Genomic DNA, 72,089 nt, shown 5'->3' with positions numbered 1-72,089 from the left:
ACATAAGACTTTCAATCCATGGGCATAAGAGAAGAGACATCTTTTTGCATCTTTAAGGCTTGTATAAGAGCTTATATCCGAGGTGGCGGCAGAATCATCTTTGCACACAAATATACCAACCGTGATCATCATCATCCACTCCACCACCCACGACCCACGACGACGAAGACCGACCAAGTCATTACTTGGGGCACTACTTCTCTCCAAGATATGTGCCCAGAATGCCAACCAGTTGCCTCTGAAGAATAACATCCCAGAAAAATGTTAATATTTAAACATCATGGCGACTCTGTTGGTATATGCGATTGAAGCAACATATCGTTTTCCTTTATTTCAGGTGCTTAGGCCGACTCTGGGTTCGCGGCCGTTCACAACGACTGAGGGGGTTGTGACACTTTGGCGTGGACCCAAGGGATGGGGGTTTGATGGGGTTGGCCTCCCATCGAAATATGGCAATTGCCATTTAATGCGATCCAATTTCGGATGCGATAAATTACAGTGAATAATTTATTAATGTGATTCCTTTAGGATATTGGCTTACGACTTTCGAGTATCATTTTCTATGTGTGGGTGGGTGAGAGATGTTAGAAAATCTTAAAATCATAGACGGGGTGGTGACGAGAAAGAAGTTACAGAGGATCTCTCTGATTTCTATTTCTCTGTGGCTTGGATTTGTGTAATAGTGATTTTCTAAATTGGGAGCTTGGATTTTTTTTTGGGAATGTGTCTGAGAAGTAATTAATGAATAGACGATGGCTTCACTTAGGAAATAAATTTGTTTTGTTAATTTGATTGTGGTATCGTTCCGAGTGGAGAGGATTGGATTTAATATTCCGAAAAACTATCATTACCAGTAAGCATTAGAAAGCTTTTAATATCATTTGAATAGGGTTGGAAGTTGTTAAGTTGAGGTGGAGGGGTATATTTATGGTTGTGGCAATTTAGGACAATAAATCGCACATTTACAAACATTAGAAAGGTATTTCAAATAAGAATAAGGGGAAGAATTGGACAAATAAGTAGTCTTTTTTTGTTGGATAACGAAGCAATCGAGTTAATTGTTTTGATTATTTCAAAGAGAGAAGTAGATTAGGTGGATTTTTGTACAAAAAAAGTAGGATATTTCCCGACTCCATTCACATCAATCAATTCCAAATCAACAAATTTTGATATCCGGAAATCGAATCTTAAAAAAAAAAATCAGCAACATTGATTTCCAATTCCGAAAATGGGAGGAAGTGATAAAAAAAAATCTAAGTTGTTGCCTGATCCTATAGCTGATCATTAAAAAACCGCAAAAGATGCCAAGCCGATACACAAAGACCAGGAGGCTACTGTTAACACACCAAATCATCACTTCAATATTACAGTTGATGTTGTTCCAAATTCTGGTGGTTATCGATGATGAGAGTTAACAACGGAGGGAACTTTAATGATGGCAGATATAATGACAAATCGATATTTAACTACAAAGCAAACAAAGGGAAAGATACCAAAAAGGTGATCCATCTGGACAAGAGATCATCATCATCCTTTTTTTGATGGACAACATGTGTGTTTTGTGTTTCGGTTTAGCTACTGTTTGATGATGTTCTTTTTTTATGTTGCTAAAAAAAGGAAAGTTAAAACAAAAACAACATAAATTCAACATGAACATGCGGTTAATTAAGTTAAAACACAACAAGCGGTGACATCACAAGACAATGTTTTACATTAATTTTAATTTTTTTTTCATTTTTTTTTTTTTTTAAGTTTTTATCATTCCCGGTAATAGTTACATAATTTTTTAAAGCGTAAAAGTTACAGACCATCAAATTTCCAATAATTTGGTATATTTTTGAAAGTCATGCGATGTATGAGTCGAAAGTTATTGATCTTAAAACTATAGTTTTAGTACGGGAAAGTTAGTAAAAAAAACAGGCATTTTGTGGAACGAAATATAGGAAGGCTGACTTTTTCAAATCTGAAAGAAGGGTATTAGAAAAGCTTAAGTCCTGGTTTTCGGGACACCAACCCCCTGGCGAAATCAGCCATTTTGAAAAAACGGGAATTGGTCAATATCTACCAAACTATTGGCTTGACCGAATAAGTTACTTAACCAAAGTTGTAGGTAATATAAATATATTTTCTTGTGCACTCACTGTTTTTCTGCGATGACAACAATTTTGAGGTTATGTCGTTTTATTTTTTAAATATTCGTTTTTTTTAATTTTTCTCAGTCTCTATGATAGTTACATAATTTTTTTGGATAAATAAAAGTTGGATGTTTGACTTATAACAAAATATTTATACCACAATATTTTAAGTTTTACCATTATTTTTTATTTTTTTAATATTAAATTAATATAGGTATAGAGGAAATTGCCCTACCCACCTTATTAATGGGAAACACACTCCCACCCATATCATATTTTTCTTGTGTTTACAAACCGTACACGATTACGCCTTCTTTTCATACCTTATGCAAAAACATATTAGTATATTGTTTGAAGATATTGAGAAGGATTACTCTTTAAAGTTCGGTATCTTTGGTTTGAAAAGTCATATAATCTCCAAAAGTATACCAAATTAATGGAAATTTGATGCTCTACAACTTTTACGATGATAAAAAATTATATAACTATCATATAGAATGAGAAAAATTGAAAAAACCGAAAAAAAAATAAAAAATAAAAATACATAACCTTAAAAGTATTGTCCTCGCAGGAAAACTGTGAATGCACAAGAAAAGATATTTATATTACCTACAACTTTGGTTAAGTAACTTATTCGGTCAAGCCAATAGTTTTGTAGATATAGACCAATTCGCGTTTTTCAAAATGGCGGATTTCGCCAGGGGGTTGGGGTCCCGAAAACCAGGACTTAAGCTTTTCTAATACCCATCTTTCAGATTTGAAAAAATCAGCCGTCCTGTATTTCGTTCCACGAAAAAGTCTATCTTTCCTGTACTATAAGTCAAAATTTTTTATTGGCTTTAACTCTATATAAAGGTAGACTACTTAAAATTAATTTTATTTTTTTTTTTAATAGAAAAAGTGAAAATTTATTATTAAAACCGCTTTTAAACGCAAAAAAAAAATCATTTTAAATAAAAGATATAAATTTTGTGTTGCATTGATGTTTTGAAAATTTAAGTATTGGTTCCAGGTTTCGATTAAGTGACTTTGTCTTATTTCGACAAGCTGTCAATATGTGAAACAATTTAAATGTCAATGTATTTACTAAATATGCAGCTTTAAATTGAGAGATGACTAGAACATTTTTGTACAGATAAGAACTCGTTATAAAACTGCATACTCATCACATTTTGGTTAACTTCTACTCACAAAATTTGCTGCGGATTAAATAAACCATCTCATAGAATATTATTTAAGCTAAATATTAAGACTTTATTATATCTTTAAGTTTTGTAGAAAAAGGGAACATTTTGTTAGCAAATAATCAACAAAAAAAAAAACGAAAAATAATTTTAATTATTTTGATGTAAACCTTCTTAAATAGTAGAGTAACTAAAGCAAATTATTAAGAAACCCGGCCGAACAGCTCTGATTTTGACGATTATTTTTTTCAAACCTAGGTTATTAAAAATACTTTAAAGTCTATACATTAAAAATTGCCGATGTTGCCGTATTGCTTCTTAAAATTCAAATTAATTTTTTTTGAAAAAAAAACCATTTTTTTTTTTTGCTTAAATTTCATAAAACAAATGATAGCAAAAGATTCTTTAGGTAATTTAAGGAAAAAAAAATATAAGTTAGTAAGAAACAATCATCCATCGTTTAAGCGATAAATGCAATTTTCTCACAATCTGACTTCAACACACAAAAAAAATATTTTGAAAACAACGGCAACACTCACAAACTCAGAATTAAAAAAAAATGTTATTAAAAAAATTTAAAATGACTTTTTTCCAAATTTTTTCTAATAAAATATGAATTTATTTAAAAAAAAATTTTGGCCACAAATATCATCTTCATTAGTTGACTTCCTAAGCAGAAATTGTAATATATATCACAATAGGTTTATTTGATAAAAACTGAATTTTTGCATTGATTTTCTCAAAGATTTTGGCAAATAAGAACTTTAATCTTTTGCTATTTAACTTTCAATAATAAGGGCTATTAAATAAATAAAAATAACTTTATATTTAAATGTTGAACTTTAAAAAACTTCTATTAAAAAAAGTTCTTCGAAAATGAAATATTTTTTAATTTTTTTCATTAACTGTAATACATATTGACATTTCCTTTTATAATTTCAAATCATAATAAATGTGGCCTAAAAAATTTTAAAAAATAAATTCGTAATATAACAGTTTAAAAAATTTAAAATTTTGTCAATAATTTTTTTTTTCAAAAACTGTTCTCAAAAATCTTCAATTAAATTAAAAAAATCAAAACGGCAACACCGGAAATTTTGAATCTTTAGACCTTAAAGTATTTTTAATTACCGACGTTTGGAAAAAAATATTATCAAAATCGGGTTCCCTATTATTGCCAATTTTTGAACTTTTGTTACTCCAAAAAAACTAGGCTTTTTTTCTATATTCACGGAGAAAACAGAACACATAGAATTATGCGGATCGTTGGTTTTTTGCTTAAATGACTTTCACTTTAAATTAAGGTGACAAGTCACATTAACTTCTTTAATGCGCAAATTAAAAAAAAAAAAATGTCAGCTACCGGGGATCGAACCTACAACTGTTGGGTTACTAGGCAACTCCTTACCATCGCGCTATCTCACTGTTGGAAATAAGTATGATAAACTGCAACCTGCAAGTAAAGCTAAAGTGTGACTATAATTTTAAAATTTTTATTTTTTGTCGGTATTTTTAAGATGAGCATTCACATTAAAATAAGATTAAGTTCACATTAAATTTAACTGAGTTTAAGTGGAATCACCTTATTTTAAGCGGATATCACCTTATTTTAAAGTGGTAAAATTTAATGTGCGCATCATCTTATTTTAAAGTGAATTTTTTTTTCCGTGTAGGTTCTCTAAAAAGTTTAATAATGCCTTTTTTAAATCCTGAATATAAAAATGATTAAATTTTGTACAAATATAGTCCTTCCCATTATCTATGTATGTCGCCTATAAATTTTAATTATCTATCTATCTAAAGGTTAAAAGTGGTCAGCAAAATTGGGGCAAACAAAATTGTTTTTCACTCAAATAGTACTTTTTTCATACTTTTCACTTTATCAGTAAAATGCCTTTGAGTTGGAGTTTTTTTTTTTATGCTTCGAAAAATTCCTAAAAGCAAAAAACCACTACATAGAAACGCTAAGAAAAAGGTGTTTTTTTTTTCAAAAAAAATCATATTTTTCAAATCTAGCACCCAAGAAAAAAAATGCACGACTGGGGTCGTGCACTTTTATGTTAGTCTACTTGTAGATTTTAAAAGCTGGATCTAAATTTAAAAAAAAATTGATATTGGGGAAGAGCCGACATTTAGGGCAAAATTTTGTTAAATGAAAAAAATTTTTGTTTGTTATTTGACTTTTTTGAGAAAAAATAAAAATGCAGTTTTATTGCCACTGCTTTAAATATTACGTATACAAAGTTTAATCAAAATCGTTAGAGCCGTTTTCGAAAAATTCGTAATATCGTATTTTTTTGTATGGGAGGTATACGTACTAAACGAGATAAAAAAAAAAAAACAAAAAAAAAACCAACTTTCAGAATTCCATAAAAATCATATGTACCAAATTTGAAGAAAATCCATCCACCCGTTTAGGCTGTGGAAATGTGCACAGATGGACGCACAACCGCACAGACGCACAGACGCACGGACGGAATTGCGGGACCCACTTTTTCGGAATTCTCCATCAAAGCAGGTAAACTTAAGTAAAATGTAACTAAAACCCAAAAGATCACTTATTTTATAAAAAATTACAATATCTTATGTGCAAACCAATCCGATTTTAGAGCAAATCAAAGCTGTTCTTGAAGTATCATTCTTGGGATTGCTTAATATTTCCAAGGCCTTCGATACTGTTAATCATAGTGTTCTTATTTCAAAAATTAAACGATAGTTTCAAAAATATATTGCGTGTTGGTCAGAAAAAAAAACCGATTTGAGAAAAGTTGTTTTGAAATCAAAAAAATCAAAAATATATAAGGAATGAATTGATAAACATTAAAACCATTATTCGAAGCTTAACTTGAAGGTTTGTTTAACTTTTAACCTTTCTAACTATACTTAGAAATTCAACTCCTCAATTGGTTGAAATTCTACATACAAACAGTCGTGGGCAATGTAATATTACCGAAGTCTTTTCTGCACTAAACAATTATACACTTCACAAAATATAAAGCCTTATCTAGCAAAACCAATGATTAAGTATATCAATAACATATCGTCGCGCGAGAATTGTTTTGTCGTAAACGCCAATTTTGGAATTTTGAGAAATCGCATTTTAAGGTTTGAGCTTCTATAAAAAAAAAAACTGTCCGATAGATTTTTTTCAATTTTTAATAGAATATTTTGTGCGATATCTTCTTCATGAACATGAAAAAAAAAAATAAACAAAGTTTGGTTAAATTAATAATTAAATATATGATCATAAATAAAAGCAAAATTAAATAAATATCAAATTTAAGAATTTATTCTAATTTTTTGATTTGAATAATGCTTCATAATATTCTTGGTCTGATTTAGGCATAAATATGAAAACTTTTCATTGAAAAGGCTTTTAATATCATTATTCTTATCCTTAGTTATCGAGTTAGATTTTTTAGTAATTTGAAGACATTGGCTGAACAAATTTACAGGAGTTGCTATGGTAGGCTTTTTGTATCTTTTAAATATTGATGCGCTTTTATATTCCACTTCTGTAACATATTTGATAAATTTAATTTTACTGAATGGAATGGAAGAGAAGTTTAACTGACCAGCTTTAGCAGAGAATGCTTTGAAGTCTCTAGCCAGCATTTAAATAAATTTTAATTTAACGTTTTTAAAATTCATATTATTTTTGAGATGTCACAAGAGAAAGCTGACTAAATACTTCTCAGTGCCGAAGGTACTTGTCGATGGAGCTATGGACGCAGTCTTTTTCTTGAATCAAGGAATGTCCAGGATCCAGGTTCCGAAAATGTTTTTGTTATTGTTTTTAGAGACGTTTTATATTGCAAAAAAGAAATCAAAGCAGTAGACATCACTTTGTTTTTGTTCTGGGGGACACAGGAATCACTCCAAAGAGTCAAAGTCTTAATGAAAGGGTTGTCGGAACTAGGGAATGGAACTAGCAATATCGTCATCACTACGACCGCTGTGTAACTCGTTCCAAATTGCACAATAAGTGGTTTTTGGCTTTCCTGGTAAACAAAGTGTTGCTGTCATATTATATACATTTAATTTTCTTTTCTCTCTCTGCCTTCATCGATGCCTTTTCAATTTTGTAATTGTTGAACTCACTCATTTGATAAATACTTGGGGATGTGTTCGCTTTGAAAATCTAACAGCAGACGCACTGATCCTTTTTTGGCTTATAAAACGACAAGCTAAAATTGTAATTGAATTCCCGTCAGTAAATTATGTTGTTTGACGGGATTATATGAAGATTCCTTGTAAAGCCCTATATTTTATTTACTTATATTTAAGTGGCTTTCAAATTACTTCCTGCTTGTACTAGCCCTGCAATAGTGCGAGTCTATTATAGGAAAGCTTGCTATATGGTTCCAAACGCCTTTATTTCGATAGAAGATCAACAAGTGTACATATTTATAGGGCACACCCACTTCCATATTGTGTCAGATCGGTACTTGCGACCGAGGATGAGGTCTAGTATCTATAGCGGCAGGAACAAACAACAAGAACCATGACAAAATTAAATACAACATTTGAGATGTCTCTGAAATGCACTTTTTTCTTAATTTCTTATGAATAGAGCATAACCTCACATAGCGCAGAGCTTAATTCAGCCCATAGTTTTTAAATTCTTTGTCCTTATAGAACATGAAGTCCTTATTTTCAATAACTACTTTTCTAGTTTATATTCTCTTTGGGACATAAACCTAACATAGACATTTTAAAATTTCGTTCGAATTTTCCTACCGTATCTGTTTTGTACGACGTACGGCAAACCAGCACTGAAGAAAAAAAAGATGAAAATACTTAGAATTTTTGTCGTAAACGCCAAAAGTTGGCGCTTACGAAAAACCAAACCTAATCCGATGCTCATTTTGTGGATATACAACAAAATGCATACTAATTATCTCAGTAACGGTAAACGATAGGATAAATCTGATAACAGAAATGAAAAGAGAACGTTCTAAAACATATTACTACATATCCAGTTTAAAAAAGTGCATTTTGGCGTTTACGACAAAACAACTCTGGGGCGACGATATGGATCAGATATTTATGGAATATCAGCTCAGAATCGAAAAGAAACTTGAATGTTGCATTTAAATGCACTTGCAAAAGGAACTCTACTTTTCGATAAATTCTCATTAGATATTTCTTAAAATTTAATTGAATTGTCACTTTCTTACCTTAAACCAAAAATTCTGGTTTTCGAAATTTATGTGAATTTAGTGATGGAGTTATTTATTTATTTAATGCATAGTAGGTATTTAATATCAAAAAAAATCTCTTCAGTCCTATTCTATCTATTCAACTTTCTTTTATAAGATATTGACCCAGCATTGTAAATTCCATATTGAAGGTTAAACGCCCAAGAGTCGCCCGTATAAAAGGTAGGTTGAACTTTGACCTTGAATAAGTTATGATAACCAATGTAAGAATGTATAAATTGATGTCCTAATTGTATTTTACGTATATTACGTTCATTATTTAAATGTTAAAGTTCTTCATTTAAAATTGTACGCAATGTATGCTTACTGACTTAATTGTAAAAGGTTAGATAGGTACCTACTTGAGTTCAAATTAGACTTAAAATCCTGGAATGTTTTTTTTTTTTTTTCTTTACTAATTGTTGTCTTTGAATCTCCATAGTTCCTACTTCATGTAATTTATTTTATAAGTTTTGCTGAATTTTTTCTTAACTAACCTCTCTTGCCGTTTCTATTCTATAACTTGGCTTCGAAGGTAACTTACAGCACATTTATTGTATAAATACAAAAAAAGTAAGACTACAAACTTTTCATATACAACCTGATGGTGCACGGTGCACCGTGTAGGCTGCATATAGTCAGCCATTTTGCAACATGACCAAGTGGATTGGACCAGCCAACAAAACTGCTTTGGGAGTTGTGAAACAAGTTCCTTGACGCAGTTGATGTTTTTCCGTTTTGTTTCAAGGAAAATAATCGTGAAGCTAGCTATACGTATAGCAGCATAGTATAAAAAGAGAACTTGGGTCTCCATGGATTGCCCATCACAGATGCCAGCGAACCGCGCTTTAGGGGGCGGAACTCATAGCATGCGCACACATAGATTCCAGATTGTTATTTCACTTTAATGGCCTCAGATTCATTGTGATGTTCTTATAATGCACTGCGAGTGGATTACATTAATTTAATATTTTTTGTTTTTTTTTCTTTTCTCTGCATGGCTCGACCCAACTTGAGACAACTTCGAAAAAAACAATTTTAATTGAAATGAGAAAAAAAAGAATGTTAAATTGTTTTGTAAAGTTGTGATGTTGTTGGATGCGTGTGAACCTTGCAAAAAGACATTTCAACTCAGCCACTCTAAAGGTGTACCTACTCCGGCAAGTACATTCATTCTATAGAAGCAGGGAGATTGAAATAAATTAAGTCGACGAGAAAGCGTCATCAATTATACTGGCAATGTGAGGAATTAAAATTGAAGAATACGACGCTTCTTGCTGTGGAACCGTTATTTAAAGAAAGCTTAAACATAATTTTTGCGTTTTGGAAATTTAACTTATATTACCTATTTTTATCACGAAAGTACCTTTATTTCTTTAATGAAATATAATAAATGATTAATAGAAATTTGTTTTTTTTTTTTTTGTGAATAAAAAAAGTTTACAGATGGTCTTTAAATTAAATTAAAAATTCCATTTAAATGTAATCTCGGTATTTTAATCAAAAACTTAGAAATAGAAAACGTTTGAAATGATTGTAATCAATTAGCCATCATTGTTAGCCAAATGAAGCATTATAGAACATAATAGGTAATAAAATAATGTGATGGGCGTGAGCACCCATTAAATATAATAATTGTCTTACAGTTTGTTTTAAGCAATGTTGTTGAAAAAATAAGCCTGAAATCATATATATTTTGTATATCAAATGTCATCTTTTTCAAAAATTAAAAGCAGTTGAAAAGGATTATTTTATTCCATTATATACTTTCCTTAATAATTTAAAACAAAAGAGCTGACCATCGAACTTGACAATAAATGAGTAGATGAAAAAAAGATTACAATTGAATTTAACCCAATGCAGAATTTGTAAATTTTCTCAACTCTCTTCAAAGAAATTCTATTAATGTTATGAGCACTTTATTTAATAGCCAGTAATATCTGGCAGGTTTCAATTTAGGTTAAAATACCTCGTACTTTTTTCATATTTTTTTTTAAATATCAACCAAATTTGCATAAGCTTCAAAATATTTCTTCATCCAATTTTGCAAAATTTGTTAACATTAACACTTAAACAGTATACAAATTTTGGTAGTTATTGTAATTTTTGAATCAAGGCCAATGCAATGAAGCTGTGAAATATTTTGATATTTAAATATTTTTGAAAATAATTTTATATATTTGTTTGTAACAGCAGGAAATTGAAATATTTTGCAAATTAATTCAAAATTACTGTTAATTTCACCAAAATATGTATACGGTAAATAAAGGCAAAATAAGGAATATCTGGAAAAGTGTTTTGCTCTCAAATTTTGGATTTTTATTTTTTTATTATTTTGCCTTAGAATGACAAATCATTATAGGTTTTAACATAACATAAAATAACATTAAATAACATAAGCTAACATAAATTAAAGAAACAAATTTGAAAAACAACAAATAACGATGTTTCCGTAAGGCTAGTGACAGGGCCGGATTTAGGGCGGGGCAACTGGGGCTACAGCCCTGGGCCCCCACAAAATAGGGGCCCCCATAAAAAAAAAAAAAACAAAGAACCTGCATCATTAGCTGCATTCCTTTGGGAACATTTATCTACTGCTTAGTACTTAAAACTACTTTGAACTACTTTTGCTATACCTATTGAAAAAGTAGTTTAAGTACCAAGTTCCCAAAGGAATGCAGCTATTGTCGTCATAAAAAATAAAATGTATGATTGGGTTGCTCAAAGTTTTAATTTTTTCATAAAAATTTGTTTAATGTGAAGCTATGAGAAAAAAAGTAAAATTCGTTCGTACCACCAAAAAAGAATGATGCAAAAAAATAATTTTTTGTTTTTTTTTTTTTTTTTTTTTTCAGAAGTTTTTTCTAAATCGTCAGCTTAACTGAAGCCACCTGTGCGATAACATGAGACAATTTTCAACTATGTCTCCTCCTCTGTGCCACGTAGTTCAGTGTTGTATGTTCTTCTCTCGTTCTTTCTCTCTTTGTCTTTCTGTGTTGTATTAATGTCTTGTGTTGTATCAGCAAAATGGACCTAGATTCCGAAGCTGCAGTGTTTCTAGTCCGGAGATTTATCTTCAGACTAGTTTAATATGTAATGTAATGTAATTTTTTGTTTTGTTTGAAATAAATTCTATTTTATTGGTTCAAAATAATGCGTTTCGCTTAGGAAGAACAGTTAGGCTCATCAATCAGATGATGTGGTACACTTTTATAATAAGCAACATTTTAGTTGCGAATTAAAAACAAATTTTCTCTACAATATTGTTATTTTCAATCAATACGGAAAACCAAGATTTCAAAAAAAGCAAATAGTATAAATTTCAGATTACGAAAATTATATGTAGGTATTTCCAATACAAAAATTTCAAATCTTCTCAAATATCAGCTCACCTCAATGTACATACCTAAAGAAAAAAACTTAGCATGAGAGTTTTTTTTTCGAAAGTATTAGCAATTCAAAAAACTATTAATATATTTCAGAAATTCCCGAAAGTATTAGCAATTCAAAAAACTATTAATATATTTCAGAAATTCCCGTTTTTAACTGGAAGCCTCCGAACTTTGTCACAAAGTTCTTCGAAATATGTAATATATCCAGTCAAAATGAGATTTGTAATTAATCTCTCCTAAAGAATAAGGTATGGCATATAATATCCAAAGTTTTCAAGTGAATAAATTTAATTTTATTTAAACTAAAAAGAAACACAAAAAGGAATGAAGAGAATAGTATTTTTTATTACTACGTTATTTCTAAGCCGCTGATAGACTTTTTTTTGCAACAAGTTTCTTACTGAGTCAGTAAAATTTAAATTTGAAGAGTTAAATATTACGAAATACCTTGTCTCCTTCAATATTAAATGGATATAAATATTTTGATTGAGACTCTTTGTAGTAAAAAATAAGCAATTGAATTTGCCCAAAGTACCTAACCCAATGAATTTGCGGCTTTCTTAAAGATAAGCTCATAAAAAGTAAAGGAAAAAGATTTTTTTAAACTATTAAACTATTTTGAATTTCGACTTTTTATATTTATTCTGTTCCCAAAGAAATGATTGGAAAAGCATACTGGCACAATTCCACATTTAAAGAAATTCCATGTTTAAGTTAAATTATTGGTAAAACGGAATTGAAGGTAAAAAAACATGGCTCGTACAAAACCACCTTTGAGTCACAAAATCATACCACATTTTATGGTATATATCTTCTATTCCCTATAAATTTAATACTATTAAAAATAATTTTAATTTTATTTTGGAAATATGTTAACTGAGAGGGGGCCCCCACTTGTTTGCAGCCCCGGGGCCCCCACAGCTTTAAATCCGACCCTGGCTAGTGATTGCTTATTGTTTACTAAGAAGTGCTTTTAAACGGTACATAATCATGTTTGGAACCATTTTAAGTACAGGTTACTGTACGTTGATACTTTGAACCCTTATTCAAGTAAACTTCTTCTTCCTTTTTCTCGGCGCTGTTATGATCTCGATGTCGAGGGGATCATAACTATCCCACGTTACTGCTTCACACTAGTGATCCGCTTGTGGGGTTCGCCGGGTTGACCTCACCCTTATTCAAGTAAACAAAAACTGAAATTTTTAGTAATGATTAACCACATCTTAAGAAAGTTGTAGTAGTTTGCAAAAATAAAAAAAAAAAATTTCAAAAATTTTTCGTAAATTAATTTTTTTTTTTTTTTTAATTTAAATTTCAAAAGAAAGGTTTATTAAATCCTGTATTAGTCCAACCCCATCCCCAATAAAAGAAAAAAAGAAGAAAAATAGTAGGGGAGAGAGCAAAATCTAAGGGTAATGTTGAAAAATAAAGCTTTCAAAAAAAAAAAATTCGTGTTGTTTCAAATTACCCCGTATACGGGGAAAAGTGTAACACATACCGGGTAGGTTGAACTAAAAATAAGAGAAAAAATACCATTATATGTTAATATTTATTTATTTTTCATCGGTAATAATAAAAACGAACCTAAGTCATGAAATTTTGGTGCAAATTTGAAAAAAAGTGGAGCAAATCCAAGATTTCCGGAGAAGGTTTGACAGAAGTCTTAAATTAAAGTTATTTGAATTCATAAATTGGTTATACACTGAAAATAATAAATTTCGTAAAATTACGAAAATCCTTTCATACACTACATTTTCGTTGGCCCAACGAAAATATGTAATTTTTCGTAATATGAAAACCTTCATCAATTAATGAAAACGTTTCATACACTTTTTCTCCCTACCTAGTGCCAAAAAATCCAACTTAATGAAAAGATTCATCACTAAACGAAAAATTTCATACTCATTTTAAAGAATAAAAATGAGAATTTTTTCCTTACTTTATCAAAGTTTTAATTAAGTAACGAAAAAATTCATTAACTTATGAAATTCAACATTAACTAACGAAAATCTTCATAAGCTTATGAAAATTCTTCATATACTAATGAAATATTACATCGGCTTATGAAAAAATACATCAGTTAACGAAAAAAAATCGTTGCCTTACAAAAAAAAAACGTAGCCTTGGGTGCATTTCTGTTTTAATGATTAAAAATTGAATCTTGCTAGATATAGTTCACATTATGTTTTTGTTTAAAAATCTATGTAAGTTGGGCTGAGTATAAACAATATTTGCGCATTGACAAGGTGTCTCACGATAAGTCAGTCAACTGATGAGTCCAAGTGAGTTCCACCGGGATAAATGCCAAATTTTTGTTTGGACTATTAAATCAATGATTTAACAGGTCCAATTAAATATTTATAAAAAGAAAAATGAATGAAAAAATTCGTAGGTTAACGAAAAAATTCGTAATTCTACGAAAAGAATGTAAAAATAATCTAATAAAAAAATAATGAATACAACGAAAAGTTTCGTTAGCTAACGAATATTTTTTCGTAATTTAATTAAAATATTCATAAAATTTACGAAAAACTTCGTTTTTTTAATTAAATTTTACGTTAATTGATGAAAAAAATTCGTAAAGTGATGTAAAAATTCATTAATTCTCGATCAAAAATTTTTAGGAAAAATTGCATTAAAATACGAAAGTTTTCGTTAGTTGATGAAGTTCTTCATTAACGTATGAAAGCCATTTCGTTGAGCCAATTAAATTTTTCATCGGCGGAAAATTAATTAAATTTTCGTTGGCTCAACGAATTTTTTCGTTGTATTTACGTAAGGATTTGGTTCAGTGTAGGTAAGGTTTATAAATTCAAGTGGTGCTTTAAAATGTGTTTGCAAATCTAAAATAAATACAAATTCAATTACAAGCATTCATATCCAGAGCTATTGGTTATATTAGTTAAACGATTTTTCAGTAGGTAAGAAAAAAGAGGGGTACGTCCCAAAAAATCGTTAAGTTGAACGTTGAATAAGATCTTTCTTCCCTGAAAGTTGGGCAAAGAGCAAGGTTTGATCTCAGGTACTTATTCAAAAAATTATTTTGCACTAGTTGATAACAAACAGCCTTGTTGTAATGAAAAATAAATAAAAATAAAATAAACGAAAAATCACAATTCACTTGTAAAAAGTAAAAAAAAAGTCGAATGAATTAAGAGGAATTTTCATCTTTTTTTCACACAAAATCAATTTAAAAAAAAAGCGAAACTGATATAGACTTAACATATACACGCAATTTGAGCCAAAACACAAACTCATGTAACAAAAGAATACTATAATAGTATAATTTCTCAAACCTGCCGTCAAATATTCAACTAAAGAAAATGTGCCGGAAGATATGGGAAAAATTAACATTTTTCTCTTTCACGCGTTTCTTAATAGAACACCGTTTTGTACCTGTTAATTCTTACCCCTGTTACTTTTAGCCCCACTCTCCCCTATTCCAAACTTTTGTTAAATGACTTTTAGATTTGAAGTAACGAAATTTGAAATAAAATTGTTTAAGATTGAAAATAACAATTTCATTGTCGGTCAATGAATTTATAGAGGAGTTTACATTAAAGTTAAATTACTTTATACAAAAATCCAAAATTCCTTATTTACCAATTAACCATATATACATTACACATCGTATTTTATTATATTTGCTTCTAATAAGACAGACCATGATCCGGGCGGACTTTTTATTTTTATAATAATGCAATGTTATCAAAATAGTTAAATAGCGATTATTTAAAAACTAAAGGATTTTTTTAAGGAAGAAAACTGATAAACACTCACCTGAATCTATAGCAAAGATATACATCATTGTCATTTTTTAAATTTTTTGCAAGCGTCATATAGAATTGAATCCTTACAACCAAGTTTTTATGTACATATGCGTATGTGCCCCAATCCGCACACATATTGATCGGAAATTGAATTTCCTGAACATATTGGAACATTTATTTATTTTATCGCATTTTCTATTTCTCATTGCGTAAAACCTACCCTTGTCAGGTACTTAAGGAAAGTTAAATATTTTGGTTGGAAAACACTACACAAAGGTAATAGTTATGAGAATTTTATAATTATTCAGATACATACTTGATTCGATTAATTTTGTTGATTGATTTTTGACATAGAATATATTTTAAACCGATAAATAAGGTGATTGTTTTATTTTTTTCTTTCACAAAGTGGATTTTGATTTGTATTTTTTCACTGAAATAAATATATCTACCTATCAAGGCGAAACATAATGACTCATTTGTATAAAACTGTTGGTGTCTTTCGGTTTTTTGTTTTAATATTTTAATGTTTAATAAATCTATTGTTCCCAGTGCATTGGAAAATTCGGGTTTTTCAAAATGGCGGATACCTCACAATGCGAAACAGGTTGCAAACTATCATTTATACTTCAATATCAGCATTTAAATTTTGCTGTCGTTTTTATATTTGATTAAAACAGCGTTACACTAACTCGATTCTCTTTTAGTCCGCTATTAATGTCAACCGGCTTTTATTTAGCTTTAAAAATTTTAGAAAATTCAGAATTCTTTTGAGTTTTATGTGATAATTGAGACTAAAAATTTAAAGTCTTTACAAATGGAAATCGTTTACATCCTCTTATTATAAAATGTTCAATAATAGCCAAGTGAGTCTTCTTACAACTTATTTATGCATCTTGGTCATTAAAACAAATATACTTTAAACCAAAAAGCATTTATACAGATAAAGTGATCTGAAACGAAAGAGCTGAACTTCGAACTTGAAAAAAGATCATTTGCCATGAAAATGTTTGTTCAGCACAAACCGATCACTTATAAGTTCATATTTTTTGTAGTAGGTTTTATCACAACTCTGCTACTTTGCATTTAAAGTAGAAAGCTTTGAAATAGATCTATTTAGTAAATGTCTAAGCCACTCGAACAAAAATTCTTAAGCTGTTAAAATCTACTTTTATCAATTTTAAGTCAACCAATTACTTAACGTCAAATATCACTTAAAATCGAACGCTTTACTTTCTCGGATAACACATTCTATACCATTCATTCATACATTTATAGTAGATCTAAATTCTTCTTATCATATTCAACCCCTAAATGCAAACCTATCTAACTAGGTACCTTTTCCTTCCTCGGTTGAAATTACAAATCAATTTATACCTATACATCCTGATTAATTTACAATCCCATTCCCTTCCTTAAAGCCCAATTCAATTGAAGAGTGTCACCAAAATCAGATAACCATTTAACTCAATTTTATTTCAGCTGCTGGCGAAGGCGAACATATATCTACCTTTCCATTTCCATATTACAAAATCGTATAACAATTACAATTTACAGAAAAACGTATTTGTTCCAATTCATAATGGCTAATGGGACAGCAATACAAAATAGACCCCACTTCACGCATGAGACAGACAAAGCAAGAAGTAGCAATATTAAAGAAGAAAATAATAAAAAAAAAAAAAAACACACAACAAAAGAAGGCATATAACAACTAACGAAACGGCTGCCAAAGGTTCATTGAAGACTGTGTGCTGCAGGGGCGACTCAAATGGAATATAAAAATAGAAGAAAAAAAAAAGAAAATCAGGCAAAAAAAAACAACAACAACTTAAGTGAACGCCACCATCAACAAGCTACAACCACGACTGTGAAGTAAAAGCAACCACCAAACAAAATGACGTGACCCCACCCTCTTTTCATTGCTTATAACTGACAATGAGGATTCCAATTAATTCAACACATTTGCACTTTTTCCACGTTCCACAGCTGAGCTATGCTCTGAGCCTCAGAGATCCAATGTCTGCTGTTCGATTTCCCTTCCGGCGCCACCGGCAGCAGCGGTATAGTGGCGGCCAACAACCTGCAATTCGGCTGTCATTGTGAAGCCATTGCGCCAGTCCAAACGCACAAGCTCCGCCTAACTTGGCATCTGTCATACGATGGAATTAAGATTCAGTGCCAAGTTTCGTCAGGTAACCATTAAACTTGTTTCCACATCAATTTCCACACATTAGAGTGAGACAACATGTCTGCAAGAGAAGGAAAGTAGGAGTGGCCTAGACAGATATTAACCTGCATATTATAGCCAAGAGGGTGAGAAACAGTAAAACGGTGGTAAAATGGTAGAGGAAAGCGGAAAAACCTGTTTCGATTTCAATTCAAGAACAACAAACACGCATGTTGCATGCTGCTGCTGGTGTATAGGCTGTCTGCTAATTTTACCCGGCGAATGTTTAGTTAACGCTGACACGTCAATTTGTCGAGTTGTTTGATCGCGGTCGGTATCGTATCGGAAATTCGAATCTTCTTCCTTTTTTTTTTGGCCTCAGATATTTCTGGTTTTTTGAACGGAACTGTCAAGATAGATGTGTACACTGCTGACTAATCGGGACGATTTGTGTGAGAACCATATCAACCAAAGCGAACAGTACTAAGTTATGTTCGTTTGTGTAATTTCGTGCAGTTCTATTATAATGGAGATTGTCAATTAGTGAACTTACCGTCGCATATTTGACACAACAATCTGTCAATCTGTGTGTGGATTAGTTATTTTGTCTGTCTCGATTAAGTGTGTCACACAAAATATAGGAAATACCTAAGTGCAATGCAAATTTATGCGAATGTTTGCATTTAATTCGAGTTCATTGTCGGTAACTTTTGATGTGACAATTCGAACTGTCAAAGAATTGTATCTTGTGGATATTGTGAGTGGTGTATTTAGTTTAATTGAAAATCTTTGGCGATTTTTAGCGGATGTTGTTGGTGATTGATAAACACACATACTGATTCAGTACCTTTATTGACCTGATTTATGTCAAGATATTAAAGTGACGTTTAATTAATCAATCAAGGTGTGAATTATAAAAACGAGATTTAATATAAAATTAGACTTTGAAAAAAAAACAATCAACACAATGTCCGGTCACGAAGATGATGATCATGATGTCGAGCGGGAGATTCATGTGGATGTCGATTCAGATTCAAGAATGTCCTGCGGAACGGGATCGGATATCGATTTGGATGGCAGTTGTTATGATGAATCAGAAACTCCTTTAAGGTTTGTTTAACATAAACATAATAATACTACTTACGTAGTGGAATAGTTTTTTAAGAGGTATTAAAACTGAGTGTATGAAACAATTTAAGAAACCCCGAAATGATATCGTTCATGCTGAACCAAGTTACCTAAAAACGCAAAATCTTATTTTAAAAAAAAGTATTAAATAAGTTACGTTGGTAAAGTATAAAAATACAATTTTGTAGATGTGTCAAATATTGAATTACAATTTAAGCTATCTAAAATTAATATTTAGGAGCGTTTCTTTGGCATAGGTATTGTAAAGGAATACCTACCTGTTATGAAAATATCGGAAAAACTTCACATTTGACTAAACCGTAGATAAATATTTGACAGCTGCACCCACATTTATTCTCCATAAGCCAGCTGACATAAGTTTTTGAAATTTCTTTTGTAAATGCAAAAGTTTCCAAGTTTGTAGGTATCGAAAAAACGTAGAACAAAGTGCTAAAAGCGATTTAAAAATTTAACTATGTATATTATTTTCAATTGTTATTCTGTTATAGGAAAGAATTTATACTTTAAATCCAGATCTTTAATAGCCGACGGTCTTATATTTCTTTATAATTAACATTTTCCTATGACACCATTTCGGTAAGTTTTTATTTACAACAATCTTTTTGCAGATGTATTAATTGCATAAATTTTGCTTTGCAGATGAGCCAATTCCATATATTTTTTTTAATAAATCATCGATAAGATCTTCTTTTATTAATTAATTCACTGAACCACAAAAAATTTAGATAACTATAAAAATCAACTCATTTCTTCCGGACCATATTTTGTTAAAAAAATTAGATGGTTAAATTTTTAATGTTGTTAATGTTGAAGACATTTATGATCTCGAACTGTACATAATTTTTCACAACTTTACTTATTTTTATCACCTCACTTTACCTACCTCATACTCCTGTAACATCTCCTCTAATGTAAATCAATAGGTTATATGACAGCTGTATAAAATTCAATTTAATTGATGTGCTTGTAGCATTTCTTTCCACCACTCGACGGAATTATCAATAGCAGTCGTTAGAAGTGCAGAATAAACAAACAGTATTTTATAAAAGATGATTTTTTTGATGTTGGATTATAGCCTTAAGCTATATTAAGGCGCTCACTACTGCGAAGTAAGAAGATATGTTAAATTTTTAGTTGCTGTCGCAGTTTGATCCAGAAATAACAAAATTCAAAACCTGGAAGCTTGCCGACGCTTTTTAGAGGTCAACCTGGTGAAACATGTTATGACTTATTTTATTAAATGTTAATGTAATGTTGTAAACTAAAAAGGACATGGATAAACCAACAGTAAACGCCTCATACAGGCGTTGTTCATACGAACAAAAGATTTGAGCAGCAAACTTTTTCTTTTGGGACTTAACCATAATTTTTCTGACCTTTCAAACAATTCTTCAGCGTATTTTTGTTTTCATTAATACATTGTAAGCTTAAAACAAATATGTGACTTAGACCCAATTTATTCAAACTATTATTATATTTTTATAGTCGCCATTTAAAATGGGAAATTAATCCTGGCCCTTTGCTAGTAAGTTGTTTAGATGCCAGATTTATTTGTTGATATCACACATGCCTTAAGATATTTTGTTTATAGGCGATTAAGGTTGATTTCAACAACTGACAAAAGCTATTTCACGCAAATGTAAATCAGGCTTTGACGGACACGGAAACAGTTAATAATAGAATGCAGAAGATCCAAACAACTCTAAATCTAGTCGTAGTTTGAGATTTTTCTCATTCGATCAACAAACAGTCATATTAACAGGTTAACTAAGCTCTCTTCTGTACTATGTTGCTAAATTGGGAAAAATTTTTCGTTCGCTGGCTGCATTCCTCAGAACTTTAAGATGGCCTACCTTTGCCCGTTCCTCGTATAGACGGATTATGCCTCACTTGCAAGATTTAACACATTTATTGTTAATGATTAATTATTATTTCTAAGCCATTTTTCATTGAGCTGCATGAATTTTTTCCCATTCTCGATTCTCTCTAGTAAGTTTTCCCATTTTCAACCCAATTTAAGATAGTAATACTAAGAAGTTCATTGAATTTAAAGTTTTCACGTCTTAATTTAATTCTTTTAGACCAAGTTAACCTCTATAATTTATAGTAGCGTTAATATTACTGATGGAGCTCAGCCTCAGTGATTGGATCTTTGATCGTCATAAAGGAGATAGCGAGGAAAAGACTTTCGCAAATTATGTTCTGTTAAAATATGTCGGTAATTGAGACTTATCACTGGATCTATTATTTAAAAATCTAAGCTTAGCATCGTCAATCCTTTTTCCAATGATTAGGATTAGCTTATTTTTTTAAAAAAAGATAAAACCTCTGCATTTCAAATGTTGAGAAACCTGTTTTATCAATTAATTTTCTTGCTCAAGTAAGCTCAACAAATTATTGGTGACATTTCTTTTTGTCAAAATCAATTGAAATTGATAAAAAAAAACAATATCGAAATGTGTTGCTTAGATATTGCCAACCAATAAATCGAAAGAAAAGTTAATCTATTAGAAAAGCGGCAACTGTTGAGCTCCCGGGGCTTCGGGGCAAGACTAAATTTTGGGGCCCTTTGAAATAGAAAACAAGAACAAATAAAAAAGTACGTGTTCACCATACTTTTTTTAGGGCCCCTGATGTATTATTTGTTGGTCGCTAAGATTATTCAAATAACATTTTCTGAGGCCCTAAGCCAAAATGTAATTTATTTTTTTGGGGCCCTGAGGTAATTTCTTTTCTTTTTTTTTGAATAAAACATTATATGGCTAATTTCCAATTCATTATGCATTACATGCATGTGTTCGAAGTGATTCATGTCAAATACATATCTTATCTTTTTGCTTTGTTACTTAACGAACTTTCTGCCCTGTCTACAGCCGGGCCCCTGTCATTTCGGGGGCCCCGGGGCACCGTCCCGCTTATCTCAATGGTGTGTACGCCCCCAACTTGTCAAATTAGATTGATATAATCTAGAAGTTTGATACTATTATAATGGTGCACCAGTTCTTAGAGTGGCACCATTTTGTAATTATTATAAGTGCCGTCCTTAAAAAAAAGTTGTTCAATTTTTAGAGATGCAATCTGTTTTTTTTTTTTTAATTCTCATTAAAAAAATAATAAAAAAATATATTAAAAAAATTAATAATTTAAACGCTTCACATAGGGGTATTTAATCGATTTAGGCGGACAAAAGACAAAATTTTAAACTGATCCAAACGTATAAAATTAACATCCTACTAAAAGTAGATAACTTGCTTAGCATTTTCTTATAGTTTTAAAATTATTTATCACTCCAGATGATTAACAGCAGTGGTCTAGAGTTCAAAGTTTTCAGCACAAAGAAAAAATTTTTTTTTTAGCGACAGTGCTTATGTAAGTACTTTTTTTTTAAGTGGCTATAGAAAAATGTTTTTATGGAATATTGATATAGAGATACGAAACTGTCTACTAGATGCTGTATCTAAATTTTATATTACTTTATAAATAAAAAAGTGATTAGTTGAATCTTAATATAAATTAAACGTAAAAATAGTTTTCTTTCTGTGAAAAGTTATACTATTCTATTATACACATTATTGTGTCATAAAATTTAATGTTTTCTAAAGGTTAAGCTCGTATTTAATTGAATCTGCAAAAAAAAATTGCAACTAAGTGCAACTTCGACACATTTGCTCCTTTTAAACGTTTTAGGCTTTTTAAAATGCCTACCTTTTTTTCATGCATCCATATTTAGTTGTTTTTTTAAGATTCAACTTTTTGAATTACAGAACCTGATTCCTTATAATTTTTTCTAAATTTTAAGACCTTTATCTTGTCGACACCATTAATAAAACTCCATTTATAAGCGTTTAAATAGACCATTTGGGTCCATTCTTGACACTTTTTTGTTTAATCAAAAATTGTTTTTTTAAGAAAAATGTTTTAATTGAAATCCGCAGTTAAAATACGTAATTCAAGTACTAAATACAAGTTTTTACCTTGTCGATGAAGTAAAACCGGCAAAATAATTTTGTCCGCGTAAAACTGGCAAAGACCCCTATGTGCGCTTGTTTGTAAACATGTTTATAGTGAAAATAAGTTTTCAATATCATATAGAGAGCATTGCTAATTTTCGTTCTAAAAAAATGCACCCACTGTTTTTTAAAAATCCGAAAAATTATACGCTCCAATTATTATGAACAATTAATTATAACAAAATTTATAAGCACAGAATTTTTTAAAAGTATTTCTATAGATTTCATTCGTCTTTGTTGGTTAAAAATAAAAAATAAAAAGGTAATATATGTTCATAGATAGCAAATGATTAATGAGTTTCTATTAAAAAAAAATATGAACATTCCTGTTCGGTTCACTTTCAATATTATTCTCAAATAATGATTATAATCAATAGGTAGCTTTTCAATTTTAAAATTGATCCCTCAATTAATTATTATCATTTAAAGCTTTCAACTTTTAAACAAAAAGTCATTTATAATCAAAAAAAAAATAAACAACAAAAAACAAATCGATATTATTGTTTCAATTCTTTAAAAAAAAATTAGATTCAAACAAATCTTTGAATGATCAAATAAGCAATGCCAATGCTATAGTAGGTCATTTGCATTTTAATTGATTGCTAAAAGCACAAAGAAAAAAATCAAAATAAATAACAAACAAAAAAAAAGCTTCAGACAACACGATAACCAATTGAGGTGAGGCTTTATTGGCTTTTATTTATGAGATGCTCTTAATTAAAATTCCATTTTGTTTAGATACACATTAAGCTGGAACAGACACATTTAAAATGTTATAAGGTACTCTTATTTTTTGTGTTTTTGTAAATTATATACACGCTTGAGTGATTTGAATCAATTCATCCCATTCAAACAGAAGTGTGAAGATATTTATTTTAATTTAACAAAAAAAAAAAAAAGAATCCCAGATAATTAACTTATAATCAGATTGACTTTTTGTAAAAAAGTGCATTATTTCATTAATCTTAATAAAATCGTTGAAACTTGTTTACAAAAATATTTATGGTATTTTAATTTCAACAAAAATGCAATCAAAGGAATTTATGACTAATATCATTTGTTACTTGTTCTGTCAGATTAATTTATTTGATAACTTAATATGGCTGGCGTATTTAATAGCTTTTCACAAAAATGTTTAAAATGTTTAATTAACAAAATAAAGACTTGAGATTTATGATGTGAAAGATTAACTTTAAAACGTATTTAAACGAGTTTTACTTAAACGATTCATGAGCTTAAAGCAAATAAATTCAACTAAGCTCTTCCATGTGGGGGCGTTTAATGGTAAATTTAAAAAGCAAATATGTACTTATAACCACTTAAAGTACTTTATCATTGACATTTTTTATAAAATAAAATCAATTTTTATTGGGTTTTTGGTCAATTTATGAAAATTAAAAAATAAGAAAGTTTGCTGATCAGCTCTTTTGTTTTAAAAATTATTTTAAAACAAATCGATTTATAGCACATGTTCTTTTTGGATAAGGTATTTGTATATGCTTTTTGGGAATTAAATATTGCGAAATGTTGTGATCGGGCTTTAGTATGTCAACAACCTCATATGAACCAAAAGGCTGGTTTGGTAACACAAAGGACATTCTAGAATTTAATTTTTAATTAATTAAATTTTTTAATGTCATTAACATTAAACCAAAAAAAATGCTACAATTTATTTAATTTTAATTATTCCTACCAGCAAACAAAAAACACAATTTCAAACTGTAAAAATTGTTATTGGTAATTTATTGTTGTGTGTTTTGTTGTCGTTGCCTATTATAAGTCGAAGCTCCCAGGTCATTAAAACTTCTTTCCGCTCAGTGATTTCTTGTTTTCTCATCTTGTTACATGTTATACCTATTTTTTTTTTTTTTGTATAATCGTTCTGAAAAGCTATTCATCATTTTTTATAGACTTAACAACTCAACTACTTAACGCCTCGTTGATTTTTATCAAAAAACTCATGTTCTTTGGTAGTTAATTTATGTAAATTTTTGATTTATTGCTTACTTTCTTTTTTCTTATTTTCTTTTATAGTGAATCCCTTCAATCAGAACAAACAAGATCATCCTCCAGTGAGAACCTGCCATTTAGCATATCCCGCCTGCTATCAAATCCCTACGAAAATAACAATAAAAGTCCCGATAAGGATCTCAATCAAATCGACAGTGAAGCAATGGCTGCATATAAATTAGCCACCAGTATTGCTTCATCGCCGTATGGAAGTGCTGCTACTGCTCTCTATTCATATCCACATTTGTACTCATCTGGTCATGTGCTGCGAGTTCCACCACAAAGATCACCATTGACATGGGCCCTGCCGCCATTGCATCATGCTGCGTTAGCGCATCAAGCTGTTAAAGATCGTTTGGCTGGTGAGTTGTTGTTTTTTTTTTTTTTTTTTGTTTGTTGTCGTTCTTTGATTAATTGCTTGGATTTTAAATGATGTCTGTCTTCTTGGTATCTGAATTTCTCGTCAACGACTGAACCAATTTCAAAGAAAATTTTTGTATATAACTTTTAATTTGAAAATCAGTAAAAATTTTCAAGAATATTAATTTTGGAATTTATAAAAATTATTACAATTTAAATTTTAAAAAATTTTAAAAAATTATTACAAACTTTTTTTGAAAAATCCGTTTTTTGAAAAGGAAAAGTATGTGGATTAATGGATTTCTCAAGTTCAAATGACTTCCACTCTAATATGCGTTTTGCTCAAGTACGACCGACATAGGGCTCATCAGTTAAATGCTTGAAATTGATAATTTTGGTTTCTTTGATTGATTACTAATTTATCATCAAATTTTCATAAATTTAAAAAAAAATAAAATAATTTGTTATTAAAAAAAAAAAAAAATGGAAATGGCATATTTTTTTGGAGATTAAAACCATACCTAAAAAAATGTTTTCGTAGTTTTTGATTCTATCGAGATTTAAAAAATTTTTTAATTTAAGATTCACTGATATTCAAAATCAACAATGACATGTCCATGTTCATACGTAACTGAAAGTTTTGTAGGAGTAGAATGCTGATGGTCAATAATAAAAAGCACAGTGTTTATCAACATTTTACTAGCTTCATTATATGTAACCGGCCTTGGTCGTTTTGTGAGAAAAAAGTCAATATGTATGAAATTTACCAAAAAAAAAGTTCGGTTGTCAGCTCTTTTATTTTAAAAATTATTTAAAGGATATCGATTTTAGTGACACACATTATTTTCTGACATGACCTTTTTTTTTGGGATTTAAAAGTTAATCAATGTTATGTGTATTTTTATTTCTGGTATAAAGCAGAACAAAACATTTTAGTAGCATGTAGTTCGTTTTTTTTTTTTAAATGCAATCATCCTTATGTCCCTTATACACATAGCCGTATTTAGGGGGGGGGGGTTGGGTGTTTAACCCCCCCCCCCCGAAATTTTTTTTCAGAAAATCAAAAGAAACGTATATTATAAACATATACAAGTCTAATATGTGCAGCACTAAATGATTTGTTTTTGTATTCTAGTGATTTGATTACCTATATGAAAATCTCCCTTAAAATCACTACCAATTTTGCATCGTTGCAGAAGCTGTCGATGAAGTTTGTATAAAGGAAAACAAAAATTGTTTGGTCCATTACAAAGAGTTTTTATCTCTTTGACCATTTCCTTAAGCACTATGTTAACACCTTAAAATGCTCTTTTAAGAACCCTTTAAATACCACAAGTACTTATGCAGGGTTTTTGGTGCCAAGACTCGAATCCAAAGACGGACTTATTCGATCACATCTCGTTTTTGAAATATTACCCTTTAATCTATTTAAATCTTTCAGACATCTTTTCTACTGTCCGAGATATCTTCAGTTGCTTATTACCCACTTTTGTTCTATGTTAACCTTAAATCCAGTATATAAGCGAAAATAAATGTATCGATTTATTCAGAGACTGTAGTACCTACCAACGCTAGGAAATAACCTCGAAAACTGGTAAAAAGCGGGATTTTCGATTTTCTAACGGGAATATCTCAAAAAAGCGATGTGATAGAATTATTCTGAGTTCGGATTCGAGCTTAGCACATAAAAAACCTTTAGAAAAGTATATCTTGGTTTCTGTAACAAAAACCTTGTTGGCCATACTCAAAATAAAAAAAATGCGATTATACTTTTGCAATGGAAGAAAAATTTCTAAAAATTATAAGAGAAAGTAACGGGACATTTTGTTCTTCTCAATATTCTTGTTTTTTGATCCCCTTTAATAAAAAAATAGTAGGGTGTCGCTGCAATACTCGGTTTTATATAAATAGCATTTTTATATGGTGCGATTATACTTTTGCAAAGCACTGTATTTACAACATTTCGTTATTCTTTTGTTTCAAATTATAAAATTAAACAATTTCAGTTTATTATTAAATTTCAAAGTGAAGTATAACACTTGTCAACAAAATTAAACTTCTTTTTTGTTACAGAAACCAGGGTATACTCTTCTATAGGTTTTTTGTGTGCTGAGCTCGAAACCGAAGTCAGAAAAATTCGATCACATCACGTTTTTGAGATTTTCCCGTTAGAAAATCGAAAATGCCGCTTTTTACCAGTTTTAAGGGTTATTTTTTAGTGTTTACTTATTTTTTTTTTTTAAATTGAATTTGTAACAGTTTCTAAAAGAATTAAGTTTTGTCTCTCTAAATCCGTTTAAATCTTTTAAATATCTATTTTCTTCCTCGAGAAATCATAACTTGAAATCAAAGTGTTTGGGGCATCTCATATTTATTTGCTTTTAATAGCAAATATCGAAAAGTTCTGTACCAATCGCTTTCAAATTTTTACACAATTCTTTTAGAAACTGTTACAAATTTAATTTAAAAAAAAAATAAGTAAACGCTAAAAAAATCGGCATTTTCGAATATCTCCAAAATGTGATGTGATAGAATTTTTCTGACTTCGGATTCGAGCTCAGCCTATAGAAAAGTATACCCTGGTTTCTGTAACAAAAACCTTGTTGACCAGTGTAATTAGCTCATGTCAAACAACTTGGATTATTTAAAATTTTGGTTTTTAAGTATTGCTAATATCATTTAGAACTCAATAGATAGAATGTACCTGTCAATTTTCTGCTACAAAATTTCAGTGCAAGAAAAAGTCCATTTTTCAATGTTTTATTTATTAAATTGTACGAAATAATTTTTTTTATAAAGCCTTAGAATGGTTAAAATTTGTTTCTTAAAAAAAATGTTCTTGCTCGAGTTACATATGTACAAATGTACATATCCACAGAACAAGACTGGGATTATTTAAAGCCAATATAATAAATATGTTAAACTTAACTTTGTTCCTATAATTATGTTTTAAACTTAATTTTATATTAGTATACTTTTTTAAAAATGTCTATGAAAATTAATTAACAAATATCAATTAGTTGAGAATAGACTCAATTTAAAATTTTGTAAAAATAAAATTAAAATTTGAAAAAAATAAAATAAATTAAATACTTATTTTGTAACTTTAAACTCATAAATAAGCCGTTTCGAAGTAGACATTTATAACTGGCGCAGTCGGACTGGGAATATTGCATCCAGAAGACCTACTAGCGAAAATCCTTAAGTAGCTAAACAAGGACTGGATACAAGTTGGAGCACACCTCAACGGAATATTGAAGTGGTGGTTTTCAAACCTTAAGCTCCGTGGACCCGAAAATAAAAAAAAGGGAAGATATAAAACAAAATAAGCACCGTGACCAAATAGATAGAAAAGAAAAAAAAAAGAAACCATAAAATAAAACAAAAATAGAAAAAAGAGAGAAAGGAAACTAAACATTTATAACTGGAACATTTTAACTGGAAGCAACACCAAGAAGGAAAATATAAATTACGAAAAAGAAGATTAGTGGGTAAGTCAATTTTGTGCATTTTTATCGGTTTTTCTATGCCACCTATCCCAAAATCAAAATCTCAAAAAAATAAAGTTAGAAGTCGCCTTTTTTGTCCTAGTTGGATTAAAAGAGATCTAACATTAAATAAAAAAGTCTTGCAATATAATCTTTCATTGAGCAAATCTGTTGAATCACAAACGAATCAAGATTCAAAGTCGATCATGTTTTCCAATACAGCAGTTGATATCTTTAATTCCCTCCGAATTCCGGATGCAATTAAAGATGTTCCAACTTTTGATGGAAATAAACGGTTATTGTTTGACTTCATCAGTAATGTAGAGGAAATTTTAGAACTTATGCCTCAATTGAATTCAAATCCTGCATATAAAAAAGTTGTTTTAAGAGCCATACGAAATAAGGTTGTTGGCCCAGCTAACGAAGCTCTTAATATGTATGGAACTGATGTGATTTGGGAAGATATTAAAAATAATTTGCTTATTCATTACGCGGATAAAAGAAACGAAACTAGCTTGATAAGGGATTTGCACCAGCTCCGACAGAATCAATCATCGGTAGAAACCTATTATTCAAGGGTAATTGAAACACTTTTTGCGATGATCAATCACATAAAGGTTCATGAAACAAATTTGAGTGTTGTCGAAGCAAAGCAAAACCTTTATCAAGAAATGGGTCTTAACATCTTTTTGTCCGGTCTAAGAGAGCCTTTAGGTTCAACTGTTAGGTCAATGCGACCCACAAAACTAATTGATGCCTTTAACTTTTGTCAACATGAAGAAAATTACTATTATTTCCAAAACTCTCAATATAGGTCACAGATTCCACAAACACCCAGATTTCAAAACAGACGAACCTTTTTTGCAAATACTAATACTTACACTCAAAGATTCCAACAACCATACAATCAATACCAATCTAGTCAAAACATAACAAGAGAAAACCATAACAATGACCTTTCACAAAATAATTTCAGACAAAATACAAACTATAGGCAAGAAAACATTCCAGATTATTCAAGACAAAATTCAGATAATAGACAAGACCAAAGATTTAGACAAGAAAATAACTCCAGACAGATCAATAACTTTAGACCTAAAAATAGTAGTTCTATTCAAAGCCGTCAATCTAATTTAAGCAGAAGTACACCTCCAGAGCCAATGGACACATATAGTGGAACTACAAGTAGAAGAACTAATAGGAATGGACAAACTTTTAATATTGAAAGTCAAGTTGAAGAAAACTATGAAAACCTCGGACAATCAGTTGGGTATTTAGATTTAAACAATCATAATACAAACCTTCTACCTTACATAATTATTAAGAGTTTATACAAAAAACAATTAAAATTTTTAATAGATACAGGAAGTAACAAATCCTTTATTAATCCAGAAGTTATCGAAAATGAAAAAATAAAGTGCATTAAACCGTTACAAATCAAAACTATCTTTGATAAAGTACAAGTAAATAAACAAATAAATGTACAGAACTTATTGGAATTTAAAACAGATGAAACTCTAAATTTTTTGCTTTTTAAGTTCCACAATTATTTCGATGGGCTCATTGGAACCGATATAATGAAAAAACTTGCTATGAAAATAGATTTAAAAAATTCATTCTTAGAAACAGAAAAGGTAAAAATTCCATTAAGTTTTAAACCCAATTTGATTTCGAAAATGTTCGTTGTCCCAGAACAGAAAGGAAAACAAAACTCTAATGCTGACGCTCTATCAAGAAAAGAAATAAATATTAACCAAGGGAACAATATTGAAAATTTGGAATTAATATCTGTTCAAAACAATTATGATGAACAAGACAAAATATCTACTTTACATTCTGCACAAGAGAACTTGAACGACGGGATACCTATATCGGAGCGCCCTCTAAATGAGTTTTCTAATCAAATAATTTTAAAATATAATGAGAAAAGGACCAAAATAAACCCAAAATTAACCATTTTATTTAAAAGAAAGAAAAGAATTATAATCGAACATAGCAAAATAAATGACGAAAATGTCATCGTTAATATTTTTAAAGATTTTCTTAGTACAAAAAGAGTATCAGCCATACTTACTGATGATACCACATTTAAAACCGTACAATCTGTCTATTCAAGTTATTTTAGCAGTAACAAACATTTAAAATTAGTTAGATGTAACATTTTTCTAGAAGATGTTACTGAAAAAGACACACAAGAAAATATTATAAGGGACTATCACAAATGTTCGAATCATAGAGGTATAATTGAGACCTTTAATCATTTGAAAAGAAAATATTATTTTCCTAATATGAAACACACAATAACTTCCACAATAAACAGTTGTGAAATATGTCAAAAACAGAAATATGACCGCAAAAGAGAACCTTTAAAATTCGAAGTAATTCAAACACCATCTATGCCATTAGAAATTGTTCACGTTGATATCTACTCAGTTTGTAAAAAAAACTTCTTCACCATTATAGATAAATTTAGTAAATTTGCATGTGTTTATTTAATTTCGGCTCGAAACAGTATTAACATTATAAAATCGTTGAAACACTTCTTTTCTCATCATGGTATACCCAAATTGTTGGTCTCAGATAATGGCAGTGAGTTCATCTCTTCTACCTTCAAAGAGTTTTTGGATATTCATATGATTAACCATCATACAATATCCGCCAAAAGCTCTAATGGTAATTCTCCTTTAGAAAGATTTCACTCTACCTTAACCGAAATTATCAGAATTATCAAATCACAAAACAACAACAAAGCAATTGGTGAAATTATTGACGAGGCAGTAATTACATATAACAACAGTGTACACTCTGCTACAAAATTGACACCTTTTGAATTACTCAACGGTCATATAAGTAAAAGAAACCCTTTATATACGAAAGAAAATGCCAAAACAGAGCAGGAATACTTAGATCAGCATGTAGAAGACTATAAAAAATTGACGAAACTTATTCATGGTCTTAGCTTAAAAAACAAACAAAAGAATATTGAAAAACGAAATGAAAATCGAACTGATCCACCAGATTTTGTAGAAAACGAGACAATATACGAGTTAGATGATAGAAGGAACAAATTGGCTCCTAGATTTAATGAGCATAAGGTTGTTAAGAACCATAAAATAACAATAACTTCAAATAAACGCAAAGTCCATAAACAAAAAATAAGAAAGAAACCAAAAAGAAAAGTTTCAGCTTGTTCAAATAAATACTAATAAAACAACAACAAAAATATCTCTCAAATTATTTTAGTTTCATATCGCGGCGATCCGTCTCCATTGCAACAAACAATTATGATCATTCATTTTTGATTAACAGATTATGCTCTTGATTTAAAAGTTTAATTTTTTTTTCTCTCTTATTTTTAAAACTTTTTATGAACTTCAAACTTTATTGAATTTGAATAAAAATCCAATCCTTATCCCTTATACCGATAAATGTGTTCATTTTGACAAACTCTGCTAATCAACTTTTATATAATAACATATCATCAACGAAGAAGCTGCTTTTATGAAATAATATTATGAACTTTATTCATTTATTCATTAAGTTCATACTCGCAAGGGAGGAGTTACATATGTACAAATGTACATATCCACAGAACAAGACTGGGATTATTTAAAGCCAATATAATAAATATGTTAAACTTAACTTTGTTCCTATAATTATGTTTTAAACTTAATTTTATATTAGTATACTTTTTTAAAAATGTCTATGAAAATTAATTAACAAATATCAATTAGTTGAGAATAGACTCAATTTAAAATTTTGTAAAAATAAAATTAAAATTTGAAAAAAATAAAATAAATTAAATACTTATTTTGTAACTTTAAACTCATAAATAAGCCGTTTCGAAGTAGACATTTATAACTCTCGCTAACGCTCGCAATTTATATCAACCAACTTATCACTCTTTGTACCTACAAAACTAGAGATGCCGCTGAATATTCGGCCATTTTTAAATTCGTTTACCGTAAGCAGGGCTTTTTTAAACTTTTAACTACGAATTCCTCTCCTAAAAATGACTATTTGATTTAGCGGGATTTAGAATTGACTGCAGTTACATATAGTTGATACAAAGTATTGTGATTTCTAAAAAAAAATTTTGTTTGGTCTGAGCTAACCCCCCCCGAAATGAAATCCTAGCTACGGCTATGCTTATACACTGATCTTTCAACTAACGGAGTTTGTTGACGGACTTAAAGTAAAATAACTACAACACTTTTGACTAGTTTTTGTCTTTTAGTTTTTTCTTCAAGGAAGAAATTGAAATTTAATTTAAATTTAATCTTAACTGGACAAAAAAACACAGTTTAATTTAATACAACAACACTTTAGCCCCTTGGGCTTAGTTGTTTAGCCCAGAGAATTCTCTGGGCTTAACTTTTTCAACAGATTTAAATCTGTGCTACCAAATCAACTTGTTTAGAATTTGTTTAAAACATCAAAACTAATTATTGTTTTAAATATTTATTTAATAGTTGGTTAAACTTTTTTTTTCAAAAACACACAAGAAAACCCAAAAGCGAACAATATAACAACTTTATATTTTGTTTGTGTCAGCTGATTTCGGAACATTTAATATGCAGTGCTGCCAATTTTTCTCGCTAAGCCCCGAGGCATTTTTTTTGTGTCCACTTAAGCCCGGTGGTAATAAAAAACACACCTATTAACGGTTAACGACAGCTAAACTTACTAAACTTAATTTAAAACTTATTTTTCTCAAAAAAAGGTGCTGAAAATTCTAAAAAATGAGTTTGTTTTTATGAAATTAAAAAGTATTACATAAAAACTAAGCCAAATTAAAAAAAATAAACATGCTTTTGGTTAAAAAAAATTAATCTTTAACAAATTCGACATGAAAAGTTCTCGCATTTTTAGAATCTTTTTTAATAAGAGCAAGTACAAATTTAATTTTCCTTATTAACAATAACAAAAATATGCACAATTTTTCTTGTGGTATCTTAAAAATGCTATTCATGATCTGGATAACAAAAGTTACACATTTTGTATTTCACAGCTAATTATTTGATTAATAATATTATAAGAAAAGATTGGTGCCTGAGACATTTTGAAATACACTATCTTGACAAACTCGCATCGTTTCCAGCTAAACCCACTCAAAAACGGCACTAAGGAAATAATCCTATATAGTTTTATAATGTATGCAATGATTAATGTTAACTTGAAAAAGAACTTTGTTAGCCTTGGCATTGGAATCAAACCAAAAAAATTGCTGTAGCTATTACAAGTAAAGGTGCTAATTTTCTGAAAATAATCAAATTGTGTTCGTTTCTTCAACATAAATTGAATATCAGCAAAACATTAAAATTATATCTTTAGCTTGATATAAAATCTACCATCAAAATTCATTATTTATAAGAATATGTAGATTCACCAACACACTAATATTTTTTCTCTTTTTAATGTGTACAATCCTTTCCTTTTTTCTCTGAACACATATTTTTCATTCATTATCTAGACTCATTAAATGTATACTTCTCTATAACTTCAAACCAGAAAAGATAATTCAAACTCTTTACGATATAAAAAGCAATTTCAGCTTTCAACGCTCATCTCGAACAAGATCGTTTGATTTAATTTTCCATTAATTATCTTCAATTTAAAAAAATCAAAACAAACAAACAAATAAATAAAACCACCTCAAACTTCTCCCTTCTGCATGCACAGAAAGAATGGATTGAAAAAAAAAAAAAAAAAACAATTTAAATTCCAACACTCAAGAAAAATGTATCTAAAAAACCAACTCAATTTCCAATCCATTTATGTACCGCATTCCAATCCACTATATGAACTGGACAGTGGTGGATGCCTTTTATTTTAACCGTAACCCGAGCCTATCGCATTTTAGAGCGCAAACAACCGATCATTACCTGATCTCGCCAATACATTGATTAGGATCGGGACATGCAGCAACAAACAAAAAAAATCAAAAGAAAGACATAACACCCGAACCGCTACTGTTCACACTAATAAGGACGATCAGAGAAAACTCTTAAGCGGATAGAAACGTACAACCCCTGGCGAGCCCAAAACAACAACCCAACAATCACCAAAGATGATGTGGTCCAGAATATTAAATGGCAAAGATTTAAATCCGCCACTGGCTGTCGATTGCCGGATTGTACAAAACTATCGTTCCTCTCAGTTGTTGGCTTGTCGTTAATTTGGTTGTTTGTGCATTTGGCCTGGCCATCATCATCATCAGAATCGAAAAGACGAAGAAGAAAAGTCCTCTTGCATGATGCAAAATTCCAGTAGCACAGTGGCACTCAGCAGCCCCACTTCTCGTAATCACCTTTTAATATCGTAGTATGTCTCCGCCCGGCCTGGTTCAATTCGGTTCGATTCATTTCCAGCCAGAGGCGGCTGCCGGTAACGGCAGCAACGGTGGCCAGAACATCAGAACCAGGCATCGGCAAAGTAAAAAAACGTGTTCGCCTTTCAAATTGTTGGCCATGTTCACCACCCCGAAGAGGATGCTTCTACTAATTTGTTTACATTATGAGCTTCACTTGTTATTCATTGGCTATCGTTGTATTGGTGTTTGTATAGAGTCAGCGCTCTGATGGAGCCTGTTTATCCCTCGGGGAATTCACTTAAAAAGGCAACAACTCGCACGCATATGCAAACGAAAAGGGCTGCAGGAAGTGCGATCAGCATCACATCTCACCTGGACATCGGCGACGACCGACGACCACCGAACCAGTAACATACCGCGCGTATTGCCGGCGTAGTCCTTTAGCCTTCCGGTGGCCATATTCTGCCAGCAGTTTGCAGTTTACGGCCCGCCAAGGCAATGCCGATACTTAAGGCATTTTAATTAGGTGGTTAACATGACTTTTTAATTTCAGCAAAAAGAATTAATTACTCGCTGGGCGGTCCAGTTCGGTCCGGTCTGCATCATCAGCGGAATGGTTCCGTTTGAATTTGATTAGCGGGTGCACTCTGAGGATGAACCGAAAGCGGCGGCGGTGAACACTTGTGACGCTTTAGCCCTTATCGGCTTCTGTTATTGAAGAAGACTGGCTGAAAAGAGGAGGAAGACGAATTACCTGCCTGCCGTGTTGCTTTTAATTTATTGATTGTTAACTGCCTGATGTCGTCCAATGCGTCCCCGTCGTCGTTGATCGTCGTCATCGTTGTCGTATCCGTTTATAGTTGTTGTTAGTATAGAGATTGAAGACGAGTATATGCAAAAAGGGCCCTTATCATCCGCGGCCAGGCTTTCCGCTTTCTTAAGAGGCTTTTAGTTAACTGCAAATAGTCAGACAGCAGCAGCGGCGATATTGCCGCCCGATATGTGTCACTTGGTTTCACTTTTATGTTCGGCCTTTTTATGCTGCCGAGTTTTAGTGTTGATGTTGATAAGGTGGCGCCTCTTTTTGGTGATTATACTCTGCATAGAACCTGACTTGGACATCTCCACTATAAAAATCCAATGATTGTGATGGTGGTGGCTTTTAATTTAAAATTTGATCATAAAAATGCCTCATCGAAGAGCGGCTTTTTAATAAAAGGTTTTATGACTTTCTTTGATCGCATGAAACCATGAACATGCTTTTTATAAGACATCAACTTGAAATTTTTATAGTCTTTAAGGTTTTTGATAAATTGATGTTGAAGATATAATTTTTGCTCAGCGATGAATAGAATTTTCAGTGTAAGTAATTTGAGATGAAAACACAAGTAGCTTTAAATTGATAATTCTTTTAGTTGAGTTGAAAATAAAAACGTTGCTAATTAAGAAGCTTTAATGATTTTATGGATGTGAAATTATAAATATGTACTAGCTTCATGAAAAATTAATAAACATCTAAGCCGTTTAGCAAATCATCGCTATTCAGCCCTCATGTCCCAAACCTCATGGTGCAAAAACTGATTAGCAGCATAGTCTAGAGAATCTAAATTAGACCGCAAGATTTTTGTCGATTTTCTCAATAATTGCCAAGACTTTTACTTTGTAACAAAGAACTTATACTTAGAAATACCTAGGTAATGGTTTAAAATTTTTTAAACAACCTTATGCAAACATAATCGATATTAAAAAAAAAATTAACGTTTCTTAAGAGAAATAAAAATAATTTAAAAAAATAAAAATAAATAAAGTTTGCTGCTCAGCTCTTTTGTTTAAACGAAGTGATTTAAAGCGTCCTATGTAGGAATAAAATAACTCTAACTTTTCATGAAAAATTTAAGTTTCTTTATGTGTATGTGTAAATAACGACCCATCATAGAGCATTATTGGCCCCAATGAATGGACGCATTTTCTTGAAAGTTGGCATGAATATTTTTGATAAATTTTTTTTCAAAGTTTAGTTTTTGAGTTTTTTTTTCGACTACACGATCCTGCTTGATGAACTTGATTTAAACACACAAAATTGAAAAGGAGTTTTTGGCTTTAGAAAGAATATATCATGATTTTGTAGTTGATTCCGTTAATTTTTAAGATTTTCGATTTGATTTATACTACTATATATTTTATGATTTTAAAATATGACTTAATAAGGAAAACACCGATGGAATTCATTTTTTTTTATTTCAGATATTATAAAATACCTAAGATAATACAGTATAATTAATTTATAAAATTAAAACGTTTTTTTTTTTTAATATTGTTAACCAATAACTTGTTAATTACTCTAAATACGATATTACTACATATTACCATTTTGAAATTCCCACTCAGATGCGCATATCTTTAAAAATGTTGGCCACCTAAAATGGCGAGCAAAAAAAAGCAGCGATTTGAAATATATTTTAATTAAAGCATTAAACATTAAAAGAACTTTGATTTGGAAATTTTTTCAAGTAAAACTCCTTAAGTTTTTTAAATTAAAATTTAAATTTTAGTACAAATGGAATTTAATTTATTTCTATTAAGCTTAAAAATAATCCAAAGACAAAATAAGCCTCAAACTAAGCGAGCAAAATAGTAGCAGTGATTTTCTTTTTCTATTAAATTTAAATAAAACAAGGGCGAAAAAAGTTCAATTTAACGGTATTTTATTAGAGAAAAGGTAGTTATGACCCGTTATTTTGAATTACCGCTTCGCAACGACCTTTCATGAAGTCGTAAAATTGCTGAGATCTTTGATTTTATCATACTTATCGCGGATTTTTCCCTATTTCCCAAAAAAAAACACCCTTTAACCTAAAATATTTGTAATAGACTTTTTGAGTTCTTGCTTTCTGTTATAAATGAAACATTTTTACCAATTTTCATTGGTGTAACAATTTTTTCCCAGTTTTTGTGGTACTAATTCCGAATTTCATCATTTCTTGAAAAAAAAAAACACCCTTTCACTCAAAATAATTTTTTACTTTTTATAGATTCTTAATTCTTATACCAACCAAAACTATTTCACCAAGTTTTAAAAATTAATAAAATATAATTTAGCTGTTATGATACCTTTCTCACACACAACTTAACCTATCAAAAAAACACCCTTTTACCCAAAATATTTATATAAACATTATGAATCATTTGTCCCTGTTTTACCTTAAACCTTTATCCCAAATTTTGTCAGTGTAACATGTTTTTCACATGGGTTTTGGTTATATTTTACCTGTTGAGGTCAAAAAACAAGCACCCTGGTTTTTAATCGGAAATAACTTTTCTTAGAGCAATCGTATTGACTTTATTTTTATGTCATTAGATTCAGCATCAAAAAAATACCTTGAAAACATGTGTCATATGATGATATTCAACAAACAATTTTTTTCAGTATATTTTTGACCTTCAGCTCCTCCCTCTTGTCCGCGAAAAAACACCCTTCCACCCAACTTTTTTTTATAGACTTTTTTCTGTACTTTGTTCTTATCCCAAAAGCAAACTTTTTGCCAAATTTCATGAGTGTAACAATTTTTTTTTTTTATTTCTTGATTTTATGTACTATTTTACCTGTACTATAACCAATAACTTCCTAATTACTAATTAAATACGATATTACTATTAGATACCATTTTGAAATTCCCTTCAGATGCGCATATTTTTAAAAAAGTTGGTCACCTACATACGTTCCTATCGACTAACACAATCTATTAAAGTTTTCATACATTTTTTTTTTAAATTTTGCATCGAAAAATAATTTTTTAAACTGCTAGGAAAATTTTTATTTTTTTATTTGATTAATATAAAAAATTATAAAAAAAAAAAGAAATTGATAAAATTCACAAATTCCTGGTTGTTTTGCATGAAAAAAGTAAGATATGAAATAAAAAATACACTGAACGCAAAAAAGCTTATATTTTATAAACTAGTTGCTATAGAACTTTTTTCTATGGTTTTTTTAAGAACAGACATCAGGCGAAAATGTAAACGCAGGATTTACTTTTGATAACCAATGCAAATTTTAAGAGCTATTACATATCAAAATTGCATAGTTGAGCACGTTGACACACCCTATGATATCCAAATAAAATATTATTGTAAAATTGCAGTGCAATATAATTTTATGGAAAAAGGCAAAACGTAAAGTGTAAGTATATAATTATGAATCTTTACGACTTTAAGTTATTGAACGAATATCAAAATCACACAATTAAGCTACTAAAACTCGAATGTCTTTATTTTTTATAAAAGTTTGCTACGAAGTAGTTTTAAACTAAAAGCAAATTGATTAGAAATACCCATTTGCATTTGCAATCTAAATACACACGACTTATTAAAACTCAATCAAATCTCACTTTTCTTTAATGAATGCTAATAATAATTTTAAATCTACATTAACAAGTCTTAAAAGTTCACTGCTGATGGTTTCAATATTCTTTTCTTTTTTTTTACATATTAAAATATACACATATCATCAATATCATGGCCAACATTAAACCAAGACTGAATGCTATAAACTTTTAATGTTTCTTAAGTGATATGACTTCTCCATATCCTCTATTTTATCCCCGTATGAGGATTAAAAAAAAAACCAAGAAAATAATACTTAATGCTAATATTCACAACCACAAGTAAGCTATAAAAATAACGTGTCGGAATATCATTTTATATTCTGTTTTCAATTTGTCTAAATCAAGACTTGCAAATTTAAAAGGTTTTTCCTTTTTTTTTTTACTTGGAAAAGATATCCCAGACTCTATGTTACTTGTGACTTGCATTATGTATCCCCATTCTATAGGTAAAGGTATATTTGAAAATTTTTCACATGAGAAATAAAAATCCATATTTCACGTATCCATCCCTCAGGAGAAAAAAAGGTATATTTTTTTATTTTATTGACTTTCGAATCTACAAAATATTTTGAGGGAGGATATTATGGAGTATCGTATCATCCCCATCACAAACATGCATGGAAAATAGAAACAAACACTCTTGTGAATCTCCGTCAAGTGGTAAATATTAATAAAATACTTAGGGGGTTAGTAATAATATCCTATATCTAAACGATAGGCTTGTCTCACATGTGAGCAAGACATGGAAAGGATGTGGATTCACCACCCTGCTCTGAGGATATCAATATCCTTATGTGAATTTTATTTTGGTTAAAGTTAAAAAAAAAAAAATGGAAAATTGTAGTCCCGCAAATAGATTTTTATTGAAAGTGTTATTGAGGAAAAGATTATGATAAACGTGTGGCAAGATATTTATGAACGGTTCCTTTCTCTAAAAAGGGTTAAGGTATTCCAACTTCTTAAAAGGGTTAATATAAAAAGTCTTGGGGGGGCAGGCATTCCAAAAACATGCATATTTAAAAATGGTACTTTATTTAAATGTCGGTATATGGATATTTTATTTGGGGCTTAGATTTATTGGTTAAATTATTACATAAAATCTATGATATGCACTAACTTTGAATACAGTCTTAAGTATAATATGTTTTTAAGGTCTCAGAGGGACTTGAGAAATTTATTGAAGTCACGAACAGAAAAAAAAATTTTATGAGGACATTTTTCAATAAAAATTTGTACATGGTACTTATTTATATGAATATTTTATTTTATGTCAGTACAATTTCATATGTCTTGTGAGGTTTTATTACTTAACAACGCAATTGGCAGAAATATTAAAAAATTAAAAAGAATTTAAAGATTACCAGCGTTATCACTTTCATGGAAAAGTATAAGAATAACAAGCTTAGGTAAAAAAGATAAACGAATTTGTCATTTAAAATCCCACAAGGAGATACAATTTATATTTATTTAAGGTAGAGCTATCGACGCTCAAGTGACTGATATTTCCTCAAACCCAATTGCGGTAAACGTCAAAATTATCCTCAACAATTTTTGGATTTAATGAATTTGTCAATATTTATCAAGTTCGTTGCTCAACTCTTTTGTTTATGATTATCGTCAGCCTGATTTTCTTCTTATCATGAAGAAAATGTTCTACGGATTGTTGCTCTATTTAAGTGGAATCATCCATTGTTTTCTACTAATCAAAAGATTTCTTATTTCCAAATAAATTCAATTTAAATAAACTATATTGGTCTATTCAATTATAAAGTGAAAAACAAAAATATTTGTTAACTATTTGAAGGTACTTTCGCAACTAGGTCATTATCGCTACCTAAAATAGCTTTTTCCGTTCAATTAGTTCCACTTTATAAATAGATTTCAAAAATCCATATCCACTTAGACTTATCTTCCGCTATTGTTAAAACTACTTCCTGTTGCAGTTATCAATGAAAATTCACTTCACTTTTACATAACTACGCATACCATAAATACCTGTTTCCCAATTGACCTATCATTCCCAAAAAAAATGTATACCTAAAATAAAAATAAACCTGTTCAAATCCAATTCAACACTTCCATCTTAAAGACGTGTATCACGGTTTCCCAAAAGGTCGAATGTTGATTGGGAAAAATAAAAATCAATTAGTCCCAAAAACAAAGTGTTTAACCTAAATCAACATAAAAGCAATATCACACGCGACACACTTTATTGCCGCAGCAAACCAAAATGACTCACAATAAACTTGTCTAAACAGGAAGAAATTCAAAGCAAAGTGTATAGAGAGGAAATCCCTTTGGGCTAAAAAGTTAGGTAGAAGAAATTCCAATATATCGTGATATGGAAAAATAAAGGATTTCTCTCTTTTGGTCCTTTAACCATCAGCAACGAGGTAGATATACTTATATATTATGCCCTCGGGGACAGGAGATTCATTCACTAAAGATGGAATGTGACAGACCTTTTAAAAGTTATTTTTTGAGATAAGAGTTTTCTCTCAGGACATCGACGACAACGACCACGACGACGACGACCAAGACGACGGTGAAATTGTTTTGGAGACACAGTCTATAGCCTCGGTCGGCTTTTTCGTCGCATTGGCATTGGTTTTGGTCGCGACGACCAAGTCTCAGTCTCACCACATCTGTATACCAGAGTATTTACATACAGACTGTTTTTAAAAAGGAACCTCACAGTCCGCGAGTTTTTATCTTAATAGCCTGGGAGAAGTACAATTATTGGCGCCTCAGGGAGATGCTATATGAAACGCTAAGACCTTATTTGTATGACACACAACGAAATGTGGCGCACGCTTGCTTATATTGAGACAGTTTTCATTTGCCAAGTTGACACTGGCAATTAATTTGTATGTTTGCTTTTGACCCTCGGTACCTGATCCGATATGTTTCCAGTCCATATTATATTCTATAGAGGTTGAATGTGGCCTTTGGAAGAAAGTGAAATAGATTAGCGAATTTTGTGCATGGCACTCAAGTCTCGTTACATGTAATAAATAAAACACAAAAAATCCCCTGAGGCTGCTGTCATGGATATTTAATGGATTTTTCTCTAAAATGGAGTGGTCATTATTTTTGTCTTAAAGACTTAATGTTATATAAAATGTTGTATTATTGTTTTAAAAAAAAAATAGTTAAAATACTCGTATATGTTCAAGGAAAAATAAATTAAAAGTCGACATTTGAAGATGAAGTCTATTTGTACTACATTATTATATCTATTGATAATAAGGCTGCTCCGCCTACGTTTTAGCACGGGTATATAAATCACTATAAACTCAATTTTATTAAATAAATCAAATATTTCCATTTTGCTTTCCGAAGATAAATGCAAAAACAAGCCAGTCGATATTAGAAACGAAAGAGCTGAGCAGCAAACTTAATTATTAATGAAAAAGGAATATCTTTTTTTTGTTGTGTTCTTTTGTATTCATTTAAACTATTTTATAAATACTTTGAAAAAGCTTATATCTGTACGTATAATTCAGTTAATACTTACATTTGTCTTAGGGTACGTTATAAAACCATAAAAATGTATAAAGTTTCAGTTTCATTATAACCCAGTAACCTTGTCCATTCTGTAGAAGAAGACCATGGGTCGAATGTGGTTACTCTGATTTTCAGCACAGTTACTAATAATAATAACCCAATGAGCGTCCGAAATTTTCATACATTATCTAGTGTCAAGAATGCAAAAAAAAAAAAAAAAAATCAAGAAATAAACGAGTTATTTGTCTAAAATCGTCTGTGGTGTTCCTTGTTTTGAAAATTGTTGAATTTAAAATGCGCATACTAAAAATTCTCTAAGTAAATAAAATAATATAATGCACGACTGGGGTCGAACGTACGTGCTGCTATGATAAAGGTAGCTCTTATTTTAAAGCATTTTATGGACAAAAACTAGTTAAAATTATAATTAGATTTCATTAAAGCATATTTCTGATAATGTAAAAAAATATATAAAATCTGTTTTTATAATTAATTAAACATCATTTTAAATCATCTTTTACCCAAAACCAAGTATGCCATTTGATTTCTGGTATAAAAAGGAATTTTTTAGTAAAAAAAGGATTGAAAATCGTTAGAGCCGTTCAAAAAAAAAAAATAATTTTTTACATATAAAAAAACATTTTTCAAAAAAAAGTTGGTATGCCATTTTACAGAAAATATTATTCAACACATTACAACGAAATTTCGATAAGATTCATCAACTTGTTTTCAAAAAATTGATTTTTCAAAACAATATTATGAAATATTTTTAAAAAATCCAAAAATATGTGTTTTTTTTATTTTTTTAAACTAACGATTACTTTGACGTTACTGTATAAAAATTTTGTTTGAAATCATCTATACCGTTTACGAGAAATTCATAAATCAAAAATCCGTTCTATGGTAGGTACCGTTAATAACTGTAAACATTTTTGTTTTTATTTTTTAAGTTGGCTTTTTGCAATAAACCCAAATTTTCGATTCCCTAAAAAAAAAAAAGACCCTTGCAATAGAGTTCATGAGCGTTACTTTGATTTTTAGAGACTTTAAAAAAAAAAAAAAATCCTTTTACTTAAATTATTTGCGTATACGTAGGTAGTGCATAAATGCTTTGTTTATGCCATAAATGAAATATTTGTTACCATATTTTGATCCCAGTTTTTTTTATCTAGGTTATCGGTGAAAACGGTTTCTTTCTCTAAGTTGCTTTTTTCTTATTCGGTTTACTAAATCTTTTATATGCAACGAACCACAGGACTTGTGAATAGCTTCCCCACGTTTTCCAGCAATTGCAAGAACTGAAACGTTTTACATAGAACTGCGTGATGTGAAAAAACCGTTTAGGAAAGATAAAAGATACTCGTAAACTCAAACTTAGCAGTTCGACAGTTTTTCCCAGAGTTATATGACTTGATTGTCTAAAATATTTGTTTTTGATTTGTGAATTTGTTCTGAGAAAAAAATAGTTTTTTTTCAATACTACAACTTATTTAATTTTATTGAGGATTTTATTCTTTGGTTTAGTAACTCATTTCAAAACTTTGACCTTATTGTTGACCTTATACTAAAAAAAAAAAGTTGAAAATATCTATTTTTATTTGAATTTCAGCTGCGTTTCCCATTGCCCGTCGAATTGGTCACCCATACCAAAATCGAACGCCACCAAAGCGAAAAAAGCCAAGAACATCATTTACCCGCATTCAAGTTGCCGAATTGGAGAAAAGATTTCACAAACAAAAATATCTTGCTTCGGCGGAACGAGCTGCACTGGCGCGAGGTCTTAAAATGACAGATGCACAAGTGAAAACGTGGTTTCAAAATCGAAGAACAAAATGGAGGTGAGTTCAAATTATATTTATTAAATTCTAACGAAGGGTCTAAATTATCTAAGACTTAAGCTCAGGAATGGAAATATGTACCCTTTTGAATATACTAAACCTTTGTCAAGATTGATTTGCTCGACTTTTTCTCAAGACAAATCCTATCATTTCTAGACAATTCTTACCCCCAAAAGTCAAGTCAAAATACTTTTAAAAAACCAAGTGTTTGTGACGTCTGTATAGAAGCAATTTAAAGTTTTATAAAAATTATATCCTCACAGCAACCACCGCCACCATTTCGCCATTTCAACTTTCAACAAAACATTTTACATTTTCTTTGACGGTACAGATACGTGTTTATACCGTAACTTGAATTTGTTTTTCTGTGTGTCGCTTGTTTAGCAAAGTGGTTTTTGGTAGATGGGGTAGTTGGTTGGTATAGCAGGAGGACATACGACCACCCCCTTTGTGGACGCGGTAGCGGCAGCGGTGTTTGAATGACTCAAAAATATATAAAAACATAAAAATGTAACTTTTTGTCCTCGGCATTTTAAAATGTCATTTAATATTTATAAGAAGATAATGGGAGTAGATTATCGTTATAGGGGTTGAACAAAAGACAAAAAAAAAAAAAAATAAACTGTATCCAGTTTTTACCTGGTTATATTGTGAAGATGTGTTGGATAAAGCAAAGCTTGTGTTATTTTGTCAACACACAAATAGCAAATGCGGATGCCATCAGTTTTTGTTTGCCTTTGTTATACATATACTTTTCTCTGAATTTTTGGAATAAAGTTTTTTTTTTTTTTTTTGTTTAATGTAAGGGTTGGCTAAATAAAAACCTTTATTAAATATTTATCAACCCTTAAAAAACTGCAGAACGCATGAAAGTTTAATCATTCTACTCGTGGACGGATTATAAGCTGAGCAATTTAATTCTCTCCAAACATGTCAACTTGTTAGTCTTTAAGATACCAGGTTTTTTGTTTTTTTTTTTTTTTTTTTTTTTTGACAAATAGAGGGAGTTATTTTACTAATAGTCGCGTTCCATTTCTATTCTCTATAATATAAAAGTTCATTTTGAATAAAAATGGCGTTTTGACATGATTTCCTCATTTGTACAATGAGTTTCATTTTCTATGTTTACTCAACTACAAATTGCGGGGGTGTTTTTTTTTAGTAGTTCACAGAAAAAAAATGATTTAAATATGGCTGCCAACCTGATATGGCAGTGGAATTGTAGTTCTACGGATGTCATTTAATTTGATTGCTGATAAGGCGAAAATTACATTTCGTTTGAACCCACATAGTCGTAGTCGATTATAACAACAACAACAAAAAAACATATCAAAATAAAAAAGTGATTTAGTTAATAGGTTGATAGTTTAGTTTGAAGAAAAAACTATTTGCATTTATACACGACAGGTTGTAGAAGTTTTAAGTACACATGACAAATTAAAATAGTTTTTTTTTTTGTTAATTCTTTCTCGTGGTAAGTTATTCGTGTTAGAATGATTGCGTGTTTAGGGTAATTTAATAAATAGGGATAATTAGGTACATTTGTGCTTTGTCAATGTGCAATCATTTAATAATTATTTTTTTTTTTAAGTCATTTGTTTTTTGGAAATAGAGTTATAGGTACCTAATGCTCATTAATAGGTACCTTTTTTGTTCGTATGACTATTTTTTCATGTTAACATTGATAAGTTGTTCATAATATGTAATAAAACCTATCCCATAAGAGAAATGATAATTTCTTTTATAATAATAAAGTTATTTACTTTACAATCTATTATTGTTGATATTAATACAATGAATACGGAAAATAATTCCAAAAAAGGATCTGGAGGCAACCGACGCTTGCATTTTTACCTTACTGATGTTATTACGATTTATAAATGTTCTCAATTAAAATTCAAAAATTATAAGAAAAGTTCAAAATTTAAGTGATTGAAGAACAAAATAAACCTCTTCACCTTAACAATTTAAAGCGATTTTCATTTCCAATAGCTTTTTGTTACAATTTTTGTAAATTGAGATGGATAGTGGGACAACTCAAAAAAAAATTGTAGCTAGAGAGCAAATTCTTATTTTACTTCTCCTGAAAAATCGAATTTTTTGAGTTGCGATATGCTTAAAGTTGAAATTTTTAATCAAATTGATATTACTATCGAGATATTTTGATATTTTAAACTATATCATGTTTTGTTTTTCGTTAATTTGTAAAATGGGTCGAAAAACTCTACTTTAAACATTGAGTAGACCTACTTTGATACAAAACGCGTTTTGCAGATTAAAACTACCTACCTCATCACACATTGTAGGTACCTCATCACACATTGTACCTTCTGCACATTGAATCGAAGAGTGAAAAATTTGGAACTTTGGTATATTTTTTGTTTTGTTTTTATAAGAATATCTTTTGTGTTATGCTTAAAAAAAATTTACTGATTTAATAAAAAAAAAAATACTTTTATCTATTATATCAAATTTTTAAAGCTATTTTTTCCGATAAGCAATAAGCAATTTTCTACCAAATGAGTCAATTTTTTTTAGTTTCCAAAAACGATTGTTTTTAAGAAAATTATTTTTTATACTCTAATTGTTGTCTAAATAGAAAAAAAAAATGTTACGCATACGCCACCATAGCCCGGAATTCGTCTGAATTTTCAATTAAATAACATGTTGGTGTATAAAAAGAACTAAAATAAAACATTTAAAATAACCATATTGTCTAATTCAAGTTGAATTTGATTAAAAAAAAAAACAATCAACAGGGTGTTTGAAACACATAAAAAATGCTATATTTTTACAGTTTTTTCCAAAAAGTGATCAAATCCCAAATGGTAACTATTTGTAGAGACTTTCAGGGATGTTTTTCCAATAACTTCAGCAATCTAAAAATATTGTTATATGTATTAAACAGCATTCGAATGCTATAGCTTTGAAAGCAAGCCTAATTTAAAAATTTAAGTAAAGTTATTTTTTTTAAAAAGATTGAATTTCCTGTCGATATAGAATCTTTTAGTAATTAATATATATTTTTAGATTTTTGCACGATTCGAAAGCTTTTGTTTTTGTAAAGTATTTGTGTACACATTTAAGAAATTGTGCTCTCTTTCATTCAATTAATATTTTCAACTTACCATTTTCACTTAAGTTTTCGAAATAAATTTTGTAAGTAAGAATTCTAATTTTTTTAAACTAACTCATATTTTGTTGTTTTATACTTTCAATAATCGCTAATTATAAGCTGAAACTCCATTTTCAGTTTCCACTAAGAACCTCAGTTGCTCTTATGAAAAAAGTTGCTTAGAATATAAAAATCAAAACTTCTTTTAAAAAATAATATAAAACTTGATTTTAACATTATACATTTTTTTTTATGTTTTGCAATTTAACTCTTTGCAGGTATAGCAAGAAATTTCTTAGAGAAAAAACTTCAAACATTTTTGGAGCCATTTTTATATATAAAAATATATAAGATAATAAATAAAAATTAAAAAAAAAAATAATTATGATCCTGAACTTTGCGGACAATTTGTCTGCTGAGGTTTGGACAGCCACCAAAGTCGCAAAACTCGTCTGATTTTGAAAAATTAAACGACATTCGCTTCGTTAAATAAAAATCTAGGTTCGATTTTTTTTAGTTTTTTTTTATTTGTCTTAACAAAAAAGTTATAGGCAAAAAGACACAAAGAACACCAAAAAATTAATTTAAACATTTTTGGACTTTCGTCACCACTGTAATAATGGACCCATAAAATAAACTCCATTCGCTTCGTTAGATAAAAATCTAGGGGCGATATTTTTTAGTTTTTTTTTTTTTTGTCTTAACAAAAAAGTTATGGCCAAAAAACTTTTTTGTTAAGACAAATAAAAAAAAACTAAAAAATATCGCCCCTAGATTTTTTTGGCCATAACTTTTTTGTTAAGACAAATAAAAAAAACTAAAAAATATCGCCCCTAGATTTTTATCTAACAAAGCGAATGGCTTTCATTTTATGAAAATGTGTCCATTATTATAGTGTTGACGAAAGTCCAAACATTTTTAAATTAATTTTTTGGTGTTTTTTGGCCATAACTTTTTTGTTAAGACAAATAAAAAAAACTAAATAATATCGCCCCTAGATTTTTATTTAACGAAGCGAATGCCGTTTAATTTTTCAAAATCAGACGAGTTTTGCGACTTTGGTGGCTGTCCAAACCTCAGCAGACAAATTGTCCGCAAAGTTCAGGATCATAAATAATTTGGTATGCAAAATTTCAAAAACAGTCCGTTTTTGGAAAATTGTAAAAAAATAAATGTTTTCATAATACATACAAAAATAATTTTTTGAAATGTCTTATTAATATTAACATTTAGGTTACAAAAGGTAAGGACTGTCACAAAAAAAAAAAAACAAATTTCAATTTTCCCTGTTGGGAATCATCCAAAACACTCAAAGTTAAGACCATTAATATAAACAAAATGACATTCTTATGTTTATGTATTTGTTCAATATTAGTGGTGTTTGATATGAACATACATGATAACTGCATTCAAAAGAATATTTTTAGAGATGACTGTCATTATGTAATTTAGAAGATATACCTAATACTTTCAGCTTCTTACAATGAGTAGTTTCTGAGATAAAGGACTTCAAAAATCGCGAAAACCGTAACTGGCTCACTGACTCCCTGACAGATCATCAAAATTATGGAGACCTTCCCGCTATCGTAGAAACTTGAAATTTTACATGGTGATAGGACTTGTGGTGTATACAAAGGAAAAAATCGAAAATTTGAGATTTTCAATTCAGGGGGCGCACAGTGGTGCCATTTTTCGTTTTTGGCGACAAAATTCATTTGCACTGCCATTTCTGGATGAAAAGTCATGAAATTTGGTACACTGAATGATTATAGTATGGAGAATACGAAAAGGCTGCCAACTTTTTTTTATTCAAAATGGCGGCTCCAAAATGGCGGAAAGAATGAGCGTTAAAATAGAATTTTCATTTTCAAAACAGTATATAAGCAAGAAATTGGGCTAAAATCATGTCAAAAAGAAGTTAGATTTAAGATTTAAGACTCATAGATTAATATTCATTACAAAAAAATCAAAAAATTTGAAAACAAAGTCCAAAAAATGCCAATTTAGTAAAACACACTTTAAGACCTCTAATTACGCTATTTCATGCATTTTTTTTTAATTTATCACAATTTTGAGATCTCTTCTATTTATGTTTTATAAGAAAATTGAAAATATTGGGGTTATATGGTTGCCAACTATGTTTTTAAGTAAATATAAGAAAACATGATATAATGAAAAGTTTCAATGTTCAATAAAACTGAGAATTTATTTTTTCCGTAAACCAAAATATGCTTTTCTAATAGATTTTAGCATTTTAAATTCAAATCCGGAGTAAAAAAAAATCTATGACGTCACGTTTTTGAGATATAAGCAGATCAAAATTAATTTATATCTTCGAAACGTGACGTCATAGATTTTTTTTGACTCCGGATTTGAATTTAAAATGCTAAAATCTATTAGAAAAGCATATTTTGGTTTACGGAAAAAATAAATTCTCAGTTTTATTGGACATTGAAACTTTTCATTATATCATGTTTTCTTATATTTACTTAAAAACATAGTTGGCAACCATATAACCCCAATATTTTCAATTTTCTTATAAAACATAAATAGAAGAGATCTCAAAATTGTGATAAATTAAAAAAAAATGCATGAAATAGCGTAATTAGAGGTCTTAAAGTGTGTTTTACTAAATTGGCATTTTTTGGACTTTGTTTTCAAATTTTTTGATTTTTTTGTAATGAATATTAATCTATGAGTCTTAAATCTTAAATCTAACTTCTTTTTGACATGATTTTAGCCCAATTTCTTGCTTATATACTGTTTTGAAAATGAAAATTCTATTTTAACGCTCATTCTTTCCGCCATTTTGGAGCCGCCATTTTGAATAAAAAAAAGTTGGCAGCCTTTTCGTATTCTCCATACTATAATCATTCAGTGCACCAAATTTCATGACTTTTCGTCCAGAAATGGCCGTGCAAATGAATTTTGTCGCCAAAAACGAAGAATGGCACGACTGAGGGGCGTGGTAACCGCCCATTTTCGCCGAATTTTCATCAATTATTATAGAGCACTTCTGATTATCGTAGAATCTTGAAATTTGGTAGAATGGTAGAGATGGTAGTTTATACAAAGGAAAAAAATTAAAGTTTGAGAATTTCAGCCAGGGGGCGTGGCAACCGCCCATTTTCACTGAATTTTCAGCAAATATAGGTAGAGATTTTCAATTCTGCAGCCATACCTTGCAAAAAGTAGTGAAATCACAACAAAAACATTACTGTTAAAAAAAGAGCCAAGTTATCCTATGTTGAAATTATGCTGGCACAAAAAGTATTGAGATATAAAAGTGTACCAAGTTCTAAAGCTTGGGTTCAAATTCGTATCAATAAAATTTTGATTGTTTACGTGGCAAATTTTTGAAATAACTTTAAAAATCGGTATTTTAAACAAAAATTGTCAAGTAAGCAATCAAAATTTTATTGATACGAATTAGAACCCAAGCTTTAGAACTTGGTACACTTTTATATCTCAATACTTTTTGTGCCAGCATAATTTCAACATAAATACTTCCTTATTATTTCAACATAGGATAACTTGGCTCTTTTTTTAACAGTAATGTTTTTGTTGTGATATAATTTACTTAAATTTATAAGCATCATAAATGTAAAATTAAGACAGATTCCATTTTTGGCATTTTCTCCCATTTTTACTTAAACATTTCAAGTATACGTAAACATATAAAACTTAAACACTTTCCTATTTAAATAACTCGATCCATTTATTTTAAGATCGTTTATTTTTCAATCTACAATAATAAAATACTAAAACGTCTAGCCATATTAATTTAATTGACAATGATGATGTTAAGCGAACAGAAAGTGTGTCTACTAAATCGTCTCAGTTAAATAAGTTTTTTTGATTTTCATTTTAAGACCTTCCCAATAGATTGTCATGATAAGTTCTATTTAAAAATAAACTTATGAACAAGTTTTCATGTTTTTTGATAGGCATAATAACAATCAATTTACGAAAAACGAAACTTAATTTATTTTTCTAAAATTCAAAGACAACTATTAAAGATTATTGAGGTAAAACAAAAATATTTACAGTAGAATCTCTAATAAACGGAGAATTGCACATTTTTTTTTTTTTATTTGCCTAAAGCACTGACAAATTAAAAATTATATGCATTTCACAAATTTACAAATTCGGTATTTGTTTTTTTTATTTCGCATTTTCTAACCTCATTCTTCAATTTTTTCTGAATAAAACTGAGGATATCCAAAACCAGAACTTCTACTGTAAATGTGTACCTGTAAATATCGTCCAAAACATTTATAGATTTTTATGCTTACCTATTAAGATGTAAGGCATTTTGATACCATTTTTCCAACTTTGAAAACGATAAATTACAACCAAAACCTAAGCTCCATCACAGCACAGTTAAAAATAGTGAGCTCTATAGTGTGTGTATAACACTCACACATTATTTAACACGTGTTTTAATTTATTCCATTTTGATTCGCACCTTCCTTCGTCGTTCATTAAATTTATCTTTATGTTGTGGTCTGTGAGAGTCTTATAAGATTCACAGATGTGTGTATAAAAACAAACGTTTATCAATTTCGGTGCTGAAAAGTTAATAAATTATTTTCTCAGAGGCAAAGAGCGTTTTTGCCAAAAGATAATGAAATGAAAACCCAACTACCGCCCTCATACAAATAATACACCTATATGTACCGTACTTTTGTATATATTTATGAATGAAACAAAACACACTTCTAAATTTTGAATTAAGCTGTTATCTTTTATTTTGTAAATTGGTTACGGTCGAGGGGATAAAAAGATACTTTTCGTAGGTATACACAAAACAAAAAGTATCTTGGGGATTTTGTCCAAAAAGTAATGTTTTTCATAGAGAAGAAAATAAATCTTCGAGCTAATTGATTAGGACGTTGTAAAATGTTGTGGCATTAGCCATTGCACTTTGATAAATTGCTTTTGTTTGGTTTTCAACATCTTGGATAAACTTATATAGCTTTTTGACTAGTATATATGGGATATCTTAAGTAACTGTATAAGTAAAGATATATAGAATTATTATGAAGTTAAGTTTACAAATAAATTGAGGGTCTGTATAAAAGTTTTTTTAAGAGTAATTGCATATGGAAAAGTAGTTTATCATTTTTGCAAGGGTTAATACTTAATTTTTGGGAAAAGAAATTAATTAAGAAAATTTTCTATGAGCAATTAGGATATGAAGATAAAATCTTTGGTTGTTTTTTGGGGATTGAAATGCGGTCTAATGATTTTTTGATTTAACTTTGTTGAAATGTATTTGTAAAGGGTTCAATGGGAGTTGTAGGTAATTAACTTTTGCAGATTAATCAGTGTCACAATATTTTGTATATATTGTAGTTTGCCATTTCATCACGTAAGGTCTGAATTTTTTTGAATTTTAAATATTTTTACAAATCTTAAAAATCTCAAGTTCCTTGTTGAGAAAAAAAAAATTAATTATATCAGTTGAAACTTGTTTAGACGTTGAAAGGGTTTTTAAGAAACATGAAAATATGCGGAGAAAAAAGCTACCTAAAATTAAGTGAATTTCTGCATTTTTTTTTGCCGTCTTTAAATTAAGCGGAAATCCATTTAATTTAAGATGAAAATTTTCTTATTTTTATGTTATAAGAAGATTTTTATCTTAAGTTTATTGGATTTCCCCTTAATTTAATATGGAAGTCATCTTTACAAAAAACCATGCAAAACTTAAACAAAAGAGCTGAGCTTCGAACTTTAGAAACAAATTTTATTAGTCCGCCTCATTTGATGTATAATGAAACATAATTTCATATTTACAAATATCAAAAGGTTACAAAATGGAAGGTATGAAAATCTGTGTTAAAGCTGCATCTAACAACGTTATCGTGTTAAAACAAAATTTTTTTTATAGCTGAATGGAGATCGGCTCCCATCATTTCTTATAGAATCGGTACAAAAAATAGAATACAACCCCGTGGTAACTGTCTATGTCTTCATCTTCTTAAATTTTTGGTGAACAAACACTTTGTAGGTAAAAATGGAACAAAGCCGAACTAAAACAATGGATCAATTTGCAAACTAAGAATAGCTATAAAACAAAATTTTACTACAATATAAAACAAACCGAACTATTTGCCAACTACAAGAGTCAAATTATCTGCTGTATATAAAAACTGTTAACGCCTTAGAAATCGTTCATCACACTTAAATTTATTACAATCTTAATCCCCAAGTTCTGTTTGTGAGACAAAACAGAGAAAATCCCTCCCAAGATTTATTGTCGCCACCAATCCACAAAAATGTCTTAAAAACGAACCCACTTACATTTTAATGTGAATGACCATACTTTCTTGGCAAATTGTAATGTCTTAAGTGCTAATTACAGCACCCTCACTTAATAGGGGTAAGATTTTAATTACAATATTTGCTTTGCTGCCGCCACCAGAGGCATCGTTGTCGTTTATATAATACTTTTTGTTTGGGTAAATTTATGTCGGCTTTTAATATTTTAATATCTGATTATAATAATCATTTTTAGGGGATGAAACAAGCTTTTTTATTTTTTATGTAGGTATCTGATCCGGTTTGTGTTTAGCAAGTGGAAAGTTGTATATTTTTTTCATATTATATTTTTATCGACCCGTCTTTGTTTTTGTATACGTACATCACTTAATCCAATTACTTCCGGCTGTTGTTCTTTCATTCTCGTTCCGGATATAAAAATCCAATGAAAATGGCGATGTGAAGAAGACAGAAAAAAATATAACAATAGCTATTGCATACTTCCGTGTGCTATTCCATCATACCCACACCCAACCTTTTAGCCATAAAAAATAAAACATGCTCCAGCAATCAAGTTAGTATAAAAGGATAACAGATAGACAGGTGAATGTGGCAACGTTTTGCGGTATAAAGACGTGCAACGTTTTTTGCTACACAAACATACATACAAATAATTCTTCTCTTGTTGTATTTTCTGTGTTTGTATCAGTGAAATAGAAAAGTTGATGATTATTTTATTTTCTTGTATTTGCTTTTTTGTTTCTTCATCTCGTTTTTGCTTTTAAGACAGATTACCCCACTTGGATTAGGAATATAAAAACTCAACTTGACGAATAACATGAAATGAAACAAATTAATTAAATGTCCTTATACTCGGTGGAGTGAATGAACAAAAAAAAGAATGTGTTTTATTGTTTCTCGTATTTCGTATAGGTAATGTAATTAATTATTAAGATACTCTTGTAAGTTGGACTTTAACAACATGACAGATTGAATGTGTGTATTGTATATACGAACTGCCATCTGGATGTGAGTTCATAAATAATTCAGTGTTTTTTTTTTTCAATCGCGATCTTATCGATCTGTCAATAATAATTAATGTGTAATTAATGCAGACTTTGATTTGTTGGTATTTATTGATTTGTTAGGTACATGTTTTTTAATTTAATGTTTTTTTTTTTTTCGTTGAAGATCGTTATTAAAAGGTCGAACTTAGTTTAAAGTAGGTTGCCAATTTCAATATTTTAATCTTTTCTTGTCTTTTGTACCTTTTACTTTTAATCTGGGTTGATTTTAAAAATATTTAAACCAGAATAAAAAGAATCTTTGCGTTCTTTAATTTAAAAACAAAAGAGCTGAGCTTCAAACTTTAGCAATGCAAAAGTGAAAATATTTACATAAGCCAATTTATTTATGGGAATTTTTTATAAAATTAAATAAAAGTAAAGTAAAACCAAGCCTATAAAAAAAGGGTAACATGCTATTTCTTAAAAATAATTCAGTTAAATGAAAATTCAATTCTTGGGTTTAAATTATTCTGCTTGTAATACAAAATTATAATTCTTATCCATTTCTATAACTAATTAAAAAAAACAAATTGAATTAATTCTATTTATAATCTTATCTGATCTAAAACTAGTTAATAATATTATATCATGTGACATGCATTTGTGTTTATTAGATTCCCAACACGCAACTAGTTTTACTATCGCGAATCTCAATGCGCAGTCATCATAATCATACTAATCAAAACAACAAATTTTTTACAAATTAAAATTTACAAATTGCATTTAATTTTCATAAATTCAGGTCTTTCTTTTTTCTTTTTTATCGTGAATATAAAAATATTATCATTTACTAAGCGATCTGCAAGTGTGAATAATTTGTTGATTGCATTTGAGATATACTCACGGAATCATGATGATTTATTTTTTTTTTTTTTATTAATTTATATATTTCCTTTCAATTTATTTACGGGGGAAAACATCAGCTGTGTAATAACTGTACCCAAGCCAGTTGTCGTCTTATTGGTTGGCTGATCATTATATACGCTATGTATAAAGTTGTTGTAGCCATCATCGTTGAATATAATTAGATGCCTTGCGTGCTTGCATAATGATATGACTGACTATTATAGTGACTAGAGCATGCTTGTCATATTCTATTCATATGCTCACTCAATTTGATGACTTTCCTACACGAGTAGGTAGATAATGAGCTTGGTATAATTAAAATAAAATGACAATGTTTTGTAGGTAGGTTCATTTTATTATTTTATGATTATGATGGCGACACAAAAAAAGTTCCGTCGGCCATTTTTATGGTGACCATATAAGAAAACAATAAAAATAAATAAACGAATGAGTACGTTAGTTGCAGTTTTTCTTATCATTTTTATTTATTAAAGAGAAAAATATTTAAGAGCAATATTAATATAGCTATAGAATAGTTTATATGTATTATGTTAAAATCTTTTTGAATATTAAATAAAAAAGAAAAATCTTTTTAACGTTTATCTAACAAAATAAGTGTTATTATCTTGCATAACGATGTCACCAGCCTGTTATTAATTATGTTGACTTAAGACAACGCACTTAAAGAACATACTGATTGCCACCTAATTGTCCTGACATAAAAGATTAGCAGAGTAAGAGTGAAGAGGATGTTAGGTTGTTTCAGCTTCTTTTTAATTTAGTTATATAGCACGACATAACCAAACGGTTTAGACCACCTACAATTTTATCGTTTCTGCATAGCAGACGAAATTCCCTCCCAGAAGGCTGTTAACCGAAAACTATTAGATAAGTTCTCATATTCTTCAGTCACATACAAAAGACGCAATTATGGTTATTTAAAAAGGATTGGTTTCTATTTGGGAGAAAAAATTGGAAAAAATTTCTTAACAGGTTTCTGGTGTCCCTTTGTAAACGTTTTTTATTTTCATTTTAAGTGCCGTTTTTAACACGCTTCGCGATTATATCATTTTATATCAATCTTTGGAATTCAGCAAAAACTCTTTAAAAGTATGAGACAACGTACAGTGTTTTATTTATCAATAAAAAAAAGAACAAATAAATCCATAAAAAAATTTGTGATAGAAAAAGAAGTAGGAACTAGTAGGTACTGAAAACTGAAATATATCATCTTTAAAATAAATAAATTTACCTTTAAAATAAATAAGTTGTCCATTTAGTCAAAGAAGACAAAAAAAAACGATTTGGGGGCAAATAATTGTACCGAAAAAATCTTTAAGGTATGTTTTTAGGAGTGAAAGAACTGTGTCCACTGCTTGGTTTGCGAATAACAGCAAAATTTACGGACTTTTTTTAGGTTTGAGCTAATAAATTCTATAAAGAAATATTATGGGAAACTACTCTAAGATTCAGTTAAAAAAACAAAATTTTCTATAATTTCAGTGAATATAATTTTTCTTGCCAATCATTAACATTTTAGAGAGTAAGTGTTGAAGCACCCTAATATAGGCCATATTGAAATTATTAACTACTTAACGGTTAATATATCCGCCATTCCATTTTAACTTTGAGGAAATTTTGACGCTTTTTATACAGTTTATTTCGTTGAAGAAGCAATCTTGTTTCTTGAAACTAAGTGGGAATTTTGAAAGATATTCACTTTCTGTCAGATTGCACATCACTCATTTTTGCTTAGGTTTTTGATTACTTCTACTTTTAACCTTCTTTAAAAGCTTAGACTTAGGATATCTCGAATTATAAAAACGAGGTTGTCTGTAAAGCCGGTTTACGGACGTTGATTTTACGTGATAACGTCGTCAGAAAACAGGTTGTGTGCTTTTGTTTAAAATGAGTCAATTGAAGAGTTTACTTATTTCAAACAATCATAATTTACAAGAAAAAGCTAAAAAAAAAACCTTTTTTATTTTCTCATTATATTAATTTTTTATTTTAAAAGCTTACAAAAAAAATTATGCAATTTAAAAGCCAAGTATTTCTTCTCAAGAATAAAACCATTTTTAAATTTTTACAATGAGCAAAAAGTATAAAATAATTTATTGAAAACAACCATTTTCATCAAAAAAAGCAAAAAAACATGAATTTTTATATTCTCACGTCATTAATTCAATTTTTTCCCTAACACCCTATAAAAAATTTTATACTATCTAAAAGCTTATTGTCTTAGCTCAATATATATATCGATCACGTCTATGAGACATCTACAAAAAGAGCTAGAATTTTTTGAACTCGATCAAATTTCATTAAAAAAAGCAAAAAAAAAAACATTTATTTTTATGTTCTCACGCAATGGAATCAATTTTTTTGTTTGAAAATCTATAAAAAAATTTATACCATGTCAAAGCTTATTATTTCACCTTTCATATTACGTATCTATCTCATTTCAAAGACGCCTACAAGAGAAGTTAGAATTTTTTAAAGTCAACCATGTCGAATTTCCAGACTGAGATTACGGTACTTCCCACACTGATGGTGGCTCTTCGGGGGGCAACAGATCTCCACTGGTGTTTTGAGGTTTTTCGCAAGTTTCTGGAATTAACATTGACATTAACAGCTTGTAGTTAGTCTACCGTTATGTATGATACACCAAAAGAAAGGTAATTGTATCAGGATGCTCATCTGCTCTATCTGCACTTGGTCAAAAGTTATAACCTGTTGAATTCTAAAATTTTATTTTACCGTTATCTCAAAATTGTGTTTACGAAAATGATTGAAATTCGCACACATATAGTCGTGGTCATGGTCTATCATTACTCCATACACTTTATTCCTGTATCTATTAAAGAAAAAAAAATAAAAAGAAAAACGATGAAAATCGGTTAAAAACGGTCAAAAAACGTGTTTTTTAAAAACTTGTTTCTTCCGTTATTCAGTCAAAACTCACTAAACGATTCCTACGAACGAACCTACATGTCCTATTATAAGTTTGAGATTTTTTGAACGCTCCAAAAAAAAAGCTAAAAATCAAAAACTATCCAAAAATACCCCTAAAAAACAAGGTGTTTTTCAAAAATTCATATTTCGAAAAGCAGAGTGTTAAAAAAAAATTCGTATTAGACGCTTAATTTTTTTTCCTTCATCATTTTGTCATAGCCCTAACACGTGTACAAAACGTTATAGCTTAGTTTCAAAATTTTTTTGAATTTTTTCTTAAATGCAGTTATTCTTAAATTAGTCTAATCTATCTATAACAAAAAAATATCAACTCTCTGCGACTTCGCGTTTAAATTTTAGCTCAAATTTCATCTTTCCGTTTTACCCCTGATTACCCTATTAAATGACGGAATTTTTAAAAATCCTTCGTTTGGATTAAGGTTTAAGTTATTATCTTTCAAATAAGCTATAGAAGATTTTTGTATCTATAATAGTTTATTTTTAATATTGAATTGAAATTTTAGCCGCACTGCGAAAGTGCGAGAGTGGAACGGGAGAAAATGGCGTCACTTTTTTTGTGGTGGCTGCCATGGTTCATCGATTTATAAGACGTTATCACGTCAAAAAATATTAGGTATACCCACTTTAAATTAATGGTAGGTAAAGATAAGCCCCAACGGAACAATATTTTCAATAATCACATATGTAATGAGAAATTTTGCTTGCTGTTACAATGTATTCCTAAAAAACTTTTCCATTCATACATTGTAACAAATTTTTAATTTTCACTTCTATCAATTAGGTAGCTAAACCATCATGAATATGATTAAAAACCACACGATTTCTTTTTTTTTTTTTGTATAACTTGTTACAATATACAAAACCACGTATTAGATACATGTATCCATAATAACCCAATCATTAAGACACACTCAATTTGTTTTTCATTTAAAAAAAAATCCAACAATTTATTTAATAATAATGATGGTCACTATTTGCATACAATGTTAATCACAATAAATTATTTATAAATCAATATAATAACAAAACCTTCCTACGTTACTAACCAAATCAACAGAAATAAAAACAAATTTGTTATCTCATCCCTTGGATATCTGGTTAAATGATTTCCCATTTAAATCCAATCAACAAAACTAAATGCGATATTAATTTCCTCAAAATGATTATATATTTTAGTTAAATTACATTTTCATCGTCTAATTTTACCCAAAACACACAATGAATTATTAATCAAACTGACGAGTATCAATTACGTGTGTATGAGGTGGAACTTTATATTTACCTATGTTCGTCAGCTACCTACTATAGTATCAAAAAAAAAACCCCAACTTCCCTACATGAATGATTAAAATACACACAGAGTCATGGTGCGGATCCATTGTTATATGTCGGCCATTTAAATCGAGGGGGGTCTCTGAAATGGGGGAGATTATATCAACTTATTCATCTGCTATCCTTGTATATGTCCTTCTCTCTCTCACTTTACTCATTCAAGGGGGAAAAAAAGTACTTCCACCACAATCTACATTTGAAATAAATTTTATGGGAGGACTCACAATCGAACAGCGACTGCGCCTTTAATAAGCGGGTGGAACTCAAACTATAATAATATTCAATCGATTAACCCTTAAAGGGGAATGACGGAAGAGGAGTATCCTTCACTACCTTGCTGCAGGATATTTTCATCACCACTCAACTCATCATGCAAAATTGTCAAGGGGATAGGCGAAACTTTGAATAACATAAAACCCTATCATCACCACAATATCATTTAGGGGATGACATGGTTGATGATAGCTCACCTATCCTTGATCCACATAAACACACACACACAAACTCCTAACTCATATGAATATGAGCAAGTCCTTTGGGAAGGTATTTTGTTGAAACTTGATTTATTAATAATAACTGATTTCAGTAACTCTAATTAGATGTTGTCATATCCATCGTATAACTGTTATTGTTAATGGATACCAACATGATACTGTTATTATATTTTTGTGTATATCTACAATCTTTACAGTCCGATTGGCTTTGAGGCATTTAATATCGATTTTTCGGTAGTTTTTTATAGTTTTAATTATTATATTTTAAACGAATTTCAATTAAAATTAATATTTGTTTTTTGTTTAATTTCAGAAGGCAAACAGCAGAAGAACGAGAAGCTGAACGACAAGCAGCAAATCGTTTAATGATGTCATTACAAGCTGAAGCCATTAGTAAAGGTTTTCCACCACCTCCAGCCCCCATTCAATCGCATCCCTCACAAACGGTTAATGGTGCACCATTGGCTGCTCTGCATGGTCTTCAGCCTTGGGCTGAGCAACATCCTGCCGGATGCTAATAGTATTGAAGGTTTTTCCTTTATAGAAAATAAAATTTTAAAAAATTTAAAAAAACAAAGCAAAATCAACACACCCTATTTTGTGATATGGAAAACTTAAGATATTCCGCTGTTTTGTAAATATTTATTAAAAACCATAATTATTATTTTTAAAACAAAAAAAAGTATCATTATGACAAAAAAAAAAACGTCTTTAGAATTAAATTTTTAAAAATTTGTAGTAAAATAAAAAAAAAAAAAAATAATAATAAAATTAAATAAAACAATTAAGTAGCGCTTATCGTGTGTAAATATAATCAAAACTTCATTAGCTATATAATAAAAAATCTCAAACAATCATAACACTTACCTTATATAAAATAGTTTTAGACAATGTTAAAAATAATAATTGAAAAGCTTAAATAAGCTTATATAAAACATAAAATAAAAACTTACTATAAATGTAAAAATATTAACTAATTAAAATTAATTATAATAATTTTGTTTAAATGTGATTTTGTTCTTTTGATTAAATTTTTATATATAATGGTTTATATGTGTTTTCATTTTAAGTTTGAATTTTCTTATATAAAAGAATTAAAACATAAATTCTTGTATGATAATATTAAATATAGATAATTATAAGTTATACAGAATTATTGATATAAGCAATCATAAAAAAAAAATTGAATAAAAAAGAAAATATTCATTTGAACTTAATTGCATTTTTATTGTAAAATGGTTACCTCTGATTCTACGTTGGAAAATTTTACATATTGAATAACTTTTTAAACGCTTAGGTACATAAAGAGTTTTTTTTTTATTTCGAAATTAATGAGACCATACATATTTATTCCAATTTCAAAATTAGAATCACCACGTTAAAAGTAATACTTGATTGCGTTTCGAAGCTACAAAGTATGAACTGATATGCATACATTATGTAGCTTGACTTTCACGAACTTTGCCTTTCCCCAGTTCATTTACACAATAAAAATAAATTTTAATTAATTTTTTTTTTTTTAATCCCAAAAAAAAATGTATAGGCGTGTTTTTTCTATTACTCAGTTGCTACTCATTTTTGATTTTATTCGCAAAACAATAATAAAAATTACACAAGTAAGTATTTGTTTTTATTGTTTTTCGAATAAAATAAAAAAAAAGAGTGTGTGTACACATGTACACGCGACTGAAGTTATACTTCTCATTCAGTATATGTATGTAAATGAATATCATTTGATATTTTTAATTTCTATTATTAAGTAATTAATCCACACTTAGTTTTTTTACATTTTTATCAAGTGAACAATAAATTAATTCTTTCATCCTCCTTGCGTCCATGTAGTTTTCAATTTATTCTGTGAAATTTACTCATGTTGTGCTGTTCAGAACGTACGGTATATGGTTAACGAAAGTAAATGAATTGCGCATAAAATGTGCGATAAGGTAATTTTATGAGAATTGTGTGTGCTTCAGCACTAGTAGTAGCAATATGGAACTTGCAGGGTTGCTACAAAACTCAAAAGTTAGCTGAGCTCAGCTCACAGCTCAGCTCAAAGCTCAGCTCAAATTTTGAGCTAGCTCACTTTTGAGCTTTGTACCATAGCTCAGCACATTTGAGCTGAGCTGAAAGTGAGCTGAGCTGATGGTTGAGCTGAGCTGTTGGGTGAGCTGAGCTGTCGGTGAGCTGAGCTGAGCTGTTGGGTGAGCAAAGGTAAAGTGAGCTGAGCTGTGATGGGTGAGAGGATACATTGATTTTTATTTGGAAAGTATAATGAAATATGAAGATATTTTAAACTTTTATAAAACACCATAGCTTAAGATGTTTGGTTCTAGTTATTAATGGAATTATTTTAACACATGGATATTTTTATAAATAAAACAGATAATTTTTCGTGATCTTTTTTCTTGGTTTTTTTAATAGTAAATATATTTCTATTTTTTTAGTAAAATATTTCTTTTTTTATCATAAAAAAAAATTCCGGTACAATCCGGTTTTTCGACTTTTTTCAAAATTCCGAGAAAATCGCTTTTGAAAGTTGGGGTAAATTTTTTTTTCGAAAAATCCCCGAATCTTTGAACGCTCCTGGAAGCTAAACCGCTTGGGAGCAATTTTTGGGATTGATGCCAAATGATAGCTTGTGTCATGGGCCTACGCTTTGCACATTGTCAGATTTTTAAAAAATCGCCTTCCATGTTAAACCGCTACATCATGCCTTTTTTTTCAGAATCGTGCCTATTTTTTTTTTACTTTTAAGTTCTCCCGGTTTGAGAACGCGTGGACCTACAGGGATGGGAGTTGTACCCAAATGTAGGTTAGAGTCCCCGCTACCTTTTGGCATCAAAAATTTAATTTTCATTTTCTTCAAAATTCCGCGATATAGGCGTTGGAAGTTGGGGGCGCGAAAAAACTTCTGGGAGCTGAACGCTTTGATCTAGAGACAGGGGAGTGGTGCCATATGAAAGCTTATATCCTCAGCTACCCGATAGTGGTATAATCCGGTTTTTCGATTTTTTTTTAAATTCCGAGAAAATCGCGTTTGAAAGTTGGGGTAAAATTTGTTTTCGAAAAATCCCCGAATCTTAGAAGGCTCCTGGAAGCTAAGCCGCTTGAGAGCAATTTTTGGGAGCGATGCCAAATGATAGCTTGTGTCATGGGCCTACGCTTTGCACATTGTCAGATTTTTAAAAAATCGCCTTCCATGTTAAACCGCCACATTATGCCTTTTTTTCAGAATCGTGCCTATTTTTTTTTTTACCCGGTTTGAGAACGCGTGGACCTACAGGGATGAGAGTTGTACCCAAATGTAGGTTAGAGTCCCCGCTACCTTTTGGCATACAAAAATTTTTTTTCATTTTCTTCAAAATTCCGAGATATAGGCGTTGGAAGTTGGGGGCGCTCACTTTCAGCCATGGTACCTAGCTCAATAGTGAGCTAGCTCAAATTTGAGCTGAGCTGAAATGTTAGCTTTTTGCAACCCTGGCAACTTGCCACATGTAACTTGCCACATGTAACTTGCCACACGCAACTTGCCACATACAACTTGCCACATGCAACTTGCCACATGCAACTTGCCACACGCAACTTGCCACATACAACTTGCCACATGAAACTTGCCACATGAAACATGTAACTTGCAACGTGTTGTATGTTTTATGTTTGCTGTACTGCGGCGTACTGCATTTTTAAATACTAAAGTACTGCCTACTCTAAAGGTGAAACGACAGCCCTGCTACCCAGGATGATCGCGTCATAATCCCTTTGACATTCTTGTCAAAAAGTAAATTTTCATACCCACCCTCCCATAAGAAGTATAACTTCAAAAATGAGTAGCTACTGAGTTGTAGAAAAAACACGCCTTATATTGAATGTACCAAAATTTCTTCGTAAATTTACTTAAAGTAGGGACCTACTACCTGTAAAGTGAAACTGAATGATGCTAGGAAAATGTTTCCGGGTACTAATTCCACTGAGGGTCTAAAGTTCTTACTTCTGGAAACAAAATGCACTTTAGTAAAGTGGGCTTCGTCCCGATGCAAGGTAGAAATCTGATTCCGAACAAAATGTTTGTTTTTGTACTCTCTGAATGTGAAATTAAATCCCACTTGTACAAGGAATGAAGCAATTGCGTGGTTTTGAAAAGCACCAGTACATTAAAAAAAAATAAGTTTTTTGGATTTTGAAAATTGTTGAGTACCCACGTCCACGAAAACTTGCGTCAGCGGTTGTTGATTCTTTTTTTAATTTGGAAAGACAAGGAATTTTTTTTTCAGGCGCTGCACTTTCCAAGACAAGGAATGTCTACTTAAAAAACCTGTTGAAAAATATGAATCGTACGTGAAAGACCAAAATATGTCACTTTAATAAAAAAAAAAAAAAAAAAACCGCAACGACAATCGTTATCTACGTTTCGTATGAGATGAACACGATCTAAGCGATCTAGGTTTGAGTGGAAAATTTTCCGGCTATAGTCAGAACTACTAAATGAACACCTTGTATGACCTTCTTTGACACATTCAAGGCTAAAGCCAATATCTCATCCTTGGAGTTATTAAATGCTATTGAAGGACCCCTTACCATTGGAGTAACTCCTCTGACACCAGTTAGGAGGTAGTTACAGAACGACGACAAGCCTTGGGTACAAATTAATTTACTGATGACAAAAAATACAAATGATATTAAGGTTTACAGGTTTAAAGAAAATATACTATTGCAAAGCTCTGTTGTAAATGATGTTCATAAGTTAAAAAAAAATAAATAAAAAACAACTATTAAAACTAAATATTGTTCCCGAAACTATTTAAACTATGGATTTTCTTCTCTTTTCAGTTAAACTTTTGTGAGCATCATTTGATATTTTAAATCAATATTTTTTTATGTACTTCTCACAAAAAAAAAAAACTTTTCTATAAAACTTGGCCTACATAATGATCAATTCTATTATTTTCTAATATAGTTCTTTTTAATTATAGGACCTTTCTCTCATACTTTTGTAATACCTTCACTAAATTAATATTTTTAAGTGCAGAATAAAAAGTATTAAAAAATAAAGTTCGCTGATCAGCTCTTTTGTTTAAATGTGTTATAGCTATATTTAGTTAATAATAATTTAATTTTTAAAGAAGAATGTGACATTAGTGACATAGAAATTTAATATTCGTATTTACATGGCTACCACTGGAAATAAATTTTAAATTCATCATTAAATTTGAAACAAAAACTCAAACCGGATCAACTACTTTTTAACTCATGTTCAATTTTACTGAACAGAAGGAAAAAGAGCCCAAAAATACAAAAGAAACGCAATGTATTCTTAATCCATAATTTTTGCAATTTTTCCTCAGAATATGTTTTAAAGAAATTTTTCAGAAAATGCATGAGTCTCACCACAAAACTCAATTTATTAAAATTTTTTTTATTTGGGTTTAGGTGAGCTATACTATAAGGGGCGCTAAGATATCAACAAATTAGTAATAACACGGTGTTACAAAAATGAGGTTTTAAAATATACGCGGGCGGAGACCTATCACGTTTTGTAGAGCTAGTCGCACTGATTACGAAACTGTATTTAAAAAGTCCCTAACACCCCCAAAATCTGGAGTTAGTTTTCGAGAAAATTGAAAAATAAAAACAAATAAAAACAAAAAATATTTTGAAAAAAGAAAAATCTGATAAAATAATTTTTCAATTTTCTCGAAAACTAGAAGACATAGAAACATATAGTTTTCACTGTTCGATAAGAAATTAATTGAGGCAGTTTTGTGTGTGATTAATTTTTTTTTTATTAAAATTCACAGTCTGGACAAAAATAGTATAAAATTAGTTTAAAACAAATTTTTTCGCCTATTTTTAACTTTGAAATCGATTATTTCAAAAACTATTGGTTATAATATATTGATTTAAAAATTAGAATTAAATGTTCAATTTTGCCTTTCGGAAATAGCATCATTTATTACTGTAAGTGTTGCCGTTGTTTTTTATTAATTTTTTTCTATTTTGATAATTTTTTTTTTAGAAAACTGCCCCTCCCACCTAAACGGGTTAAGATAGACCTCCCTCCCAAAGAAAAAAATGTTTGTATTGAACTCTTCTACAAAAATTATTTAATTCTGGCCCCCAAGTTATCTTACTACGTGCCAAAACAACATTTTTGTTCTATACCTAAAAGTTCGAATTTCTGTATCTGGGTTGAAATCGTAAATTTTTGTTTCTAAGCCAATTTTAAACTGATTTTCATAAAAAATACCTCGTTTGATTTGGAAATAAATATTATTTTAGAATATATTTTTAAAACAGCATGTTGTTTTGAAAATATATACTTTTATATGATGTCGAATTTGGGTAAATGACGAAAAAAAATGGAATTTTTGAACTTTGACACCATATAAATTCTAGGTTGTTTAACCGAGTTACATGTTTTATACATTGTTGAAAAGGTATATTTATCTCCTATCAGAAACTGTAAAATCGAAAATGGGTACAAATTTGACGAAGCTAGATTTTTTTCAATGGGTGAAGGTAAAAAAAACCGTTTTTTGCCCCTAAATCCAGATTTTGGGGGTGTTAGGGACTTTTTAAATACCGTTTCGTAGTCAGTGCGACTAGCTCTACAAAACGTGAAATTGTTACACCGTGTAATATTCAAGAAATAAGAAGCGTTTTTTTTTTTGCAAACTTCAACTTTTACAATGTAAAAAGTATTTTATTACATATAAAACTATGCCTCCTTCTCTAAATAATAAAAGCAACACACATGGTGTTTGTCTGTTCATTAAAATAAAATTACTTCCCTTAATCGATTAAGAACCAACCCTTAAAAATAATAAAACCTTCTATCATACTTACCTACTGTTTCTTAAATTCTTGAATAAAATAAACAAACAAACAGGAAACTAAGCACTGTAATTATAGCTCTCTTCCCTTTTTTTACTAAACAAATGACAGTCTACAAATAGAAACAAAAATTAACCAACCAATCTTACCAAATGTGATGACAGTAGGTACAACTTCCACATTAAACCTATTGCATTATTTTTTTATATAAAAAGCAATGAACATCAGTTTGTATCTTGTGTGGCTCAGGTTTGGTGCGGCTGCGGCTTTTTAAAACAACAAATAATAAAAAGGTCCCATCAATTAGGATCAATTTTGATATCATCATTTTTTAAGTTGTCCTCGATCCTTCTATATTACTTACCTCTACTCCATTCTCTTCGCGAGGCAATCCACTTTCAAATGACTCATTCAGCCACACAGATGAGGAGAATTGAAAGAACGAAAGATATACTTCGGGCACAGAACTAAGATGATATAAAAGATTTAATGCGGTAGGTAGGCAGGTTGACGTCATTACATATAGCGCCGCCGCCGCTGTTTGGGCCGTGCGCGTCCGTGTCACATTAGCCGGCCTCCTACACCTTGCATCCAAGTTGATCAGAACAAAAAAAAAAAAAAAAAAAAAAACAACATGAAAAGATTATCCTCTCTGAGGTGGAGTATCTTTTACAAATCGAGTGGAAAAGAAGAGTGGCACTAATGGCAGCCACCGGCACCTTATTTCTCATGGTAGGTGAGTCCATGGTCCCAAATAGTCTGGAAGGTAAGGTTCAAGAAAATTAAAAAAATTCATCAGTCTTTAATCAATCTTTTAGTAAAATTGTTTTTTAAATATAATCGTGGTGTTCCTTAAAATTGGTATAGGTATATGTAAAATTAAGGTCATGGAGCATTTGAAGTGACTTTTTTCTTCTTCTAAGTAATAAAAATATAAATTTTAAGACAGTTTTCACTTTGCAGTTCTGAGTAAGCTTTAAATTTTTGTAAACTTCTCACTCTCTGTCTTTGTGATTTGAACCTATAATAAGACTCTGACATAATAAAAAAAATTAATCACTTTTTATGGAAGCATTTTGTAATCACCAAGAACCATTCTATTAAAGATCATTCATTATTATGAAACATTATTTCCTGAACTATAGAGAATTTTTTCGGCTGCACGACAATTTCCTAGTGGCTTTGTTTGTTTATTATTATTTTTTTTGCGGCACAATCAGTTGGCGGCAAAGATCTTATCAAATTATTTGAAGGATATAATAATCGGAAGAGAAACACACAATGATCATTTTAGGAATTAGGTTTTAAGTGGTAATAAGACAAATTGCGGTTAATTGGGATGCAATTGGAGGTGGCCGGATACAAAATGGAATTGTTTTCTTTTTATTTATTTTTTATTGTTTTATATTTAATGGAGATAAAGGATATTTTTTTGTATATACTTTGTTGAAGACAGGTGTTAAGGAGTTTTTATGAGATTCGTTAAGATTTGTGGTAAAGTTTTTTTAAGGGAATAATAATAATCTGGTGCCTGCAGCGGGGAATATTTTAAGTTAGAAATATTGTTATCGGTTGTAAGCTTATTTAAGGAAACTAGTATTGTAGCTTGTGGGTAAATATAATATTGTTCCTTTTTGACTCAATCATTTTTTATGAAAACTTGCAGCTGACCATAGAATAATTTTCCATCAAAAAATATTTTTTTTTTTTAAGACAAAGAGAGTTTAAAATAAATGTATTAAACAATCTGTCAGATATGCATGTAGCACGTGGCTGCAGAAATACAAAATTGTTAGTAATAAATAGATAATTATAAGGACTAAATAAAAAAAAAAAATTGTGAAAATTTTTTGAAAAACTGAAACAAATTTGTTTTATTTGCAAAAGAAAAGGAAATGCACGACTGGATCACCATTAATTCCTCTTTAAGTATAAATTGCTTTGAATTTTAGAGCCTTGTATGTCAAATTTAATAATATAGGCGCTTTAGGTTTTGTTGGCTTAATTGAAAGATAATAATGTCTAGTTACTGGATTAGTACAAAAAGTTAGTCAAATATTATACTTTTAATTTTTACTTGCGATATATATAGGTACTATAATTATATCAAGTTATGCATTCGTACAAAAAAAAAATTGAGATAATATTTTTTCATGAAATTACGATGGTTGAGAATGCCAAAAAAGTGGGTCCCGGAAGTTCGTCTGTCTGTCTGTCTGTCTGTATAAGGATCTACAGCCTAAACATATGGACCGATTGACTTCAGACTTGGTATGCAGCATTTTTTTAAGACTCTCCAGAGGGATTTTTGGAATTAATTTTTTTTTGACCAAAAATAACGGTACTTGTTATATACCGATTTTAGTAAAGTTGAAATTGCTCAAAAACCGCTCCAGCGATTTTGTTTAAAAAATTCAGTTTTGAAACAGGGTCTATCTTCTAATGAAAAAATTATTTTTTTTGAAAATCATTATTAACGGTACCTGCCATAGAACCGTTTTTTTTTTTAATCTGATTATCTCTGAAACTGCTTATTCGATTTCAACGAAACTTTTTGTGAAGAAGCATTTATATAATTTAAATATAAGCCAAAAATAAAATTTCGAAAAAAATAATTTTTGGATTTTTAAGAAAATTTTGAAATTTTGTTTTGAAAAATCAAATTTTCGAAAACGGGACATTGAATTTTTTTGGTATTCATATTTCTTAGTTGTAATGTGTTTGACACGATAATACTGTAAACAAAAATTTTAACCCTCTGTTGGCACACGGTTGCGAATTTGGCAGGACAAAAAAAATTACGATTTTTCAAAAAAGTGGTCACAAAAAAGTCTCTTTATAAGGGTGAAAATTTATTTTTTTTTTAGAACTGTGAATAAAATATTCGGATTTCTCGGTAAATTCTACATCAATTTCATTTATGATTCTCTATAAAATATTGGGACCGAAAAAAGTTCTAGTGACATGAAAAGGTATAAACCAAATTCGAAACCCTGTGTTTATCACAAAAAACAGTTCAAGAGGTGTGCCTACAGAGGATTACTATTGATATTCATAGTTTGGGCGCGAAAGGGTTAAACGTATTTTACAAAACATCTTTTTTTATAGCATCTAAAAGTCAAATATTTATTCTGTAAAGAGCGAAAAATTATTTTAGAAATAAAATTTTTGGCATACGAATATTAATTTCACCTAAAAGCCCTATATAGTCTATTGAATAGACCCTTTTGGATGGAACAAATTCGTTCAAGAGTTTTTATTGGCGATTATGATTCCTTGGCATACAAGAATACTCCAGCCAAAAGTGCTACTAAATCCATTGGTGCATTTCTGAGAAAACGGCAACACTGGTCGGTTTTCAGTTTTTTTTATTTAACTCGAAAATCAAGCCTGACTTTGAAATGGTTCAAAGACACTTTTTATAGCAAATTAAATTTTCTGTCAAGTTAAGATGGTTAAAAAATTTTTAAAATTATTTTTGACTAATATTCTAACCTAAAATCAAAGAAAAAAAAGTTAAAAAATTGACAATTTTATTTTTTTTTACTAAATCAAGGGGCATTTTGTGTATGTAGCCGGGACGTCCAAACTTTGTACTAATGAAATAAAGTAGAGGTAAAATCCTTTGATAATATGCAATTTTTAATTTTTTTTGTCAAGAAACAACTTAAATGTACCTATTAAAAAATTAGCACTTTTTCTAAATTTTTGACTTTTTTAGTTAAAAGCAAGTTTTTAAAACTTGATAAAATCGTATTAATTGGTAACTTTTAGACTTTTAAAGTAAACATACTTCGAGGGATTGATTTAATATAAACTAAATATGACAAACAAAAAAATTTATTTGCATCCTTATGGCTTTTTGTGCAATTTTTTGTATGTGCATTTTTATAAATTCGGGGCGAATGGATGGACGGAGAGCCATTAGCTTTGGTCTATTGCATAGAAGAACATTTAATACCAACTCTTTTACTGTTTTCAATGGCCTGAAAAACAATTCTTGTAAAATCCGCGACCAACGAAAAGTTTCTCTTGAAAAACAAAAAAAAATACTCTAATGAGTTTGAAACAAAATAGCTCAGGCAAATTAGCAAATCAAATTGCACTTTTCTCGGGACAAATTTTTTTCATGGAACGTGTTTAGGTAAATGTCCTTATCGTAAAAGTGAATTTTTTGGGATGATAAGATATCGGGAACAGCCGCCATCTTGGAAAAGAGGTCGGTGCCGTTTTTATTTTATAACTCCATTTTTAC

At 29.9% G+C, this 72,089-nt stretch overlaps 1 protein-coding gene across 1 annotated transcript; it reads left to right on the top strand.

The window, feature by feature from the left end:
- Positions 1 to 18,804: 18,804 nt before the first annotated feature.
- LOC129915691 (T-cell leukemia homeobox protein 3) lies at positions 18,805 to 61,652 on the top strand. Its single transcript, XM_055995344.1, has 4 exons — positions 18,805 to 18,962; positions 25,046 to 25,383; positions 44,684 to 44,912; positions 61,317 to 61,652. The coding sequence occupies exons 1-4, from the start codon at positions 18,820 to 18,822 to the stop codon at positions 61,519 to 61,521; spliced, it is 915 nt and encodes a 304-aa protein (XP_055851319.1). The 5' UTR covers positions 18,805 to 18,819; the 3' UTR covers positions 61,522 to 61,652.
- Positions 61,653 to 72,089: the final 10,437 nt, after the last annotated feature.

This window comes from Episyrphus balteatus, chromosome 3, assembly GCF_945859705.1.
Source record: "Episyrphus balteatus chromosome 3, idEpiBalt1.1, whole genome shotgun sequence".
NCBI lineage: Eukaryota > Metazoa > Arthropoda > Insecta > Diptera > Syrphidae > Episyrphus > Episyrphus balteatus.
The sequence above is the reverse complement of the archived record's forward strand: the minus strand, read 5'-3'. Positions and strand labels throughout refer to the sequence as shown.

Coding starts and splice junctions, on each gene's coding strand:
- LOC129915691 (XM_055995344.1), top strand. CDS start 18,820: ATGTCCGGTCACGAAGATGATGATCATGATGTCGAGCGGGAGATTCAT. Junction 18,963..25,045: donor GAATCAGAAACTCCTTTAAG/GTTTGTTTAACA, acceptor TTTCTTTTATAG/TGAATCCCTTCAATCAGAAC. Junction 44,913..61,316: donor AATCGAAGAACAAAATGGAG/GTGAGTTCAAAT, acceptor GTTTAATTTCAG/AAGGCAAACAGCAGAAGAAC.